The following is a 72089-nucleotide window of genomic DNA, read 5'->3' as shown; positions in this document are numbered from 1 at the left end:
CCACCTAGAAGCTCTTATTGTAGGTAGGGGATAGCAGTTAATCATCCTACTGAATGGGGCAATTCAATGATAATATATTACAAATCAATTTGAACCCATGACATGACTTCAAATTATATAAAACAAATGCCTGCATATGAACAAAAATTACAATTTGCAAGTTATATTTGGGGATTGAGGATGCAGTTACAAAAGGATCAAAAAATAAAATTTTAAAATAGTAATACAACAAAATAAGATAAAATATCAGAATAAATCAATGAAAATGTATCAAATGTATATGAGAAACTAACTAAAATTTCTGAAATATATGAAAGTAGACATCAACAAATATAAAATCACATCAGTGAAAATTCCATATTATCAAACATCAATACCTAAACTAATTACACAAATTTAATTTGGTCTATCAGTTACTCATTGGAGCTAGGCAGCTTATTGCAAAAAAATCCTACAGATGAAAATACAAATAAGGATAGGCAAGAAAACTCTGAAAAAGAAAAAAAATGAGGATAAAATTTTAGTTAAGCAAGATGAATAAGCTCCAGAGATCTGTATAATATTGCACATATAGTAATCAATGTATTGTACACTTAAAAATCCATTAAGAGGATAGATTTCATGTTAAGTGTTCTGAAGAATAAAGAAAAAAGAGGAAAAAATAAGGCTAGCTAGCTCTCTGAAACATGTTTCTTGAACGAGACAGGTCAGTAGAGATAAAAATTCAAAAACAGACCAAAGTATTTGAGAAAGTTAATAAGCAAGAAAATATTGGGGATGGCATCATTCCTACTTGGGGTTTGGGAACTTGATATTACCATCACAAAGGTAAGAAATTGATTTACTCTTCACGTTCTATAACAACGAAAAATACAACCGCATGGCCAAAAAAACCCCCCAAAAAACAAACAAAAAAACCTCTTTTCAATACAGACTCTGCCTATTAAATTGAAATAGAAAATACACACTGACTCCCTCCTGCTGCCAGGACAGTGGGCTCTGTGAAGGTCATGGCAGCCAGGACACGTGGGAGAGAGGCAGCCAGATCCTAAGATAGGGGTATGTGGTTCTGTGATCTCCCCTCCCCTCAGAACTGCAGTGAGAGGTCAGGCTTGGGGAACTGAGAATATCATTGGAAAACTTCCCCCCCCCCCCCAATTGCTACTTGCCAAAAAAGAATTACAAATTCCCAGTTAGCATCTCTCAAATGTTTGGGAGAGGCTTTCTCTTTTCCACAAGCCCTGAAGGTAGACAAGTGTTCAGGGGGAGGGCAGGAAATGCTGAGGTCTGATAGTTGAGGGACTGTTAGTGAAACACCTGAATTTCCCTGGATTCCCTGCTCTGCTGAGAAATTCTCCCCAAAATAGAGTTCTTTCTAATACTCAGACCACTGAGATGCCGTATCATTTAAGTTATAAGCATAGACATGAAATCAGATAAAGTGCCCGAAAAGGATTTGCAGAGTTATAATCACAAAGAGAAGAATATGCAGATGAGGGGCGCCTGGGTGGCTCAGTTGGTTAAGCGACTGCCTTCGGCTCCTGGAGTCCCAGGATCGAGTCCTGCATCGGGCTCCCTGCTCAGCAGGGAGTCCACTTCTCCCTCTGACCCTCCCCCCTCCTCTCATGTGCTCTCTTTCTCTCTCTCAGATAAATGAATAAATAAAATCTTTAAAAAAAAAGAATATGCAGATGATAATTTACATTGGGACTCATTGGACGTATTTGCCAATATATTTGAAAGTGTAGATGATACTGAAATTTGTTAGGAAAATATGCTTTGCCAATATTGATCTCCCTAGTGGTAACAGAAAGTCTGAACAGAGTAATAACTACCCAAAGGGAGAAGTTTATGAGACCCTCACAAATGAAAGCACCAGGATCAGATGGTTATTTTTTTTTAAGATTTTATGTATTTATTTATGAGAGAGAGAGGCAGAGGGAGAAGCAGGCTCCCCACAGAGCAGGGAGCCGACACGTGACTAGATAGATCCCAGGACACCCTGGGATCATGACCTGAGCCGAAGGCAGACTCTTAACCGACTAAAGCCACTCAGGCGCCCCAGGATCAGATGGTTAAATGGGCAGATTCTATCATTCCTTTAACTCTCATATGAGCCAATACTCATTTAAATAGCATTGGGTGGTTACCACATCCTTCCACAGCTATATTTTTGCCGAGTTTTCAGTAATCAGCTCTGATTGCTTTTATAATTAATTAAAAAACCTGAGTTCAAAGTAATCATTTGTTTTCCCTACACACAAACACACAATTTGGTCCATGCCCACTATCAAATACTCCGATACCCAAGTCGGAGATCAGAGCCATAGTGGTGGACAACCCTTAGTTCCCAGACACACAAATACACAAACATTACATGCAGGTGCAAACACCCACGCATATGTACAACACACTCAAATGCACAGCCGTATACCCTCACACAGGTATACACACTCACAAACACTCCACAGCAAACCCACACTCATGCACACATTCATCAAATACAAGCATACACTCACATTTACACACCCTCACCCCTGCGCTCACGTCCCCAGTCCCACGTATGGGATCGCATTCGTAGTCAGCGTGCACATGTGTATCTCAATGTGCTCAGATGTGGGAGAATACAGGAATCTCCTGACCGTGGATGCCTGAAGATGGGGGAGAGGAGCACTTTCCACCTTTTTCACTCCTTCCATCCCTGCAACAACCCACAAAGATGATACTTACCACGTGCAATATTTTAGAGTGCTGTGAGCATTGCCCGGGCAGAGCTGGCACGTGCAGGCATGTTGTAGACCAGGGTACAAATGAGGACAGAGGGAGGGGCTTAGAGGTGGTGTGCAGAGAGCATGGGAGTGTGGAGGATGCAAAACTTCATAGGCATGTCGTGCCATAACACTCGATAAATGCAGATAGGTACAGAAAAGCAAGGGGGAAGGCTAAATGAACCCTGAAGTCCTGGATCAGAGTCAGGGACATATGAACACACACTTAGCTGTGGGGACACGAGTAGACAGGTGGATAAAGAGAACTACAGATGTATGTGTAAAGAGATCTCGTAGGTCTACTCAGAGGGCCTAACAGCAATGAAATGCCAGGAGAAAGGAGCACACCCAGCACCCACATCTTTTATCTAACACTGTTCTCTAATCAAAGCCTCCTTGGAGATATGGCTGAATCTATGGCAGGAGCAGGGAAAATACAAGATGAGCCTGGAGCATCTTGCAGTGACAAAATGTAAGAGTAAGGAAGTGCTCAAAAAACAAAAAACTGGGGGCTGCCTGGGTGGTCAGTTGGTTAAGCCATTAAGGGTCTGCCTTCTGCTCAGGTCATGATCTCAGGTTCCTGGGATGGAGCCCCGCATTGGGCTCCCTGCTAGCGGGGAGCCTGCTTCTCCCTCTGCCCCTCCACTGCTTGTGCGCTCATGGGCACACTCTTACTCTCTTTCAAATAAATAAAATCTTGAAAAAAAAAAACCTGGGGACATAGCAAAGAGACACAGTAGCGAAACCTGAAAGGACTCCCGCACTGCACCCTGTCAACAATTCTCTGATACCAGCTGGGTGTCCTGCAATTCCATGTAATTCTGACTTTCTTTGCTTAGTACAGACCGCACAAGTTAAGGGCAAGGTCCTTCCCGAGACTGCCCCCAGGCACAAATCACCACCTACAAGGCAGGCATTCCCAAACCCAGGCATCTGCCAGCCAGCTACAAATTTAAGGCTTCCCACAATCCCCTCTGGCTGGATATTTGCTGGGAAGACTCACAGAACTCAGGAAAGTACTGTATGTATGATGATCCTCGATAAAGTTAATTTGTCTATCGGGACCCCTAAAACAGAGGCCACCCCAGTAGCCCGACCCGCATCACAAATCTAAACCTAAGTTAGACTGCTCTTACTTACGTGAAACACCCTGCAAGGAAACCTAACATACACCAATGACAATCCTCCAACTCAGCTTCAGCTAGCTGACCTTACCATGGAAAACAGTGCCTGCTGGCTTTATAAGGACATCCCTGACTTTCTAGTCAGTCATGCCAGGTTTCTGCATCGCCTCTTCTAAAACTCGCTCTCGCCCCAAATCCCTCAGGAAGAGCGCTCCACCCTTGTGAGGCTCTGTCCTTCCCCAGATCAAGGGTTGTCTTCCCTTGAATAAAAGACAGCAAACTCGTTACTAAATTGTTTTAGTTTTGTCGTTTGACATCATCTTATTATAAAGGACAGCAATAAAAAGCCAAATGAAGGCATCCATAGAGCAAGATCTGGGAGGGCTGTCCACATAGTAGCTTCTGTTCCCCACCAAGAAGCTCCCTGGAGCTTCTCCAGATTTTTAAATTAAGGTCTCATTACCTAAGCATGGTTGGTTAAATCACTGGCCGTATGACTGAACTCAGTCTCCAGTCAGCCTCCTTCCCCTCCCCAGAGGTTGGGCAGCTGAGTGTTCCAATCCAATCATGCAGTTGGTCTTTCAAAGGTGTTCAGTCCCCTGTTCTGAAGCTATGTGGGGAACTCCTGCCCACAGTTGCCTCCTTAATATAATACAGACACTCCTACCACTCAGAAAATCTCAAAGGTTTTTGGAGCTCTGAGCCAGGAACCTGAGACAAAGACCAGATGTACGTGTGTATACATATTTTATTATACCATGGCTCCCAGTGACCAAAGCTGGAAAAATTTAAGCAACAAAATAAATTACATAGCACTGAATTATAGCACAAAGTATAAAATACGTATAAATGAGTTGAAGAAACAAATAAACAAGGGAGAAGTGACACAGCTTCCACACAGAAGAATGGCAAATAATATATGGGGCTACTTTGCCCTACAGGAGGAGGTGCTTAACTCAACACCCCACCCCCACCCTCAAGCACCCTCCCTCCCTCCCCCGACTCCACACTTGGCTGTGGGCTGTGCTTAGAGTCTCCCAAAGAACAGAATATGGAAAGGCATGCAGAGTAATTTCACAGTGGAGAAGCCTGGTAAACACTACCTTTGCTAACTGATCAAGATTAACATCATCCAAGATAACTCATGTTAATTGCATGAACCTCTCAGGCCAGATGCTGTGATGAGATGTGATATTCTTCTCAAAAACCCATAAACCCAGTCTATCCATGAGAAACACTTCAGACAAATTCAACTTTAGAGGCATTCTAAAATGTATGGGACCAGTACTCCTGAAACCTGTCATGATAAAGAAGGGAAGTCTGAGAAAATGTCACAGAGCAGAAGAGACTGATGACATATAATGTGATGTCCTGGATTGGATCCTGACAGAGAAAAATGACAGTGTTAAAACAACTGGAATGTAAATAAAGTCTGGAGTTTAGGCAATAGTAACATACCAATGTTGGTTCCTTAGTTTTGACAAATGAACCATGGTAAAGTTAAGATGGTAACATTTGGGGTACTGGGTGCGAGATATTTTGGAACTCAGTGTTATCTTTACAAACTTTCTGCAAATCTAAAGTTATTCCAAAATAAAATGTTTACTTTAAAAAACTGCAAATGTTTATGATTTAATAACAGAATTATATTAAGGTATTTCTTTTTAAAAAGATTTTATTTTTAAGTAATCTCTACACCCAATGTGGGGCTTGAACTCACGATCCCAGGATTAAGAGTCACATGCTCTACCCCCTGAGCCAGCCAGGCGCCCCTAAAGTATTTCTTTCTTTTTTAAAAAAAATTTTTTTATTTATTTGACAGAGAGAGACAGTGAGAGAGGGAACACAAGCAGGGGGAGTGGGAGAGGGAGAAGCAGGCTCCCCGCGGAGCAGGGAGCCCGATGCGGGGCTCGATCCCAGGACCCTGGGACCATGACCTGAGCCGAAGGCAAGAGAGGGAACACAAGCAGGGGGAGTGGGAGAGGAAGAAGTAGGTTTCCCGCTGAGCAGGGAGCCCGACTCGGGGGCTCGATCCCAGAACCCTGGGATCACGACCCAAGCCGAAGGCAGAGATTTAACGACTGAGCCACCCAGGCACCCCGCCCTAAAGTATTTCTATGTTTGAGTTCATACCCTTTTATTTTTCCTTTCAAAGGTGTCCGTTTTGCTCCGGTGGGGATTTCAAAAGGGATAATACTCCTCGTTAAACAAAATATATTCACATCTTCCAGCTTCAGATTGCTACTTATCTACTGCCCCAAGCTTGGTGAAATGCTCCTCTGTAACCTCTTGTAACCTCAAGTTGGAAAAGCAGAAGTCCATCTTGAAATGTCTTTTTCGCCAACATAGCCAACTGCCACCAAGATTTAACACAGAACAATCTACCTTCTAAACATCCCCAAAGTCCATTCAATCTTTTCCTATACACCCAATCTGTTTACTGGCTGCCTACCACCTGCACCCCTTGTTTTTTTTTTTTGTTTGTTTGTTTGTTTTTTTAAAGATTTTATTTATTTATTCATGAGAGAGAGAGAGAGAGAGAGGCAGAGGGAGAAGCAGGCTCCCCACGGGGCAGGGAGCCCGATGCGGGACTCGATCCCAGGACCCTGGGATCATGACCTGAGCTGAAGGCAGACGCTTAACCGACTGAGCCACCCAGGCGTCCCTTCCACCTGCACCCTTTGTAAAATTCAACTGACACATCTTCCTATGTTCCTCTTTGTCCCCTGCAGTTTACTCTTCAAATGTTGACCTGAAAATATTTTAATATGCTCATCTTTCTCCATTAGCGTTATCGTATTTCAAATGTCCCCAGTTTCTCTTAGGATATAAAGCACAATATTTGCAACACAGCCTCCAAAGCCAGCAATAAGTAAAACCTGATTTTTCCCTCCAGCTTCACCCCAGGCCATTTGCATCACAAATCAGGACCACCGCTCCCATCCCTAGTTTCTGGGAAGACTACCCACATGCTATTCCCTCTTATCTGACTGTCTTTACAGTTCCAAGCTCAGGTACATCTTGGGAAATTTTAATATATCTCAATTTGAAAGTTACACATTCAAAGATATTTCCAGTATCCTCACATTATTTCAGGACTGTTCTATGGAATCTTAACTTCTGCACTGTAACTGTTAATAAAAAAACAACTAAGTATACACATGTTAATTACAGAAGAGTTCATGTACCGTGCTGTTGTTATTTACTATTTCATATTAGGCCATTGTCAGTCTGTCTTGCTCACCCCTCTCTCTGCAGTGAAACTGGTTCATAATTGTTCTTAACATGCTTTGAGGTCTGAGTGCATCCACGACTGAACAGGAGGAGGACAATTCATATTTCTCTGATGAGATGAGGGAATTATGTATTTCTTCCACAGCAGACACAGTAGAGCCCGGATATGCTGGGGTCATGGCTCAGGAGAACAAAGGGACTAACGGTTGGAAAACATGCAGTGATGAGTACAGCGGCGTTCGTTCACCAGCCACCAACTGGAATCATCAAAGAGAGCCAAGTAAACATAAATGATGGAGGAGAGGGCAAAAAATGATACAAAGGTAGCCACCAAAACAAGGATGTTTTGAGTGGCTCTGGACTCAGGGGAGGGTCTGGGGGAGAGACTGTTCCTATGGATGTGTTGGACCCTCTGCTTGTGCCTGGAAAGGAGGAAAACCATGGAGCTGCTGGCCAAGGTCATGAGTCCCAAACCCAAACTGTCATGGAAAGATGTCACTGCTGCATATGCTGAGTCTGCGATCTTGGCACGATGCTGTGAAGAACAATATCCCAAATCTCTTTTCTTTGTAATATTTTTGTTGTTCCATTTACCAGTCACATAAATAGGAAAAAACATATTTACCCCCATGTGCAGCACCCAGCACGGATACTGGAGGAGCCAATGTACTTTGGAGCTTTCACTTTAAGCTCTACCCACCTGGAGTTGCCAGGGTGGATCATGATAACCTGGAAGACACTCAAGAGGCAGGTGGAACAAATGGACATACCTCTGGCTACTCTGTGAGCATATAAAAGAATGTAGCATTTCATAATTGGTGAAATGTTTCAACCCTAAAGCTGCCATGGTCTCTGGGACTCCTCTAGAGAGAATGACCAAGGAGTTGGCTACAGTCAGGTGCCTGAGAATCAAATTTGTGGATCTTGGCTTGCATCCCCTGAAGTAAAGGGTCGTGTGATGATATAAGAGTGAGAAATTCCCCAGGATTCCAACGACTATCTGGAATAGCAAGATCATTCCTATATTCAAATCCACCGAGGCCATTCTGTCATTCTCCAGAACTCAATATTCAAATTCACAGGCAGAGGGTTCTACATGAAAACATGAGTTTTGGGCTGCATTTTCACAGGAAATAAAATCATATCCAAAGGACCATTGGAGTGTTTGAGAGAGATTCTTCCTTTTCCATTATTCCTTCCCCCTGAAAATTAGTATCTAAAATATATTCTCTTTTATTAAGAGATTTCCCATTTTGTGTGTTTCTTTTTATAGCCCTTACAACGTGTGGGGAACTGTTATTAATGCTCTACCTATTCTAACTTATTTAATATTAACAACCCTATGAGTAAGGAACTAATATAACTCTCATTTTATAGGCGAGGAGAATTTAACCATGGGCAGTAAAGTGACTCATCTAAATAAAAGTAGAGGGGCATCTGGGTGGCTCAGTTGGTTAGGCCGCTGCCTTTAGCTCGGGTCGTGATCCCAGGGTCCTGGGATCGAGCCCCGCGTCGGGCTCCCTGCTCAGCGGGGAGTCTGCTTCTCCCTCTCCCTCTGCCTGCCGCTCTCCTTGCTTGTGCTCTCTCTGCGTCAAATACATAAATAAAATCTTTAATAAATAAATAAATAAATAAATAAATAAATAAAATAAAATAAAAGTAGAATCAGGATTTGAACCTGGGTAGCCTAGTTGCAATGACATTAGTGTTTACTACTATACTATACTATGCCAAGTACCTAGTTATGGGTGCACACACACACACACACACACACCTTCTCATATTTTAAATTTACTTTACTATATAAACTTGGTTTGACAGTTTCCCATTTTTGTCTAAGCATTTCTTTTATAACCAATATACTTAAGGAGTGAGGATTCAGAGGCCTTAATAAATTATAGATGCACTGAGTAATTTTATATGAGCCAATTTGATTTATTTAATGTAGACAAATGGTAAGATGGCAGCAGAAAAACTCATTTCATTTTTTGCCTGAACCAAAAAGACAATGGCACCCATAACAGAAATTACTGCACAAAACTACTACTAAAATATGGGGCATGAAACATAAACAGTGATAAAGTATATCAGGGCAGGAAATAAATTAATCCCATAAAGATCACATCACTGTATGTTTATTATTTTAGAATAAACAAACTGAAACTCAAACTGATATTTGATTCGGAAAAGCTATTAAAATACAATACAAACATGCAAAATGGAATTTGAAGACTTGGAACCTTGAGCATTTAATAACTGAAAAGCAAGAGAGGTGAATAGTGAGCTGGTAATAATATTGAAATGATTTTTTAAAAGATTTATTTACTTATTTCAGAGAGAGGGAGAGAGAGTACGAGCACGGGGAGGAGCAGAGGGAGAGGGAGACAAGCAGACTCCCCTCTGAGTAGGGGGCCCGTCGCGGGGCTGGATCCCAGGACCCTGAGACCACAACCTGAGCCGAAGTCAGGAGTCGGACACTCAACCAAATGAGCCACCCAGGTGCCCCTGAAATGATTTTGAACCAGAGAAAATACAGCAAGAAACATTTGAACCTTAAAATTGTTTTTTTTTTCTGATGAGATTGTATTTTTAAATTAATTCCTTATTTTAAAATTAAATTAAAATATAAAAATAAAGTCCTTAAGTTTTTGCTCTTTGCAACCCTCTATTATGATGCTAACTTTTCTTAAGGGACCTTTCCTAATTTCAGGGAAGAAAATTGTCTCACAGAACAATAGACCACAGATATTTTCCGTAGACACACATTTACTGTCTCCATTAAGCTCGTCACACTCAAGTTACAGAAGAATAAATTTCAGCAATTCCCATTCAGTCACACCTTTTCTGCTGTGAATCAGGTAATTTAATTCGTTCCATCGTATTCGTTATCACACGTACATGCCTTTATAGAAATCTCAATATTGCTCCTGAAAATGTCCCTGTGACTCTCGCACACTATACTGAATAGCAGACTAATTCTGAAGTTACAATCTTGAAGCATCTTAAAATTCAGACTCTGAAAGCACTTGGGTCAAACACCAAGAACCCCTTTAAAGGAGGATATCGTTAAATTACATTAGCAGCAGTCATGCATTGACTTAGTGGCCTCTCCCCACAAGTTCAGCCTGTGCCTCAGGACTGCTTTCCCAGACCTGCTCACCTACCCAGATTCCTGCTGCATCTCCCCCTAACCTTCGAGACTCTAGTCTCAGACTAAACTAGGAGATACTCACAGACTCCTTCCTGCTGCCAGCACTGTGAGCCGGTGTAAAGTAGCAGCCAAAGCATGTGTGGACGGGAGGAAGCCAGACCCTGAGACATGGGTTAGTGATTCTGTGACCTCACCTCCCCCAAGAAATGCAATCATCAATGTCACCTGTAGCGACAGTCACAGTTCACACTTGGGCAACAGTTCTGAAAAACTTCTTAATTACCAGGATCTATTAGAAGTTTCTAATGAGCATATCCAAAGGACCACTGGAGTGTTTGAGAGAGACTCTTCCTTTCCCATTATTCCTGGAAGCAGACAGGGTCTCACATGGAAGGAGGAAATGCTGTTTGTACCAAACCTAAAGTCTGTACCAGAAAGAATACCACAGAAAGATCTCACATCAGCCTACAGATGGTACCATCTAAAATAAATATTGCCAAAACCCCTGAAAAATAATATACAAATAACATATGATGACCAAGTAAAATTTACGTCTGGAATTCAAGAATGATTCACTATTAGAAAATTCATTAATATCGTTCATCATATTTATTAAGAGAAATCAAGAGATCTTACTTGTAGTTATAAAAACATTATTTGGGAGAATTCAACATGTATGGATATTAAATTAAAACACTCAAAATTGGGAATTGATGGATCTTTCCCAACTTGATAAAACAAAGTGTTCATCTTGCTCGCAGGGAAACACACTAGAGATATTCATTCCACTGAGACCAGAAACCACACTAAAAAAGCACATGATCACCTGTTCTATTCATTTATCATTGAGTCGGAGGTTTAGCCGGGCAATTTAAAATGGCAAAGGAGGGCGCCTGGGTGGCTCAGGTGGTTGAGCGTCTGCCTTCGGCTCAGGTCATGATTTCAGGGTCCTGGGATCGAGTCCCGCATTGGGCTCTCTGCTCCTTGGGAGCCTGCTTCTCCCTCTGCCTCTCTGTCTCTCATGAATAAATAAATAAAATCTTTAAAAATAAAATAAAATAAAATGGCAAAGGAATTAGAAACAAGGATGTAAAACTATGCTTGTAGATGATACAAGTATATATCTGGAAACACAAAGAACTGATAGAAAATCTATTAAGAAAAATAATTCAGTAAGCTAATAGGATATATTGTTATACAAAACCAACAGCCTTTTTGTACATAGGCTATTTTATTTTTAAGTAACCTCTGTACCCAACATGGGGCTCGAGCTCACGACCCCAAGATCAAGAGTCACACCATCTACGGCCTGAGCCACCCAGGCACCCCTGTACATAGGCTTTAACAATCATTTACAAGTTACAATGGGAGGGCCTGCAATTACAAAAGCGTAACATAAAATGAAATACACTAACCAGGAATAAATACAACAAAAATGTGTAAAGCCTATATGAGGAAAACTATAAAACATTCCTGAAATATATGAAAGTAGAAATAAATGAATGTAAATTTACATCATGTTCTGGGGTAGAAAAACTCAATATTGTAAAAAGGTCAATTTTCCTTAAGCTAATTTATAAATTTAAGTTTGATCCTGATATAGATACCATCAGTTTTTCAAACTAGCGATGTTACTACAAAAACCTTATAGAATAACAAACAAATAAGAATAGCCACAAAAACTCTAGAAAAGAAACAAAATGAGTATGGCTATCCTTATGAGATATGTTTATTTATGAACAGACTATTAGATTAGTGAAGCTAAAAATTCAGAAGTATGCCAAAGTGCATAAGAAAAGTTAATAATCAGCAAAAACTACAGTGGGGATAACATCATTAATGCCTGGCATTTGGGAAATGGGAATTCCTATCACAATGACAATAAAAGAGGGGTGCCTGGCTGGCTCAGCCAGAAAAGCACGCAACTCTTGATCTCTGGGTCATTAGTTTGAGACCCACACTGGGTGTACAGATTACCTAAAAAAATAAAATCTTTTTTAAAAATGACAATAAATGGTCTTATTCTTCACATCCTATAGCAAGGTAAAGGTAAACAAAAGAGAATATGGTAAAAAATCAGTAAAACATGGTTGAATTCCTTCCTACGACCTGCTTCTCGACCACCTGACTGTAGCCAGTGTCTGGCTCATTGTCCTTAAAGGAATCACTCGCTGACAGCTTTGGGGTTGAAAAATGTCCTTGTTGAGTTTTGATACAAGTTGGTTTTGCATGTTCAGAATGGCCAGTGGTGTATCCATTGGCACCACTGCTTCTTGAGTGTCTTCCAGAGCATCACGATTGGCCCCAGAAACTCCAAGATAATAGAGCTTAAAATAAAAGCTCCCCGGTACCTCTCTAACAAACAGCTGCTTGATCCTGGACATGCTGGTAAAATGCCACTTTCCCTCCTCCCATGACTGACAAATGAACAGCAAAAACGTCACAAAGAAGTATGGCCAGGGATTCTGAATAAGATCACACAATCACCACTTGCTGCACTTTCAATCTTCCCTCATGTCTTCGGTTGGGATTTGTGATCTGGGCCAGCATCTCCATAGTTTTCAACTTCTTAAGATATAAGCGGCGGGTCGAGCATATTCATAGGAACAACATCTCCTCCAGAATTTCCCGACATGAGGGCTACCCAAAGCATCCTTGTCTTGGTAAACACCTTTGTATCTTTTTATGCTCTCTCTTCCACCTTTTCATTTTATTTGGCTCCTTCTGAAAATCCCAGTTGGTGGCTGCTGAACCCCTCTAACCCTGATCACTCCCTGTTTCCCAACAATCAGCCCTTTTGTTCTCTGGAGCCATGACCTTATTGTGTCTAGGGTCTTCTCTGCATGCTGCAAAAGGAATACACAACTCCCTAAAACGATACAATAGCCAAAAACTATTATAAATTGTTTAAACGATGTGTAGTCATTTGTTCATCCACTCCTTGCAGAGATTTAAGCAGGGAGTGAGCAGTCACCTAACAGAGAGGGTGTGAAAAGCAGATCCAGCCACACCAGCCTTAGAATTCCACAGGAAACAGAAGAGGAGCTAGTAACTTGCATATTTCATATGCAATTATTAAGTGTATATGATGGTACTGAAAATGTGAAAAAAAACCCAGTTTTATTATTTGCTTGTGTTGTTCACATAAAGAACAGACATCCTTATCACATGTCTCTGGAAATACTTCCAAACTAATATTTCGTCAGTACTAGGAAAAGTTAAATATCTCTGAAAGTGTACACCTTTTACAAGGCTCCTTATCTGCACTTGATAGAAAGCATTTAGAGGGGCGCCTGGGTGGCTCAGTCGTTAGGCGTCTGCCTTCAGCTCAGGTCATGATCCCAGGGTCCTGGGATCGAGCCCCACATCGGGCTCCCTGCTCAGCGGGAAGCCTGCTTCTCCCTCTCCCACTTCCCCTGCTTGTGTTCCCTCTCTTGCACTCTCTCTGTCAAATAAGTAAAATTTTTTAAAAAGCATTTAGAAACTGAAAAAAAAAGGTCGGTTAAAATACCTAATCTTCAAGTTAAAAATACTCTTCCATGGTATATATATACAATGGAATATTATGCAGCCAACAAAAGGAATGAGATCTTGCCATTTGCAACGACGTGGATGGAACTGGAGGGTATTATGTTGAGTGAAATAAGTCAAACAGAGAAAGACATGTATCATATGATCTCACTGATATGAGGAATTCTTAATCTCAGGAAACAAACTGAGGGTTGCTGGAGTGGGGGGTGGGGTGGGAGGGATGGGGTGACTGGGTGATAGACACTGGGGAGGGTATGTGCTCTGGTAAGTGCTGTGAATTGTGCAAGACTGTTGAATCTCAGATCTGTACCTCTGAAACAAATAATGCAATATATGTTAAGAAAAAAAAAAAAGAAGAAGAAGAAGAAGGTAGCGGGAGGGGAAGAATGAAGCGGGGGAAATCGGAGGGGTAGACGAACCATGAGAGACGATAGACTCTGAAAAACAAACTGAGGGTTCTAGAGGGGAGGGGGGTGGGAGGATGGGTTAGCCTGGTGGTGGGTATTGAGGAGGGCACATTCTGCATGGAGCACAGGGTGTTATGCACAAACAATGAATCATGGAACACTACATCTAAAACTAATGATGTAATGTATGGGGATTAACATAAGAATAAAAATAAATAAATAAATAAACTCTTCCAAATAACTGAGAATAAAGATTTTAGAAACTTGAAATTGCAACGGTACTTAGTAATTAATGCCGTAAGTAAAATACAGGATGCCACCCGGTAGGTCTCAAAGGCGATCTGTAATTCATCTTGAGAGGTGTGGATTCCGGCATCAAGTTTAAAGAGAGAGAAGTTAATTTACATCCACCCAGGCGCCCCGTTTTGGTTCTTTTAAAGGAACGTGCCAGCCCTCCGTCCCCGCAGCCCAAGGTCTGTCTGGCCGGAAGTCCCAGGAGCGCAGCCCAGCGAACGGGGGAGCGGAAGTGACAATGCCGCGAGAAAGAAGAGCTCTGGTGGGCGTTAGTACAAAACCCACGTTCCCCAGAGCAGTTCCGCATTGCCCATCCGTCCTAGCTTCCCTCACCCCCACTCGCCCCTCCGGCTTTTGCTCAGTTAAGCGAGGAGCTGCCACTGTCAGCTCGGCCGCTCCACAAGGACCCCCGTCCCGCCCCAGGTCCCCGCGCTGCTCGGCCTCCCTCGCAGGAGGCGCGTCTCCACCACTCGCCAAAGTTTGAACGGGCACCGTGCTCGCTTGTCCAATACCGCCGCTTCAAATAAAAGCGGCCCACACTTCCCTAATGTCGGACCCAGCCTCGCTCCCAAAGACAGCAGCGGAGCGCGAAGGAACCCAAGAGCTGAAACTGAAACCGCCGGGCGGGAGAGACGAACGGCCGCGAAGACGGCGCCACCCCGCGCGTTCCAGGCCCCGCCCCCAGCCCCGCCCCGCGGCGCACGCGCGCTCGCCTGCAGACCCGGAAGCGGATCGCGCGGAGCGACGGGCGCGCTCGGGAGAGGGAGTCTCCGTTTTTCTGGTTCGTGCCGCCGGCGCGCTCTTCAGGCCCCTCCTCCGCACCCAGTTTCGGGGGTCGCCTGGTAAGGTAAAGTCCTTGAGCCCCCTCGTCCCTCTCGCTGGGAGGTCGTCCCTATCGCCTCTCGCGGCGTCGCCGTGTGACGTCCCGAGTCCTGGCGCGCGGTGCGGGAGCCGGGAGTTTGCGATTCCGGTTAAGATCGCTCTGAGGCGGGCGCGGGCGCCAGCAGTGCTGCCTTCGGCCCTTGTAGACACCGATCGCGCTGCCGGTCGCTTTCCGGCTCAGAACCTTTCTCGGACTCCCGACTCTGCCCCCACCCCACCCGCGTCGGTACAGGGGTGCCTCGGTCCAGTGGATGCAGGCCCCTCGCTCCGCTCCAGGGAGGGCAGGGGGCAACAGAGATGGCGGGGAGGACGCAGGACCCTGCGCAGTTAGGGGGCCAGCAGAAAGTCTGGGGAGAAAGGACGGCAGGGATTGAAACAGGTTGCCGCAGAGCGGGGTGGAAGTGTTGGAGGAGGAATAGCGAGGGGGGGGGGGACAGAAGGATGCGGAAACAGAGAGGGAAACACAGATGGACAAAAGGAGAGAAGAGAAACGAGGACAGAGAGACACACACAGAGACCAAAACACACAGTGTTTGGACCCAAACCCAGGTGAGTATTGAGTTGCCTGGATGTGGAATACTGAGTTGTGAAGTACTGATTTGTGGCTCTGTAATTAAAATTGGTTGAATTGTTTCAGTTATGCGGAAGAGAATGAGAGTTGTGAAACCAGGTGTTTGAGGCATCTGCACGTTCTAATTATTGCATCAGAAGAAGATTCCATTTGCAGCCCCTATTCATTTAGAGGGCAGAGGCCTAGCTTAGTCGGTTCCAGGTCATCCTCTTCCCTTCCAAGAAATGGGGGAAGACTTACTGTCACCACATGGTGCTTTCCAAAAAGGCCATTATTAACAGTACCGTTTCTCTTTCCCCCTTTTTTCTGTGGCTCGTGTCATTCTTTTCTAAATTTGATGTATCCTCACACTTGTTTAACTTTAATCTCAGAATCCACTGGATATCTTTTAATTTCCAAATTATTTTCCTTCTTAATTTTTTGTTCAGATTATGAATTCTATGTGCTTTCTACTTTACCGTGTAGTGGAATTATTGTTTGATGTCTGGTAAATAATTTTATAGTATTTCATTATGCATCCGTTAAGGATGTGGGTAACTTTTTTTTTTGACACTCAAAATCTAGTTTAGCCAGTTAATTTCATATTCAGCAGTTCCCTTCCCTTAAGTGATCTGATGAAATTACTGAACTCTGAGCAGAAGCTTCCAACTAAGTAAATGTTCCCCTCAAGTCCCCTTTGTCTTTTCTGTGCAGATGTTGGGAGGATGGGCTGAATTGATGTGGAACTTTATTCCAACAGAGCCCATCTGTTTATGATGCAGAGATTGCTCAGATCTCATCTCCACAGGTGACCCTTCTTCATGTTTTTCAGGACTAGTAACTATTTTCAATTTCATACTTTTTTTATTATATTTTTTCTGGAAAAGAGGAATTAAATTAACTTGGGTTTGATTAAACCCATTAAAGAGAATCTTCTCTTGTTCAGGAACATGGAAGGTAAGCTGGAATTAGGACAAGTCCTTTCTACTTAAACTTGTCTGGGCTACTATTTCAGAATTTACTTACACCCAGGTCTGCTCACTTAATTCAGACCTCTTAAAGGTAACTTGGTAAAAATATTCCCCCTCTGAGACTCAGTGCACCCGCCTGTGAAATGGAGACGATAGACCAGGAATTCTGAATCTGAGCTAATAAGATCCCTGAAATGATTTTGGGAGGAGCTCTGGAGCTGGGGTGGCCCTTAAGATTAAGAGTTGGTCCAAACTGATGGAAGACAGGCTTCTGTATCCTGCATCAACCATTCATTGGATGCTGGCTGCCTAGGGAGGAGCCAAGAGCTTAAATGGGGCAGTTCCTTTGGCCAAGTGCCAAGGGGACAAAAGACAGTGCAGTTTCAGTAGAATGTGTGGGTTTCAGCAGGAGGGGAGGGCTTTCTGAAGACATGGGTGAAAAATGTACTTGTTGCCCACCATATAGGAGTTACTGTCCCTGTCTCCCTCCTGTTGCAGTTAGCAGCAAAGGACTTGTCTTTCCACCATATTAAGGTGCTCCCATTATGTATATTGTGGCAGAGGAAGGGGTTATGTTGATTCTGAGCATTAAACAACATACTTTTTGTCACACAGAATAACCTTATCTGAGAAAGAAGCCCAGAAGAAGAGGGAAAAAAGGAGGAATGGCTCTTTCCCAGGTAAAAGTCGTATTTTTAGTTGATTGTTCTCCTGCCTAAAGTATTCACTCACACTTTCTCCCAATCTCCTCTCATCTCCATGCAGATTCCATCTCACTGTGACCCAGTGACATGGAACTTGGGAAGAGGCTCCTTTTAGGTGGTCATCCTGTGAAGGATTTTCTGTGCAGGCATTGACTGGAGATAGGGAGTAGGCTCTGTGGTGTCAGTGAGGTTGGACATTAAGGATTCTTCAGAGACCCCTTCTGGATGCCCTTTCAGCTCATATAAATAAAGATTAAAGAGATTACATATGTAAGTGATGTATTAATGTGTACAAATCTTGAGAAACTCTGGAAAAGAAGACTGACGGGGGATGTTTGCTTTTTCTAATTTTATAAATGTCTTCTGACGTTAAGGAAACCAGTATATTTCTGACTTCAAAATACTAATACTTTGGAAGAGAATGGGAAATTCAAAGTAGGAATAAGGAATAGAGAGGGTGTTTTGTTTTATTAACATAATTAGTTTTAAAACTTAGAATCAACCAACTTGTCTAACAGTAAGTGTTCTTTAAATTATTCATTGCACACCCATCTCGTAAAGACCATGAGGTCTTTATGGAACTCTTGAGGTCTTAGGAACTCTTACACAGCAGATCTTTTAGATAAAAATGTTTATAATTTAGCCAACACGTAAGAGCAGAACTTTCTGTCATTAGAGAGGCTGGGGCTAAATTTTGATTTTACTAATTATTGTTAAATGTTTTTTGTTTGTTTTTTGTTTTTTTGTATTAAACCTCTCTGGTATATATTTCTGTGGTTCAATTCCACACATTGATGGAGTTTAGAAACTAAGAAGTAAAATATCCCCTTCCCATCTTATCTTCTACCATCACTGATTGTCTTCACCAGGAACCAATATTCTCTTTAGTAACTATTATAAAAATCTTATAAAAATGCATTTATATATTGTAATGTGATTTGAGAAAATATTTTTTTTTTTTTTTTTTAAGATTTTATTTATTTGCGAGAATGAGAGAGAGGGAGCATGAGAGGGAGGAGGGTCAGAGGGAGAAGCAGACTCCCCGCTGAGCAGGGAGCCTGATGCGGGACTTGATCCCGGGACTCCAGGATCATGACCTGAGCCGAAGGCAGTCGCTTAACCAACTGAGCCACCCAGGCGCCCCGAGAAAATATTCTTCAGTAAATGTTTAAACATCATATTTTCTAAATTTAAATATTTACATACCATGTGTCTTGGAGTTGTTTTCATGTTAGTAAACATAGAGATAGCTGCTTTTTTAGATCCTCATTGGACTAGTCTCTAAATGAAGATACATGGGTCCTCTACAATTTCTTACTGTTACAAAGAATGCCTGCTTCTGAGCAGGCTGACTTCACTACAGATATCTAAGGATATCTCCAGATTGTATATCTTAAGCATGATTACCCGGTTAACCTGATAATGATAGTGTTCCTGAGGAGGCCAGACATTCCACTTACTAAGTAAAGATTTTAAATCAACTGTATTAAACATACTCGGCTAAAGGAAGCCGTGGAAGAGAACTAAGAAGTAGGAGATCAATGTTTCAACAAATAGAAAATACTAATAAAGAGAGAGAAATTATGGTAAAGGGATAGAATAGAAATTCTGGAGCTAAAAAGTAAAATAGCCAAAATTGAAGCAGATTGACAAGAAGAATAAAGAATCAGCGAACTTAAACATAGGTTAATTGAAATTATCCAGTGTGAGCAGAAGAAAAGGGGAAAAGAAGAAAGGGGAAAAAATAAAAATGAACAGAGACTAAGAAACCTTTGGGACACCATAGACACTATCAAGAATACTGATATAAGGGCACCTTGGTGGCTCAGTCAGTTGAGCAGCTGACTCTTGATTGCGGCTCAGGTCATGATCTTGGGGTCCTGGGATTGAGTCCTGCGTCGGGCTCCACACTCAATGGGGAGTCTGCTTGACAATTCTGTCTCTCCCCCTCCCTCCCACCCCCTCCCCGCACACATACCCTCTCTCTAAAATAAATAAATAAAACTTAAAAAACGGGGCATCTGGGTGGCTCAGATGGTTAAGCATCTTCCTTCGGCTCAGGTCATGATCCCAGGGTCCTGGGATCGAGCCCCACGTCTGGCTCCTGGCTCAGCCGGGAGCCTGCTTCTCCCTCTCCCTCCGCCTCTCCCCCTGCTCATGCTCACTCTCTGTATCTCTGTGTCTCGAATGAATAAATAAAATCTTAAAAAACAAAAAGAATACTGATATACATATAATAGGAGTCCTAGAAGGAAAGGACAAAGAAGAAAGAGCAGAAAGAATATTTGAAGAAATAAGATCTGAAAACCACCCAAATTTATCGAAAACATTAACCTTACACATCCAAGAAACTCAATGAACTTCAACTATGATAAATGCATGGAGATCCCTGGCAAGCATATAATCAACTTCTCTAAGACAAAAAGAATGTGGAAAGTAGCAAGACAGAAACAACTTCTGATGGATTCTCAAGAAGTTTAAGAGCTTATTTCTCATCAGAAACTGAAGGAAGCAATCTCATGAGATATTTAAAGTTTGAAAGATTAAAAATAAAATCTACCAGGAATTCATTATCAGGCAAACTATGCTTCAAAATTGATAGTGAAATTAAGAGACTCCTAGATAAACAAAAGCTGAGGAAGTTCACACTAATACCCTTAGCCTACATGAAATACCAGATGGAGTTCTTCAGACTGAAATGAATGGAAACTAGCAGTACCTCTAAGCCATAGGAACAAATAAAGAACACTAGTAAAGGTAACTATATAGGTAAATATAAAAGCCAGTGTTACTATATTTTTGTTTTCTAACTCATTTTTTTTCTATGTGACCTAAAAGACAAATGTAGAAAACAATAATAAAAATCTGCTTTTGAGTGTATTAAACATCTGTCCATCTGTTTATAAAGAAGTAGTTTTTGAAAATAACATAAAGGAAGACTATATAGGAGCAGTTATATGCTCTTAAAGCTAAGTTAATATCAACTGAAATTCAGATATTATTAGTTCAATATGTAAAGTGTAATCCCCAGAGTAACCACTCACAAAATAACTTAAAAATATACAGAAAAATGACAAAGGCAATCAAAATGGTATGCACGCAAAGACACACAAAGAAGGAATTATGAAACAAAATATTAGACATACAGAAAGCAAATAGCTAAATAGGCAGAAGTCATACTTAGCAGTAGTAACTTGAAATGTAAATTGATTAAACTCTTCAATAAAAGACAAAGGAGTTAATTTTTAAAAATGATTTCACTCTAGATCTACAAAAGCCTCACTTTAGATACATGAATAGGTTGAAAGTGAAAGGATGGGGGCGCCTGGGTGGCTCAGTCGTTAAGTGTCTGTCTTTGGCTCAGGTCATGATCCCAGGTTCCTGAGATCAAGCCCTGCATCAGGCTCCCTGCTCTGCGGGAAGCCTGCTTCTCCCTCTCCTACTCCCCCTGCTTGTGTTCCCTCTCTCGCTGTGTCTCTCTCTGTCAAATAAATAAATAAAATCTTAAAAAAAAAAAAGTGGGGCGCCTGGGTGGCTCAGTCGGTTAAGCGACTGCCTTCGGCTCAGGTCATGATCCTGGAGTCCCGGGATCGAGTCCCGCATCGGGCTCCCTGCTCGGCGGGGAGTCTGCTTCTCCCTCTGACCCTCCCCCCTCTCATGTGCTTGCTCTCTCTCATTCTCTCTCTCTCAAATAAATAAATAAATAAATAAAATCTTTAAAAAAAAAAAAAAGTGGAAGGATGGAAAAAGATACTCCATGCAAATAGTAATGAAACCTAGGTGGGTAGCTATACAGATGATAGATCAAATAGACTAAGTTGTTTAATTGTTACCAGAGATGTTGAAAGACATTACATTTTGAAAAAAGGGTCAATCCATCAGGAAGATAAAACAACTATGAACAATATGTACATAACAACAAAGCCCCCAGTTTTTTGAAGCAAAAATTGAGGAGCTCTACTATAATAGTTGGAGACCTCAATACTCCCCTTTTAATAATGGAAAGAACAACCAGACATAATATCAGTAAGGAAATAAAGGACTGAGCAACATTAAATCAACTAGACTTAGCAGACATAAACAGAACACTCCCAACAAAAACAATGCACTAAAAAATTAGGAATAGAAGGGAACTTCATCAGTCTGAAAAAAAGGGTATTACTAAAATTCCACAGCTAACATTATACTCGATGGTAAAAGACTGAAAACTTACACCCTAATACTAAGAACAAAATAAGAGTGCCCCATTTTGTCACCACACTTTAACACTGTACTGAAGTTCTAACCAGAGAAAATAGGAAAGATAAATAAAATGTGTCAAAACTGGAAAAGAAATCAAACTATGTCTATTCACAGAATACATGATCTTATATTTAGAAATAATCCTCAAAAGAACTATTAGAGATACTACAGTGGATTAGTACAATATCAGCACTCAAAATTCAGTTGTATTTCTGTACACTAGCAATCAACAAATTGAAAGTAAGGAAACAATTCCATTTACAGAGCATCAAAATGGATGGGAATAAGTTTAACCAAGGAAATGGAAGATTTATACACACTGAAAACTACAAAGTTGCAGAGAAAAATTGAAACCTAAGTAAATGTCAAGATAGCCTGTGTTTGTGGATCAGAAGACATTAAGATGGCAGTACTCCCCAGAGTGAGATAAAGAGTAATGCAATCCCCAGCAAAATCTCAACAGCCTTTTTTGCACAAATGGGAAACCTGATTCTAAAACTCATCAATTTGGTTAAGGACCCCAAATAACCAAAATTAACATGAGAAAGAACAAGGTTGGAGGACCTAGAATTCCCAACACCAAACCTTTTTTTTTTTTTTTAAAGATTTTATTTATTTGACAGAGACATAGCGAGAGAGGGAACTTAAGCAGGGGGAGTGGGAGAGGGAGAAGCAGGCTCCCTGAGCCAAAGGCAGATGCTTAACCGACTGAGCCACCCAGGCGCCCCCCAACATCAAACCTTACTACAAATCTTGAGTAATCAAAACTATAACTCCAGCAGAGGCTAGAAATATAGATCAAAGCGATAGAACTGAGCATCCATAAATAAACCCATACACCTATAGTCAATTCCTTTTTTATAAGGGTGCCAAAAACAGTCAGTGGAAAAAGAACACTCTATTAAATGGTGTTGGCACACTGGATATCCATGTGAAAGAGAATAAAATTGAAACTAACTTGTACCATATAAATAATTCAGAATTAATCAAAGACCAAATGTAAGAGCTAAAACAAACTCTTGGATGAAAACATAGAGGTAAATCTTCATGACCTTGGAGTTGGCAGTGGGTTTAATATATGACACCAAAAGCAAAAGAGAAAGAAAATAGATAAAGTGGTCATCATCAAAATTAATAATGTTTGTGCACTGAAGGACATTATCACAGAAGTGAAACATAATCTACCAAATGGGAGGAAATAGTTTGCAAATCACATACCTAGTAAGGATCTATCTAGAACCTAGAATATATGAAGAACTTCTACAGTTCAACAACCAAAATAAAAAGAACCCAATTTTAAAAAATGGTTAAAGGATTTTAATAGACATTTCTCCATAGAAGATAAACAACTGAAACAGGCCACTGAAGAGAGGTTCAATGAAATTAGTCATTAGTGAACTACAAAGTCAAAACCACAATGAGATACCATTTCACACCCACTAGGATGAGTACAGTAAAACAAAAAGTGTTGGTAAAGATGTGGAGAAATTAGAATCATGACACATTCTGTTAAAATGTTGTAGCTGCTGTGGAAAACAGTGGCAGATTCTTGAAAAATTAAACAATGTGACCCAGTAATTCCACTCCTAGGTATATAACCAAAAGAATTGAAAACAGGTATCCAAACATCTACTTGTACTTGAATGTTCATAGCAACATTCATTAGCAACATTAGCCAAAGGTGATAACCAAATGCCCATCAATAGATAGTGAATACAGTCTAGTCCTACAATGGAATACTATTCAGCCATAAAAAAGCAATGTACTGATACATACTACATCATGGATGAACCCCAAACATTATTCCAAGTCCAAGTGGCCAGATGCAAAAAAGTCACATTTTATACCATTCCATTTACATGAAAAATCCAAAATAGGTAAATCCATAGAGAAAAGCATTAGTGGTTGCCAGGGACTGGGGAAGAAAGGGGGAATAGGAAGCACTTGCTTAATGGGTAAAGGATTTCCATTGGGAATGATAAAAATGTTTTTGATCTAGACTGAGGTGATGTTTGTTCAACACTGTGAATGTACTAAATGCCACCGAATGGTACTTAAAAATGGCTAATTTTGTTATGTTGAGTTTCACTTAAGAAAATTGGAGAATTATAACTTGCTCAGAATTATCTTACACAGATCATTCGGAACACTCACTCCAGTCAAGTCAGCCTTTACACATCTCTGCTTCTTTTATTTTGTGTCAAAATCAGAACACTCTGCCTGTCCGCTTGGTGAAATGTGTTTTCATTTCAGGGACAGGTGACCTTCAGGGATGTGGCCATAGAATTCTCTGAGGAGGAGTGGGAGTGTCTGGACCCTGCTCAGAGGGCCTTGTACAGGGACGTGATGGTGGAGAACTACAGGAACCTGGTCTCCCTGGGTGAGGATAGTTTCCCTCCAGAAGTCGGTAATTACTTTTGTATATTTTTGCGTTTTCTCTTGAGAGCCCCTGACTTGATTGTATGAGTTTCAAATCCCTGTTCTTAAGGGAGTGATTGAAGCTGTTTTGATTGAGAATGGAAAGGCTTCAAAATGTCAAGTGGACTCTAACTTTCCTTTTCTTCAGAAGTTCTGCATTTTCATGCTTCATTAGGTGGTTGCAGAACATTAATGTCAGAAAACCGGGCGCCTGGATGGCTCAGTCGTTGAGCGTCTGCCTTCGGCTCAGGTCATGATCCCAGAGTCCTGGGATCGGGCCCCGCATCATGTCTCCTTTGTCATAAATTAATTGACCATGTGTGTGGGTTTATTTCTGGGTTCTCTTCTGTTGATTTCTGTGTCTGTTTTTATGCTAATACCATATTGTTTTAATTACCACAGCTTTGTAATGAAGGAGTTTGAAATCAGGGAATGTGATGCCTCTAACTTTGTTCTTCTTTCTCAAGATGCTTTGGCCATTCAGGGTCCTTTGTGGTTCCATACAGATTGTAGGATTTCTCTATTTTGTGTCCAGGTTTTTACATGGACATAAATTTTCAACTTATTTGTATAAATACCAAAGAGTTTGATTACTAAATCGTATTTAAGAGTATATTTAATTCTGTAAGAAAGTGGTATAGCATTTTGCATTCCCACCAGCAGTGAATGAGAGTTCTTATTAGTCCACATCCTCAGTAGTATTTGGTATTTCAGTGTTCTCGATTTTGGCTATTCATAAATGTGTAGTGGTATCTCATTGTTTTAACACACATTTTCCTCAGTTGAATATATGACATTCTTTAAGCTGATAATTTGTGATATCTTGAGGACATACTTTTTAAGTTACTGCCTTAGTCACAGAAATACCATTCAATTGACTTGCCTTAGCTTTTTGTAAAGATACATTATTTTTTCCCTTTATATGTAGTTTTCTAAAAATAACTTTTGAATTTAATTTTCATTTTTTTCTTGCTACAAATAATTTATTCTAATATTCTTGTTTAGATTCATCATGTACATCTTGGTATACTAATCTAATATTTAAATATCTCATTTTATTTAAGGAAACAAAGGAAGTTTTTTTTATACTCCATGGTTTCCTTATTACTACTGCTCCTAATACTTGGGTTTCCCAGAAAATTTCTTAAGCTCTTGAAATTACATATTTCAGTTAACCCATGAAGCCTGCTTTGTTCCTGTCCTCATTTTCAACTGAACTCCATAAAAAACGTCACCTGGTCCTTGTTGACACACATCCCATTGCTGTCCTGTTTTTCTATGATTGGCTGCTTATGTTGCTAACCCCATCTATGCACATAGATGTCTGCTGTGGACCACAGTGACACAGCCAAAGATTGTTTCTATGTTTAAATACTGCTATTAACACTGTCCTTCCATATAAACATTCTGTGTTCTAGATCATTTAGTAATGCTCCTTAGGGGCACTAATTTCTGATGATGTTTTTGAAGTCAGATTATGTAACTATGTACACACACAACACACACGTCTAGTTAAAAGCACTTCTCACCTGATGTCTCTTGAATGTTTGGGATTGGAATGTTAAAAGAAGATACGATTTCAGATAATTTACAAATTCCAGGAAAAGACATTGTTATTTTTCTATAACAAGCAAGGACATTTGGATTAAAAATCTTACCTAAATTGATGTTTCTCTTGTGCTCGCTTTGGCAGCACATATACTAAATTGATGTTTCTCTTTTTAAAAATACATAATTTAGTTAATATGTTACTTTTTTACCAAATATAATAACATCCCCAAAGAATTTAAACCTTGGCAAATGCTTCCTGCTAACTTATTTTCCACCATATAACCTTTGTGCCCCTAGCCAGAAGATTGTCAGTCATCCAGTACCCATGATCATCTTCCATTGCTGTACCTTTGAGAGTGTTTTATTGTATCTGCATGTGTTTATACAGTGAGTTTATCCATTCTCCTCTTGATAGCCATATCCAGGTTTTTGTTAAGAACATTCTTAAATGTGTCTGGAATATATCTATATGTATCTCATATAGTGTGTGTGTATACATATATAAGTGTATATATATAATATGTATAACTCTCTTGACTGTATACCTAGAAATGGAATTTGTGGGATAGTCAGTTTGATTTTTTTAGAGAGGTGTGAGCTGGGGTGGAGAGATAGGGGGAGGAGCAGAGGAAGAGGGAGAGAATCCCAGGCGGACTCTATGCTGAGCATGGAGCCCAACATGGGGCTCCATCCCATGACCCTGAGATCATGACCTGAGCCGAAATCAAGGGTCAGGTGCTTAACTGACTGAGCCACTCAGGTGCTCCAGAGTTTGATAGTTTTTGGAGCCAATACTGAAATAAATGCAAGCCTACAATCTTCCTGTAACACCATACTGTCTCCCTGTGGAATGTCTTCCACTTTCACCTCATACCCATGGTGTCAGTTCTGACAGAATGAGTCCGTATTCTTCCTGTTGCTCAATCGGCTCCTCTCTTTTTTCAAGGTCAGGCTTTTAACTGTCATAACACAATCATATCACCATAGATGTGCAAAGCACAAGCACTGCTCCCACTTTTCCTGTTGCTCCTTGTGCTTCACTCTTGCTTTTCTGAACCCAAATCCTGGCCTTTGCTCAGCTTTTTCATTGATCTAAACAAACTATTGGTATCTCCTGGTATATTAATTTTGAGCACCAACGCACCTCAGTGTCCACAGGACTTGCCCCTCCCCACACTGCCTTACCTACATAAGGAAAGACCCCTGTTCATACGCAGTACAGCTTGCTCAATACAGCAGTGTGATCTGGTGTTTAATAATAATGTATGCGGATATGATGAAAGAAAAAAGATACTTTAAGAAATCTGTGTGTTACAATTAAACAGTTGATAAATCTAGCAGGTTAAGTAACCAGTTACACAAAATAACAGTCTCTGGAATTCTAAAGAATTCTTCCCTGAGAACTAAAGAAAGAATTTACATTCCATAAGGAACACACAGTAGGAGAAATGAAAGACATGTTGAGAATCACTGAATTATGAAATATCAGGTTCAGGTAAACACATTTTTATTTTTATTTTTTTATTTTATTTTATTTTTTTTTAAGATTTTATTTATTTATTTGAGAGAGAGAGAATGAGAGAGAGCACATGAGAGGGGGGAGGGCCAGAGGGAGAAGCAGACTCCCCGCCGAGCAGGGAGCCCGATGCGGGACTCGATCCAGGGACTTCCAGGATCATGACCTGAGCCGAAGGCAGTCGCTTAACCAACTGAGCCACCCAGGCGCCCCCAGGTAAACACATTTTTATAAAGATTAAGAATTAGGGAAGACAGGGGCGCCTGGGTGGCTCAGTTGTTAAGCGTCTGCCTTCGGCTCAGGTCATGATCCCGGGGTCCTGGGAACGAGCCCCGCATGAGGCTCCCTGCTCGGTGGGAGGCCTGCTTCTCCCTCTCCCACTCCCCCTGCTTGTGTTCCTGCTCTCGCTCTCTCTCTGTCAAATAAATAAATATAAAAAATAAAAAAATTAGGGAAGACAGAAACCTCAATTATGATCTCATGTACAGTTATGTAATAGCCAGTATATAGATCAGCTCCCTAATCATGAAGTATCAATTATCCAGGTGTCTGGCCAAAAAATATGTATAGTATATAAGGTATGTTTTGAAAACTTACCTTAAGATCAGAGAAAATAATATGGAAAAATTTATAAAAAGAAAACTTAAAAACATTATATATTACAGTAGTGTTTGTATATTACAATAGTGTTTGAAGACTGTGCTTGAGAAATTTCTTAGGTTCATTATAAGCATTTTTTTTGTAGGAGTATGTAATTCAGTATAAAATATTTACCTTCTGTTTGATAGGAAGCCTTTCTGCTGGATTTGCAATCAAGGACTTATCACCAATAGAGGACATTAATAAAGGAGAATTATACCACTTAGTGATACTGGAGAGAAATGAAAGCCATAGCCTCAAGGATTTTGATCTCAAGGAAGTCTGGGAAAATATGCATGAGTTTGAGAGTCACTGGAGATACGATGCAAGAAATTACAAAGAAGTGCCTTTGACACATAACAAAAATCTCATTCATAGAAAAGATCAACAGCTTAATAAATCCTCAGTTACTTTTCCTCAAAAGCAGAGTATTACTGTAAAAAATAATACATACCAATATTTCATGCATGACGAGCCATTTGTAAGGCATTTGTTAAAACTGGAAAATAACATAAGTGGTGCTGGAAACTGGTACATAAACTGTTTGGAAAATAGAATTGGATTAAGTTTGCAGGGACACCTGGCTGAACTGCAGAGATTTCATACTGAGGAAAAAATGTATGAATGTAATCAAGTTGAGAAATCTGTCAACAATGGTTCCTCTGTTTCACCACTTCAGAGAATTCCATCTAGTATCAAAAACATTTGGAATAAATACAGGAAGATTTTAAAATATCCTTTGTTACCTGCACAATACAGAAGAGCATACACTAGAGGAAAATCTTACAACTGTAATGACTGTGGGAAGGCTTTTAGCAAAAGCTCAAATCTCATGAGTCATGAGAGAATTCATTCAGGACAGAGACCTTACAAATGTAATGAGTGTGGCAAAGCCTTTACAGAGCGTTCACATCTTACTCAACATAAGAAAATCCATACTGGAGAGAAACCTTACAAATGTAATGAGTGTGGCAAAGCCTTTAACCAGTGTTCGAACCTCACTAGACATCAGAGAGTCCATACAGGAGAGAAACCATATAAATGTAACGTATGTGGCAAGGTCTGTAGTCAAAATTCAAACCTTGCAAATCATCAGAGAATGCATACTGGAGAGAAACCTTACAAATGTAATGAATGTGGTAAGGCCTTTATCCAACGTTCACACCTTTGGAGTCATGAGAGAATTCATACTGGAGAGAAACCTTACAAATGTAATGAATGCAGCAAAGCCTTTGCTGAACGTTCAGGCCTTACTCAGCATAAGAAGATCCATACCGGAGAGAAACCTTACAAATGTAATGAGTGTGGCAAAGCTTTTAAGCAGTGCTCACACCTCATTAGACATCAGAATACCCATCCTGGAGAGAAACCACACAAATGTAAGGTATGTGGCAAGGCCTTTATCCAAAGCTCTAGCCTTATAGAACATCAGAGAATTCATACAGGAGAAAAACCTTATAAATGTAATAAATGTGATAAGGCTTTTATCAGACGGTCACACCTATGGGGTCATGAGAGAACTCATACTGGAGAGAAACCTTATGAATGTATTGAGTGTGGCAAAGCCTTTGCTGAGCGTTCAAATCTTACTCAACATAGAAAAATCCATACTGGAGAGAAACCTTACAAATGTAATGAGTGTGGCAAAGCTTTTACCCAATTTGCAAACCTTACTAGGCATCAGAAAATACACACTGGAGAGAAACCACACAAATGTGATGTTTGTGACAAGGCTTTTATCCAAAGTTCAAGCCTTATGGAACATCAAAGAATTCACACAGGAGAAAAACCTTATAAATGTAATAAATGTGATAAGGCTTTTATTAAACGTTCTCACCTTTGGGGTCATGAGAGAACTCATACTGGAGAGAAACCTTATAAATGTAATGAGTGTGGCAAAGCCTTTACGGAGCGTTCACATCTTACTCAGCATAAGAAAATCCACACCGGAGAGAAACCTTATACATGTAATGAGTGTGGCAAAGCTTTTACCCAGTTTGCAAAACTTAACAGGCATCAGAAAATACATGGTGAAAAGAAACATTATAAATCTAGTATGTGTGGCAGTGGTTTTATTCAAAGCTCAAGCTTTGGGGATCATCAAAGAACTCACAGTAGCAAGAAACCTTACAAATAAAATGATTAAGCAAGTGTTCAAGCCTTATTCAACATCAGAATTCCATTATGGAGAGGAACCATATGAAACTAATGTGGCAAAGCCTGTAACCAGGGGTTTACACCTCACTTGATATCAGAATATAAATCTCTAAAAGAAAGCACACAAATGTAATGTATGGCAAGGCTTATCCAAAGTTTATACGTTGTGGAACATAACAGTTCTTACTAGATAGAAACCTTACAAATGTAGTGAGTGTGATCAGCTTTATAAAAAATGTACAACTTGGGGGGTGGGGATAGGGGAATGTGATTAAGAGGTACAAATTTCCAGTGATTAAAAAAAAAAAGTACAACTTTGTGGTCATGAAAGAATTCATATGAGATGGAAACCATATAAATGTGTCAAGGTCCTTACCTCAGGAAACACCAAAGAATTCATACTGGACAGAAACATTACAAATATAATGAAGGTGATAATTTATTTAGCCAATTCTCTCAATGGACTACAATAAGAAAATTCATACTAGGGGAAGTAAGTCTATTTTGAGAATTAACCAATCTTAGATGTTAAATTCCACAGAAAATTTAAATTATTTAAAACTGATGAGATGATGTGTATCAGTAGAACAAGGATATCTGTGGAAAGACCTACTAATTATCTTCAGCTTACCATTTTTAAAAATATTTTAAGTAATATCAACACCCAATGTGGAATTCAAACTCACAACCCCAAGATCAAGAGTTGCATGCTTTTCTGACTGAGCCAGCCAGAAGTCACTGTAAATTTTTTTTACTCAATTACTTGAGGTTTCCTGAGGCTGCATTATTATTGATGACTTACAACCTGAAGTTTGGGACCCACTGATGTTATACTTTAATTACATGCATTTCATGTGTCACCATAATGGTCTCAGAAGGGATCAGTAAGGTGAAAGGACCTAGTTCATTAGCTGGGGCTTATTCATACCTATGTAACCTGGAAAAACTAGGACACTAATTTTAAGATACAGTAGGGTGTAAGTTTGAGAGCATAGGGAGTGGCAGGGAATAGTGTAAAACTGTTATCTAAATTGCCATGTTTTCTGTGATCACAGCCTCTTCTCTAGATTTGTTGGTATGACTGAGGGCCTTTGTTGATGATGATTACAGGAAAGGATGATGATGAAACAGTAGGCCAGGACATTGAGAGAATGAGACTTTCATGTGAGTAGAAGGACAGGTTACTAGGGATGGCATATGTGGTAGAAAAAATGGAGGGGGAATGATGATCTCTCCCTCTTTTGAAAGGTAATAGTTGTGTATCATAGATTAGTAGAAATTAGTCTTATTTTTGGAAACTGAAGAGAAAGTTCTAGAGGACATTTTAATCAAAAGAACCAGAGTAGTATGCTTGTGAAGGATTCAAATTTGGCCACTGAAATTGTGTTTTGATACCATTTTATTTAGGATATTATAAATTCTCATATCTAAATAAGTAAAATAGAAACCTTTTTTTGTAACACTGAATGAACCACGTGCCTTTTATTAGCCCAAGTGTATCCCACACCTCATTGGGGCATTTCATAATGAACACTAATAATACATCCTTGGGCTCCATAGGTTGAATGTCATCCCTAACAACTTTTTTCCATGTTAGATTCACACAACTTACAGTCTTGGAAATTCATATTCATAATTTCAACTTGAAAGTTACACAATTTCAAACTCTCACCCTCTAAAACCTGCCTCCCTGTTCATGAACACACACTGTATGATGATTACATTTCTACATGCCTTTCTTTTGTGCTGAAATGAGACCCATGGGTTGCACCTTTACATTAAATGAAAATAGAAAAATAGTAAGCATATGAAAAGTATTAGGAAATAAAATGTCGGAAATAAGGATAAAGATAATCTCTTTTGTGCTGGAGTGCTCAGGGAAATAAGTTGAAAAGATCAGTGTTCGTTGAGTTTACTCTCAAGAACAAATATTGACACAATGGGAATCTTTTGATAACTAGCAATCTCCAATATTTACCCTCTAAAACATTTTTTGCTAGTTTGCACTTGTGCTTACTTCGCTGGAAGAGGATGTTTGGATGTCATGAATGAGGACTTCATACAATAAAGTGTTATGAGAACGTTTATTACATAATGATGCTTTCTGGGGAGAGCAGGATAGACCTCCTCAGGTTGTTCTAAAAATGGCTAGAGAACGCAGGGAATGATGACTGGTTTGTTATGATGGTTACTATGTGGGGCTGGGGTGATGGCACTCACTTACGGTGTGCACTTTCAACTAATGCCAAGGGAAGGGGCACTTGGGCTTTATTAGCTTGCCTTGCCCAGATGGGCAGCATAGTAAGAGGTTATAATGAGGCTTAACAGGTATTGTTCGTCAGACATCAGAAATGGAGTCAGACTAATTGAATGTTTACTCCTGACTTGGTAGGGAAAAGACCACAATCTTCCTTATGCTAACACACTACCTTCATTTCCCTGGTACACATACAGACCCCGCTGCACAATATGATTGTTGAAAATGGTGAAATACTGTTTAGATAAATTATCTAAGGTATTTTTAATAAACTTAATGATGTCACAATTATATTGCTATTAAGTTACAGTCTAATATTAAAATATATGTGGAAAAATACATGTGGAAGTGATAGAATATGTCCCAACTACAAGCCTGTTGTAGATCTCTCACTTTAAGGTAGAATGGAATGAATGGAATCTCAAAATCAGTCCTTTCATTTCTCTACCAAGATACTAGAATCAGAATATCTGTATTGAAACTTGGCAAATTATTTTAGTTTTAGGTTCAGATAAATAAATTAACTTAAATTTCAAAGGAAATAAATCTTTAAGTTAGAAAATGCTGAACTAGTAATTGTTGAATCTCATTTGGAACACCTATCAAGTCATGGGTTGCACAGAACATACTCAGGATAAAGAACAAAGTTCGCTGATAAAATCTGTCTCTCCCCACAGTTACCCTTGACTACCTTGTCATTTAATATTAATAAGGGGTATTTTTAATTTGGTCTGCAAAATGTTTTCTCTAACACCTTTTTCTTTTACCTTCTGTTGTTTAGGCGTGAATATGAAATTTGAAAAATCCCTAATACCCTTATTAAAATTGCATTATTAAAATTTCTAGCTGATTGGAAAAACTTACTGGGATTATCATTTCCATGTAAGCAAGACAAAACCTAATGATGAAAAGGGCTTTGCCCCTCACCATTCACCCTTGGTCATACAGTGGCCGTCCTGCTGTAAGGAGAGAGGGCTGCTAACGGAGGTAGAGCAGGCAGAGAACTGCCCAGGGGACCTGTCACATCCAGCACTACAACGAACACTACAACTCTGGGCTTCCTGTTACTTGGGAAATGATAAACCACCTACTTGTCTCAGCCACTGTTTTCCAGGAGGTCTGTCACTCAAAAACTGTCCTACCTGACAAATAAGATTCATATTTTGTATTGAGAGTAGAATGGAACATTTGAGAGGGGTTCCTGAATTTAAAATTTTGTAGCTTAGAAAAGCTTTATTAAAACATCCCTTCAGGGGCGCCTAGGTGGCTCAGTCAGTTAAGCGTCTGGCTTTTGATTTTGGCTCAGGTTATGATCTCAGGGTCACGAGACAGAGTCCCACATCGGGCTCTGCACTCATCGGGGAGTGTGCCCAAGATTCGCCCCCTCTCTCTGCCCTTCCCCCCCTCAAATAAACAAATCTTAAAAAAAAAAAACAACCTTCACTGATGAGTTAGAGCTGTTTGGAACGTGTTGCCTAAAATTCACAATGTGAACAAAATATAGCATGAGAATTTATGACAAAATGTTCAGAACACTAAGAAAGTTACAGGAATAGGGAATTTGGCCCCACAAACAAAATTACATGTTTACTTATATTCCATAAGGGATAAGTCTATAAGCATAAAATATGATAATGCAAAATTCATAAGTATGTTCATGTACAGTGATAGACTTGTAGGGTTTCCTAATTTAAACAGTTTTCTGGCAATGCCCATATGATAAGGTGATATTTGAGCAGAATCACTGAAAGTGTATCATGCAAATACAAATAAGGGCAAGTGGGTAGAGGAAACAGAAGGAGAAGATTGTCAGAATGGGAACATATTTACCGCAATTAGTATGTGGCTTGGTGAAATATTAAGTTTCTACTGGAGACATTTAAAATCTGGGACTCCTTAGAGTTACAATTTAAAAAATTTTAACAAAATTCCCCAGAGTACATAAGATGATATGTAATAGATCCAAAATAATGATGACCTGTTTGGAGAATGCACATATTTCTTTATGGCAGCCTTACCATTACCAAGAGAACGCAGGGGTGGGGTGGGGTAATGAATTAAAGGAAAGATAGTAAATACCATTTGTCAAAACTATCTGACAGGACGGGTCGCCTGGGTGGCTCAGTCATTAAGCGTCTGCCTTCAGCTCAGGTCATGATCCCAGGGTCCTGGGATCGAGCCCCGCATCGAGTCCCGCATTGGGCTCCCTGCTCGGCGGCAAGCCTGCTTCTCCCTCTCCCACTCCCCCTGCTTGCGTTCTCTCTCTTGCTGTCAAATAAATAAAATCTTAAAAAAAAAAAACACAGAGGTTTGATCCCAGGACTTCTTAAGATACACACTTTTCCTTTTGTCTACACCCCTGTAGCCAGCCAGGGGTATATTGCTACTTCCACTTATGAATGTGTATCAAGTAAAACTGGTGGGTCTTTTACACCTCAGTTATATCTTAATGCCCATATCATAAATTTTTTTTACCATATAATAAAATATGATACTTTGAAACAATAGTAACAAAACACATATTTCATATGTTTTCCTCATGAGTACAAGACCTACTGACTCCCATTTATTCCTAGTTTTACTCTTCAAATTGAGACCAGTCTTGTGTTACCAGTGCCTAATATTTGACTACGAAATTGACTTTTCAGTTATGTTTCAGATACCAAATTTTATACTAATTCAGATGTGATGAGAATGTGACTGTGTGTGCAAGGTTGGCAAACTTTTTATGTAAGGAACAGATAGTAAATATTTTATTCTTTGTAGGCCATACTGTTTCTGTTACAGCTATTCCAATATGTCCTTGTTGGATCAAAAGTACCTAAATATAGGTGTGGCTGCATTCCTATTATACTTCATCTAAAAACAGATGGTAGGCTGTATTTGGCTCATGTTCTGTAGGTTGGAGACTCCTGATCTACACAAAGGAATTAAGAGCACCAGAATAAGTACATGTGTAAATTAAAAATGACTTCCTATTTGCAAATCTCTTTAAAATACAGTGGGCTGTTTAAGAAACTAACAGTCTAGTACATATGTTTATAGCATATGTAATAGTAAACCTATAATAATGATAGCAAAGGGCAGGAGTGGAGAAATGGAAGCACACATGGAAAGGAAGGGTCTGATGCTCTATATGAGTTAAGTGTCAAGTCACATGAAGGTAGACTGGTAAGTTGTGTAGTACAACCCCTGAAGCAAGCACTTAAAAAACAGCTATAGCTAACACCAGTAAACCAAAAAAGGTTTCAAATAAAACCATTTCTAAAAATTCAGTTATTTCAAAGAAGAGAGAAAAAGGGGAAAGAACAAAGGAGACATGATGAAACCAACAGCAAGATAATTTAAATCTATATAATATCTGTAAAAGGAAATGGTCTAAAGACCCCAATGAAAAGCTAAAATTGTCAACTGTAATTTTCAAAGACCGACAACAATATGTTTCCTACAAGAAATTCAGTTCAAAAATTAAAGGACACGGGGCGGAGCAAGATGGCAGAGGAATAGGAGACCTGGATTTCGTCTGGTCTCAGGAAGTCAGCTGGATAGGGATCAAACCAATCTGAACACTTACGAACTCAACAGGAGATCGAAGAAAAGAAGAACAACAACTCTCTGAACAGAAAAGCAACCACTTTCTGGAAGGTAGGACGTGCGGAGAAGTGAATCCGAGGCGATATTCGGGAGGATAGACGGCGGGGGAGGGGCCTCCGTCAGCCGCTTCTGGCAAGTGACAGAGCCGGGGAGCACAGAATCGGAACTTTTCGAAGTCGGCTCCGCTGAGGGACGTCACTCCGGTGGCTAAGCGGGGGGTGGAACCCTCGTGGGACAGTGTGGTCTTAGGACCCTTGGGGTCACAGAAAGACTGGGAGTACCTGAGTGCAGCAGAGCTCCCAGGTATCGGAGCAGGGAAGCGGCTGCAGAGGCAGAGCCCAGGCGCGGGCTCTCAGCTTGGGGTTGTCATAAACCGTGATCCGCGGCACAGTCGGGCCCCTGCTCCTCCAGCAGGGACCCAACAAGCGGCAGATCCGGGGAGACTCCCCTTCCTCTCCCGGGAGGAGCGGTGCGGGAGCGCACCGCAGGGATCTGCTGGGTTTGGAGACTCCACCCAGGGTCGGGTGCCAGAGATAGAAACACGCGGTCACAGGCCGGGTGAGCACGGAGTGTGGCCGGAGACCGGGGAGACGGGAGGGACTGGCGGCTTTTCTCTGGGTGCTCACTGAGGAGTGGGCCCCGAGTTCTCGGCTCCTCCAAGGCAGAGATTGGGAGGCCGCCATTTTCACTCTCGGCCTCCAAAGTGGTACGGAAAGTTCGCAGGGAACAAAAGCTCTGGAGAGCAACCCGAGCAGATTACTTAGCCCGGACCGGGCAAGGGCGGGGCAATTCCGCCTCCGGCAAAGACAACCACGGCAACAGGCCCCTCCCCCAGAAGATCAGTGAGAAGAGCCGGCCAAGACCAAGTTAACCAATCAATGAGAATGGCAGAACTCCAGCACTAGGGGAATACTGCACATAGAATTCATGGCTTTTTCCCCATGATTCTTTAGTCTTTCAAAGTTAATTTTTTTTAAACTTTTTTTTAATTTTTCTTTTTCCCTTTTTCAACCAACATCTTATCAATCCCTTTTTAAAAAAAAAAAATTATTTTTTTTATTTTTCATTTTTAGAGTCATATTCTATCCCTTCATAGTAGTTACCCGTATTTTTGGCATATGTATATAAGTTGTTCTCTCTTTAAAATTTTGAGATAGTTTCTTCTAACAGATCAAAATATACCCTAAATCTCTATTGTATGGTTTTTTTCTACTCCCCTGCCTGATCACATTCTCTCCCTTTTTTTCTCTTTTTTTAAATCCTCTTCTTTCTTTTTTCAAACAACTTCTTATCAATTCCTTTTATAAAATTTTTTATAATTTCCATCTTAACAGTCATATTCCATCCCTTCATCTTATCAACCCTTATTTCTGTACATATATAAGTTTTTCTTTCTTTAAAATTTTGGGAGGCACTTTCTTCTAACAGACCAAATACACCCAAGATCTAGTGTGTGGCACTGATCTATATACCAGCCTGATCATATTTGATCATATTCTGGTGTTTTTTTTGTTTTTTTTTTCTGTTTTTGTTTGTTTTTATCTTTTTCTTTTTCTTTTCCTTTTTTTTTTTTTTCTTTTTCTTTTTTCTCTCTTTCCCTTTCTTTTCCCACTGCTTCAGGTCTTTTCTGATTTGTTTAGAGTATATTTTCTGGGAACGTTGTTACCCTGTTAGCATTTTGTTCTCTCATTAATCTATTCTCCTCTGGACAAAATGACAAGACGGAAAAAATCACCTCAACAAAAAGAACAAGAGGTAGTACCGACTGCCAGGGACCTACTCAATACGGACATTAGTACGATGTCAGATCTAGAGTTCAGAATCATCACTTTAAAGATACTAGCTGGGCTTGAAAAAAGCATGGAAGGTATTAGAGAAACCCTTTCTGGAGAAGTAAAAGAACTAAAATCTAACCAAGTAGAAATCAAAAAGGCTATTAATGAGGTGCAATCAAATATGGGGGCACTAACTGCTAGGATAAATGAGGCAGAAGAGAGAATCAGTAATATAGAAGACCAAATGATGGAAAATAAAGAAGCTGAGAAAAAGAGAGGTAAACAACTACTGGATCAGGAGGGCAGAATTCGAGAAATAAGCGATACCATAAGATGAAACAACATTAGAATAATTGGGATCCCAGAAGAAGAAGAAAGAGAAAGAGGGGCAGAAGGTATAATGGAGCAAATTATAGCAGAGAACTTCCCTAATTTGGGGAAGGAAACAGGCATCAAAATCCAGGAAGCACAAAGAACCCCTCTCAAAATCAATAAAAAAAGGTCAACACCCCGATATCTAATAGTAAAACTTACGAGTCTCAGAGACAAAGAGAAAATCCTGAAAGCAGCTCGGGAGAAGAGATATGTAACCTAAAATGATAGAAACATTAGATTGGCAACAGACCTATCCACAGAGACCTGGCAGGCCAGAAAGGACTGGCAGGATATATTGAGAGCACTAAATGGGAAAAATAGGCAGCCAAGAATACTATATCCAGCTAGGCCGTCACTGAAAAAAGAAGGAGAGATCAAAAGCTTCCAGGACAAACAAAAACTAAAGGAATTTGCAAACACGAAACCAGCCCTACAAGAAATCTTGAAAGGGGTCCTCTAAGCAAAGAGAGAGCCTGAAAGCAACATAGACCAGAAAGGAACACAGACAATATACAGTAACAGTCACCGTATAGGCAGTACAATGGCACTAAATTCCTATCTTTCAATAGTTACCCTGAATGTAAATGGGCTAAATGCCCCAATCAAAAGACACAGGCTATCAGATTGGATTAAAAAACAAGACCCATCGATATGCTGTCTGCAAGAGACTCATTTTAGACCCAAAGACACCCCAGATTGAAAGCGAGGGGGTGGAAAACCATTTACCATGCTAATGGACACCAAAAGAAAGCTGGGGTGGCAATCCTTATATCAGACAAATTAGATCTTAAGCCAAAGACTGTAATAAGAGATGAGGAAGGACACTATATCCGACTTAAAGGGTCTATCCAACAAAAAGATCTAACAATTGTAAATATCTATGCCCCTAACATGGGAGCAGCCAATTATATAAGGCAATTAATAACAAAAGCAAAGAAACACATCGACAAAAATACAATAATAGTGGCGGACTTTAATACCCCCCTCACTGAAATGGACAGATCATCTAAGCAAAAGATCAACAAGGAAATAAAGACTTTAAATGACACACTGGACCAAATGGACTTCACAGACATATTCAGAACATTCCATCCCAAAGCAACAGAATACACATTCTTCTCTAGTGCCCATGGAACATTCTCCAGAATCGATCACATCCTAGGTCATAAATCTGGTCTCAACTGGTATCAAAAGATTGGGATCATTCTCTGTCTATTTTCAGACCACAATGCTTTGAAACTAGAACTCAATCACAAGAGGAAAGTTGGAAAGAACTCAAATACATGGAGGCTAAAGAGCATCCTACTAAAGAATGAATGGGTCAACCAGGAAATTAAAGAAGAATTAAAAAAATTCATGTAAACCAATGAAAATGAAAACACAACTATTCAAAATCTTTGGGATGCAGCAAAGGTAGTCCTAAGAGGAAAGTATATAGCAATACAAGCCTTTCTCAAGAAACAAGAATGGTCTCAAGTACACAACCTAACCCTACACCTAAAGGAGCTGGAGAAAGAACAGCAAATAAAGCCTAACCCAGCAGGAGAAGAGAAATAATAAAGATCAGAGCAGAAATCAATGAAATAGAAACCAAAAGAACAGTAGAACAGATCAACGAAACTAGGAGCTGGTTCTTTGAAAGAATAAATAAGATTGATAAACCCCTGGCCAGACTTATCAAAAAGAAAAGAGAAATGACCCAAATCAACAAAATCATGAATGAAAGAGGAGAGATCACAACCAACACCAAAGAAATACAACCAATTATAAGAACATATTATGAGCAACTCTATGCCAGCAAATTAGATAACCTGGAAGAAATGGATGCATTCCTAGAGATGTATCAACTACCAAAACTGAACCAGGAAGAAATAGAAAACCTGAACAGACCTATAACCACTAAGGAAATTGAAGCAGTCATCAAAAATCTCCCAACAAACAAAAGCCCAGGGCCAGATGGCTTCCCAGGGGAATTCTACCAAACATTTAAAGAAGAATTAATACCTATTCTTCTGAAACTGTTCCAAAAAATAGAAATGGAAGGAAAAGTTCCAAACCCATTTTATGAGGCCACCATTACCTTGATCCCCAAACCAGACAAAGACCCCATCAAAAAGGAGAACTACAGACCAATATCCCTGGTGAACATGGATGCAAAAATTCTCACCAAAATACTAGCCAATAGGATCCAACAGTACATTGAAAGGATTATTCACCACGATCAAGTGGGATTTATCCCTGGGCTGCAAGGTTGGTTCAACATCCGCAAATCAATCAACGTGATACAATACCTTAACAAAAGAAAGAACAAGAACCATATGATCCTCTCAATAGATGCAGAAAAAGCATTTGACAAAGTACAGCATCCTTTCTTGATCAAAACTCTTCAGAGTATAGGGATAGAGGGTACATACCTCAATACCATAAAAGCCATCTATGAAAAACCTACAGCGAATATCATTCTCAATGGGAAAAACTGAGAGCTTTCCCCCTAAGGTCAGGAACGCGGCAGGGATGTCCACTGTCACCACTGCTATTCAACATAGTGCTAGAAGTCCTAGCCACAGCAATCAGACAACAAAAAGAAATAAAAGGTATCCAAATTGGCAAAGAAGAAGTCAAACTCTCACTGTTTGCAGATGATATGATACTTTATGTGGAAAACCCAAAAGACTCCACCCCAAAACTACTAAAACTCATACAGGAATTCAGTAAAGTGGCAGGATGTAAAATCAATGCACAGAAGTCAGTGGCATTCCTATACACCAACAACAAGACAGAAGAAAGAGAAATTAAGGAGTTGATCCCATTTACAATTGCACCCAAAACCATAAGATACCTAGGCATAAATCTAACCAAAGAGGCAAAGGATCTGTACTCAGAAAACTAGAAAATACTCATGAAAGAAATTGAGGAAGACACAAAGAAATGGAAAAACGTTCCATGCTCATGGATTGGAAGAACAAATATTGTGAAGATGTCAATGCTACCTAGAGCAACCTACACATTCAATGCAATCCCCATCAAAATACCATCCACTTTTTTCAAAGAAATGGAACAAATAATCCTAAAATTTGTATGGAACCAGAAAAGACCCCGAATAGCCAGAGGAATGTTGAAAAAGAAAAGCAAAGCTGGCGGCATCACAATTCTGGACCTCCAGCTCTATTACAAAGCTGTCATCATCAAGACAGTATGGTACTGGCACAAAAACAGACACACAGATGAATGGAACAGAATAGAGAGCCCAGAAATGGACCCTCAACTCTACGGTCAACTAATCTTTGACAAAGCAGGAAAGAATGTCCAACTGAAAAAAGACAGTCTCTTCAAATGGTGTTGGGAAAACTGGACAGCCACATGCAGAAGAATGAAACTGGACCATTTCCTTACACCACACACAAAAATAGACTCCAAATGGTTGAAAGACCTCAATGTGAGACAGGAGTCCATCAAAATCCTAAAGGAGAACACAGGCAGCAACCTCTTCGACCTCAGCTGCAGCAACTTCTTTCTAGAAACATCGCCAAAGGCAAGGGAGGCAAGGGCAAAAATGAACTATTGGGACTTCATCAAGATAAAAAGCTTTTGCAAAGCAAAGGAAACAGTCAACAAAACCAAAAGACAACTGACAGAATGGGAGATGATATTTGCAAATGACATATCAGATAAAGGGCTAGTATCCAAAATCTATAAAGAACTTATCAAACTCAACACCCAAAGAACAACGAATCCAATCAAGAAATGGGCAGAAGACATGAACAGACATTTTTCCAAAGAAGACATCCAAATGGCCAACAGACACATGAAAAAGAGCTCAATATCGCTCGGCATCAGGGAAATCCAAATCAAAACGTCAATGAGATACCACCTCACACCAGTCAGAATGGCTAAAATTAAGAAGTCAGGAAATGACAGATGTTGGCACGGATGCAGAGAAAGGGGAACCCTCCTACACTGTTGGTGGGATTGCAAGCTGGTGCAGCCACTCTGGAAAACAGTATGGAGGTTCCTAAAAAAGTTGAAAGTAGAGCTACCATATGATCCAGCAATTACACTACTGGGTATTTACCCCAAAGATACAAAAGTAGGGATCCGAAAGGGTACGTGCACCCCGATGTTTATAGCAGCAATGTCCACAATAGCCAAACTGTGGAAAGAGCCAAGATGTCCATCGACAGATGAATGGATAAAGAAGTGGTATATATATACAATGGAATATTATGCAGTCATCAAAAGGAATGAGATCTTGCCATTTGCAATGAAGTGGATGGAACTGGAGGGTATTATGCTGAGCGAAATAAGTCAAACAGAGAAAGACATGTATCATATGACCTCACCGATATGAGGAATTCTTAATCTCAGGAAAGAGACTGAGGGTTGCTGGAGTGGGGGGTGGGGTGGGAGGGATGGGGTGACTGGGTGATAGACACTGGGGAGGGTATGTGTTCTGGTAAGCGCTGTGAATTGTGCAAGACTGTTGAATCTCAGATCTGTACCTCTGAAACAAATAATGCAAGATATGTTAAGGAAAAAAAGAAGAAGAAGAAGATAGCAGGAGGGGAAGAATGAAGGGGGGGAAATCGGAGGAGTAGATGAACTATGAGAGATGATGGCCTCTGAAAAACAAACTGAGGGTTCTAGAGGGGAGGGGGGTGGGAGGATGGGTTAGCCTGGTGATGGGTATTGAGGAGGGCATGTTCTGCATGGAGCACTGGGTGTTATGCACAAACAATGAATCATGGAACACTACATCTAAAACTAATGATGTAATGTATGGGGATTAACATAACAATAAAAAAAGATGCAAAAAAAAAGAAAATTAAAGGACACAATGAAAAATCATGGAGAAAAGATAAACACTATTAAAAATAGGGTAGCTATATTAAGATCAAAGTTAATTAAAGAGCAAATAATATGGGGCGCCTGGGTGGCTCAGTCATTAAGCATCTGCCTTCGGCTCAGGTCATGATCCGAGGGCCATGGGATCGAGCCCTGCATCGGGCTCCCTGCTCGGCAGGAAGCCTGCTTCTCCCTTTCCCACTCCCCCTGCTTGTGTTCCCTCTCTCGCTGTGTCTCTCTCTGTCAAATAAATAAATAAAATCTTTAAAAAAGGAGAGAGCAAATAATAAGACCAGGAGTAATTATGAAATATCTTTCATAGTTATAAAGGGATAAAGTCACCAGAATGGCACGAGAATCCTAAACCATGCACCCAGCAGCAGAACTTCAAAAACCTGAAAAAATGGACAGGACCACAATTACAGACCAATCCACAGTCACAGTCAAGAAATTTCCATGCCCCTTCTCTCCATAATAGAACAAGTAGACAGAAAATAAGGACCTAGACATTTGTAACATGAATGTCAAGGAAACTGACCTAATTGACATTTACAGAGCCGTGAGATAATAGAAAATACATATTGGCTCTGCCTTTGGTTCCTGCACAGAGCTCCTTAAACCCTTATATTTTCCCAAGTGATAAGAGCACTAGGAGCATCTTTTGTTATACTGAGGCGACTCTGGGTGGGCTCCTGGGTGGGGCTGATCACCAGAAAAACCAAGCCATGATTAGAAGGTTGGGATCTTCAGCCCCATCCCCTCAACTACAGAGAGAGGAGAGGGGCTGGAAATGGAGTTAATAATCAGTCATGCATATGTGAGGAAATCTCCTTAAAATCCCAATAGTTGGAGGTTTGGAGAGCTTCTAGGCTGGCAAACACAGCCACTCCAGGAGGGTGACACACCCCAACTCCATGGGGACAGAAGCTTCTGCACTGAGGACCTTCCCAGACCTCACCCCGTGTACCTCTTCATCTGACTGTTCATCTGTATCCCTTATCATATCCTTTAATAAACTGGTAAATGTGTTTCCCTGACTTCTGTAAGCTGTTCTAGCAAACTAAAGCCAATGGGGGGGGGGGGGCGGGGATTGTTGGAACCTCCAATCTATAGCCAGTTGTTAGAAGCACAGGCCAACCAGGACTTGCAACTGGTGTCTAAAGTGTCTTGAGGGGCAGGAGGTATCCAGGTAGATAGTGTCAGAGTTGAGGTACATTGTAGGACACCCAGCTGATGTCGGAGACTGGCCTGTTGGTGTGGGGAAAAACCTCCCCAAGTTTGTGACTAGAAGTGTCAGATGTGCAGTGTTCTGTGTGAAGAGTAAGGGAGACACAGAAGAAAGCAGCACACAGTAGAGAAGAACCAGATTTTTCCCTACACTGGAGGAGGAAAACTGACTTTTTCCTTTATAAGAACACTCCACTTAACAAGGGGATTATACACAACCTTTAAAAGTGCACGCAGTACTTTACCAAGAGAAACCATATTCTCGGCCATCAGAGTAGTCTTGCTAAATTTTAAAAGAATTCACATCACACAAAATATGTCTGTGACCACAGTGGAATTATGATAGAAATCATTAACAGAAAAATCTCTGGAAAATCCACAAATATTTGGAAAATAATGACCTCCTTGTGACTAACCCTGGGACAAAGAAGAAATTGGAAAAGAAATTAGAATATATCCTGAATTGAATGAAAATGAAAGCAGAACATTTCATAATTTGCCACCACAGCAGGAGAAATTGAAAAACACCCTTGGAAAAGGGATAGCAACAGAACATCTATAAGCCTAAGGTATCTTTCATTTTTTTTGTTTGCTTGGGATGTTGGACGGATCATTGTGAGCCTCCTGCTTGTAATGGGAAGTAAACTGGTAAGTGAGCTCATCTGGTTCTGAGGCTTGCTTAGTCAGGTGAACGCAGCACAGTGAAAGAAGGCAAGTTTCTTGAGATTATTTGTAAATATCTGATTATGATAAACCAGTCAAGAATGTTGTAACTGAGAACACAGTCCACTGGGGGTAGTTAGATGATGAAAGGCAATATGTTTATAGAGGAATTAAAAATATATGGATATTCTAATGGAAGTAGAAAATATAAAATGGAAGAGACAAGGGTGATAATACAGGAAGGGAATTACTGAAAACATGATTTCAAAGGTGGTACAATTACTGGAGATAATGACTTCGGGAGGTTAAGATGGGTAAGGAGAAAAGAAAAGGTCACTGAAAGTACCAGTCAGCTTTCTAGAAGATTTTCTATGGTAAAAAAAATATCCCTGCATTCTCATGCTCTTATAACAACATTTATTTCTCCCTCCTGTCACATCTATCACCTCTTGCTTGGTTCTGTCATTTAAGTCTGGGATTCAGGGTAAAACTTGAGTGTACGTGGGATAGACCATTCTTGCACCAGAGAGAAGAGAGGATTAGAAGGAGCAAACAAAGCTTTTAAAGCTTACATTTACAATTAAAATATGCCAAATCAGCCAAGCTGGCCAAATTGGCCAAGCTGGCTATAAACTGGGCTACCCTCAAAGAGAAGGGTTACCTAAGTCAAGAGGGGACATGCATACTCTCACAAGAGGGTGATAATTAATTGGAAATGATATTACAATATATGATAGTACAGCTTCTACTGGAAGTAATTTTCCCTTCTTTGTTTACACAAAATAGACTTACCTTTGTCCCAAAAGAAAAAAAAAAAAAAAAAAAAACTCTACCCAAACATGGCTTCAGTAACATACGAGGGTGTCATAATAGTCTCGTGAGATTGTTCTTGGTTGAGAGCCTCATGTGGAGTCCTCGCTCATAACACATTATGGTGGAGCAGAGAAAAACCTCAATAAACCCTCCCATTCGGAAAAGAAAAAGAAAGGAGGGACCCAGTAGTCTCTGGTTCACAGCAAACGGGTAGGAATGAGGAATGATCCTTTCCTCAGCTCCTGCTTTTTTCCTGAGAATAGCTGTCCAGTCATTTGTCCTTTGTGTTTCACTATTCTTGACTTCAACTAATTACACCTGCTAGAGTATTAGAAACTCTGCCTTCCTCATACAACATTTCCCCCGCTACTTCCTTCCCATCACATTGTACAGTCCCAAAGATTATTGGACATCGACAAGATCAGTTTCTTTATAGTGCAAACGCGGTGTTCCGTCAACAGCGCGATATTTTTAAATAGCACTTATGTGATACCAAACAGCTACATTTTCCATTAGCTACAACCATGTTTTGCCAGACATGCTGAACTCTTCAGATTTCTTTCAGGGTCTTTGAGCTTCTCAGGGTCCTCTAGCAGAGTCATACCTGTGCTTTCTATTCCCTAAGCCATCTTGTCCAAAAGGAGCAATTCCACAGGAGACACTTTAATCAACTGCAGGTTACTTCAAAGGATATTAGGCCGTGTCCTTCATTTAGACTTGGCCATGATTTAGCATTTTAACTGCCCTGGACCCTCAAAAGTATTTTTTTTTTTTTAAGATTTATTTGTTTGTGACAGAGAATGAGTGGGAGGGGCAGAGGGAGAGGGAGAGAGGCTCTCAAGCGACTTGGGGCTTAATCTCACAACGCTGAGATCATGACCTGAGCCGAAACCAAGAGTCAAACGCCTAACTGACTGTGCCACCCAGGCACCTGAACCCTCAGAGTATTTCTTAATTGTAAGTTTTACCCACTGGAGATGAGGCACAGTCACATCCTTAAATCCTGCCGGCAAGTCAGCTTGTTCATTTCTGATGTCAGGTCTTTACTGTAATACTGTGTTAAATGCAGTTGAGAACAAAGTGGCATGTTAGTATCTTTTGCTTTCCTGATCTCTATGTTGGTGGAGGTGATATACAGGCATGATAACATTTGCAAAGGAAACATTCGCCAAGATCCGGAGACATTTTTTTTATGTCATAATTGTGGTGGTTCTATTGGTATCTAGTGGGTATAGGACAGCGGTGCTGCTGAATATCCTCCAATGCACAGCTTCACACATCAGAGAATTATCTGACCCACAATGTCAACAGAATAGTACAACTTAGACCATGTAACATCAATCAAAAGAAAGGAGGAATGTCTATATTAATACCACATAGATTTCAGAGAAAATAAAATTACTGAGTAAAAAGGGGGAAAGTACATAGTGATAAAAGGGTCAATCAAAGCAGGTGACTTAGCAATCGTGAGTGTATATGCACCAAAGAACAGCTGCAAAAGATGTGAAGCAACAACTGATAGAAACTTACAGGAGAAATAGACAACCTTCACAGTTACAGCCCGAGACTTCAGTGCACATCTCTCAATAATTGATAGAACGATGACAGAAAACCAGCAGGACACTGATGAATTTTACACCACCAAGTCACAGGATCTAATCAGCATTTTTGTAACACAACCCAAACACAGGAGATTATACATTTTTTTTTTTTTTTTGAAGAACATGTGCCAGGACAGATCATATCCTGGGCCATAAAAACGCCCCTCAACAAATTTAAAAGAACGGAATCACAGACTCTGTTCACTGCCCACAATGGAATCCAACTACAAATCAAAAACAGAAAGCTAACGGGAAAATCTCCAAACACTTGGAAACTAAACAACTTACCTTCAAACAATCCACGGCTCAAAGAGGAAGACTCAAGGGAAATACATGGGCTGAAAGAAAATGAAGACACAACATGTCATAATCTGTGAGGTATAACTAAAGCAGCCCTGAGAGGGAAATTGATAGCACTCAATGTTTACGCTAGAAAAGGGGGAAAATAGCCAAGAATAATCTAAACTGCAGTTAAGAAATCAGAGCAGGGGCTCCCGGGTGGCTCAGATGGTTGAGCGTCTGCCTTCGGCTCAGGTCATGATCCCAGGGTCCTGGGATCGAGCCCCGCATCGGGCTCCTGGCTCAGCGAGGAGCCTGCTTCTCCCTCTCCCTCTGCCTCTCTCCCTGCTCATGCTTTCTCTCTCTCTCTCTGTATCTCTGTGTCTCAAATGAATAAATAAAATCTTTAAAAAAATTAAAAAAAAAAAAAAAGAAATCAGAGCAGAAAAAAATAAACACAAACCACACAAAAGGAAGGAAATAGTAAAGGCAAGAGCAAAAATAAGTAAAACTGAAAACAGGAAAACAGAGAAATAAAACAAAGAGCTGGTTCACTGAAAAGATCAATACAATTCACAATTCACTAGCAAAACTACCAGAGATAATAAGAGAAAACACAAATTACACATAACAAATTAAACAGGGACTTTTACTCCACAACTTGCAGACATCAAAAGGATAGTAAGGGACGAATACAAAACTCTGCACACGTATACTTGAAAACTTAGGTGAAATGGACCAATTCCTCTACACGGACGCCCTACCACAAATCACCCATGTGAAATAGATGATAGGAATACTTTGAATTGCGAAGTAAATTTGTAATCTTAAAATACCCTCCCAAAAAAGAAACCTGCAGGCAGTGAGTGGTGAGAGTTGAGCTAATATTGGTGCCTTATCATCCATTCTGTGTGGCCAGGTGGCCTGCAGCCACCTTGAACTGACATTACCTCCTCCCTTGAGCACATGCCCTAGATATGAGCCCACAGAGTCATAGGCAAATGTTGGTTCCTGATACAACTCTCCCAGCCGTCCCTATGATAAGCATTCTCCCCCACCTCCCAGGGCCTTCCCTTTGGCCCCTTTAGATAAGACCCCCCCACCCCCAAAAGCTTACCAAAACCTTGTTGCGTTTGGTTTGAGTTGACCAATGTGGCCTTAGCCCAGAACCACAAAGCGCTCCACTGAGGGACACTGATAAAGGCATGTGCCCCAGGTCCTGCCCTAAGCTCTCTGCCTGCACGCTGCCTTAACCTCCTCACATGACCCCTACAGGTGTGCAGAACAGCTCCCCCAGATCTGTGAGTAATAAACTTCTCCACTTCACTTTCCCTTACAGCCTTGTCATGGCTCACCATCCGACATCTAGGGCTCTACTTAACAAATGTTAATACAACAAAGTCACAATAGCAACACTAGACAATTCTATCAAACCTACAAATTGACAGAAATTCTACACAATTTCTTTCAGAAAATAGAAGGGGAAGCAATACTTTTCCCAGCTAAATTTATGAGGCCGATATTAGCATAATACCAAAACTACACAAAACATTAAGGGGGGGGGAAGAGATAACTACCAACTAAATCCCAAATGAAGATGCAAAACTTCTTAGCCAAATATTAGCAGTAGAAATCAACAGTACACAGAAAGAATTGTACACCATGACCAAATGGGTTTATTTGAGGACAGAAGGCAGTTTCAAGTTCTAGCCAGTGAAGCAAGGGAAGAGTAAATAAAAGAGATAGAGAGAAAAGGAAGATAAAAGAATGGATCCATTTGCAGAAGACATCATGGTTGTGGTAGGCTGAATAATGCCCCCACCCCAAAGGATGTTCATGTCCTCATGCTTGTAACATGGGAGTGTTACTGTAAATGTCATAAGGGAGTTTGCAGATGTGCTCTGGTGAAGATCGTGAGGTGGGAGATTATCCTGGATGATCTGGTAAACTCGATATGGTCCTGAGGGTCCTTATAAGAAGGATGCAGGAAGAGTCAGTCATGTAGAAGCTGGTGAAGTGATGGAAGCCAAAGGGCAGAGCTAAACAAGTTTTAAGATGCTATCTTGCTGGCTTAAGATAGAGGAAGGGGACCATGAGGGAGAGGATGTAAGCAGCCTCTGGATGTGGGGAGGTAAGGAAACAAATTCTAACCTGCAATATCCAGAAGGAGCACAGTGCTATGGATCCATGTTACACATCTGGCCTCCAGAACTGTAAGAGAATAAACTTGTTAGTTTAAGTCATTCAGGTTGTGCTAATTTGTCACAGCATCAATAGGAACATTTTTGAAGTTGCGTATGTAGAAAATCCAAAGGAATGCACAAAAATTTCCAGAAAAAGTAAAATTTGCAAGGTGTTAGAATACAAAAGCATGCAAAAATCTATTGCATTTCTATATACTAGCAATTTACACCTGGCAACTGAAATTAAAAATGCAGTAGTACCATGTATAATTGCTCAAAAAAGAGAAAGTACAAGAAATATGAGCCCAGGGCGCCTGGGTGGCTCAGTTGGTTAAGTGACTGCCTTTGACTCAGGTCACGATCCTGGCGTCCCTGGATCGAGTCCCGCATCGGGCTTCCTTCTCAGCAAGGAGCCTGCTTCTCCCTCTAACCCTCCCCCCTCTCATGTACTCTCTCTTTCTCGCTCTCTCAAATAAATAAATCTTAAAAAAAAAAAAAAAAAAGAAATATGAGCCCATGTTCCAGTGCAGGGTCCTCTGGATCTGAGACAGATATCAGTCACTGGGAAATGTCAGAGTGACCCTAGGCATTTGGTAATACAGATTATCTCCTTTTCAGAAACTACAGTTGGAATCTCGATGACTTTCTATCTTATTCATCATTATATTTTCAGGTACTTCACTGTGTGCTTGTTAACCTCCACACACTTGATTTTCAAGCACCTGACTAGAGCCAACTATCACAGTAAGAGATTTCAGTTAACCATCTGGCCATTCAAGTTACTTCACATAAGACCTGAAAGAACTCTTCATATTTTGTACCTACTACTTTCTACCTGTCACTGCCTTATGTTCATTTTCATGTCACAAAAGTCTCAAAACAACCCACTGATTTATGTATCCCTTGGTGTAAAACAGGGGGGGAAAATGCAAACTAAACATATAATCTGGGTCACAATGTGTGGAAGGAAAAATTGTATTAAAAATTGGGGGTGGGGGGCGCCTGGATGGCTCAGTTGGTTAAGCGTCTGCCTTTAGCTCAGGTCGTGATCCCAGGGTCCTGGGATCGAGCCCTGCGTTGGGCTCCTTGCTCAGAGGGGAACCTGCTTCTTCCTCTCCCTCTACCTGCTGCTCCCCCTGCTTGTGCTGTCAAATAAATAAAAAATCTGACTACAGTTGAAAATGGATCAGGTAACATATTGCTTAAGACCCTAATTTGAAATTGACCTTTTAAAATCATTGGTAGAATTGCTTCTAGTAATATTATCTAATAAACATTTCCAAACAACTTGCATTAAACTAGTGTAAGAATATCTTAAGGCAATTTATCTAAATAGTATTTTATAAGCATTTTCAACAACCACATCATACAATGGAACCTATGTGTAGAGGGGGAAAGGGAATGTAATAAATTATTAGCATGAAGAAAATTTTGTCTTTCCCAACGGAGAAATCAGGAGTTTCAAGAGTAAATATCCAGTGTTTTACTAAAGAGTATCCATTTCTTGATGGTTGACTACTGACATCTTTTAAGGCTCACTACTGCCTCTATTCTGCCCATCTGGGCAAGCTGATAAAAAAGTCCGTCCTTTAATACCAGCTGGAAGTTCAAACCACAGCAGGTACCCTCCCCCCAGCGCCACCCAGTAACCACCTTAACACACCAAACTGGTCACCATTCCCTGTTCCCTCAAGTCATTTTTGGACCAGCTTGGAAGTCTACTGTGCCCGCCCCAGAAATCTTCATTAGGTAACACATGTTCTCATAATGCTGTCAGCTCATGGCATCACCAATCTCGATATCCAAAGCCAACTTTGGTTAGGGTTCCACTGTTCCAGTGGATGGCCAAAGTGCAAATTAACAAATGTGTTGGAAGGTATATATATGAAATTTTTAGTTTATCTATTAAACAAAGGTTCCCATTATATTCTGTTCATCCTAAATTATTTCATGAGTGCTCCAAGTTCATATTTTTAATTTCTGAAATTATTTTATTTCTAAATTTTTCATGCTATGTTCCTACTTTCACTTTATTTAAATCAAGGTGCATACCATGGGTTTTATTTGGGCACAAAACACATGAAGAAATATAATCATATGGTGCAAATTCATGGATTGGGGGCAGATTTTAGGGGATCAGAGTCTTGAACTTGCACTGTCATGGCATTTTCATTATTGCCACATAAATACCCTGGGGTAGAGTGTATGTAGAGAATAACTCAAGTGCAAAGTGTAAGTATATAATCCCCAAATTGTTCTTTGATTCCATCATGGAGAGAAATTGTTATAGATTCCCTCAACTTTGAGAGCTTAATGGTGCATTGTTAGTGTGTGTTATGAAGTACTCTACAGAGGTGGTTAGATAAACCGTGTTGGAAAAAGAACATGACTCCTTCAGGGTTATGGGGAAAAAGCTTTATTAATTATAGCATGAGAGCTACAATACATTTTGAAGAAAACAGTAGCAAAATGTAATGGCAGGAGTTAACTATGAATCACGCACATACTGTTCTGGTTCTTTCCATTCCACTGCCTTCTCAGATAACTGCTCTCTTCAATTTCCAAGAAAAGGGAAATCTGCCAATAATATATCAATTTGTCACTGACAGTATAGAACAGCTATTACCATCTTCCCCTGTGTTGTTTCTATCACATAATCAGTCCCTAGTAAACAAACTATCACTGTCATCCCATGAAAGGCCAGTCCCTATAATTCATCTAGAGAAGGGGGCCCTGAAGGTAACAAGCATGATGACTTATGTGGAGGTTTGCATTATTCTCTGGCCCTCCCCAATGCTCACACGATAGTGAATCTGACAACTGTGTCCTTGTTCCAGGAAATGTGGATATGAGTCACACCCAATGAAGCAGACCCTTTCATCTTGATTCCTCCTCAGAGACCATCAGGAAAGGCCTATAAGGAAGGCTTAAGATCAATAGATTTCAAACTTCAGGTTGAAACTCGTAAGTAGTAATGTAGCCTTTTCAAGAAAACTCAAGTAAATACCTTGTACACAGAAAATAATGAGCTACTTCCACACATGGCCTTCTTCCCATGATATGAGAATTTTAACATTTTTTGACATAATTATTCTCCACTAACATCTCAGGTTAATCTCAAGAGAACTAAAGACTTAATTATTCCAGTTATATCCAGTTATTCCTGGATTCTCCAATGTGTGGTCTGTGAATTGGTCAAAAAATTTATCATATTTGTAAGAATTCTCCCCAGTATGACTTCATTGGTGAATCCCAAGAACACACTGTTCCTTAAAAGCATTTCCACATTTGGCGTATTTAAATAGGTATAGTTTCCCCTGCATAAATTCTCTCATTACTCCAAAGGTATGAACATTTGATGAAAGCCTTACGACATTCTTTACATTTGTAAGGTGGCTCTCCAATATAAATTCTCTGATGTTCCACGGTTTTGACGTTGGGGCAAAAGCCATAGCATACACGTTACTTTTGTGTGGTTTCTCTGAAAGATATATATCTTGATGTCACTGTGAGGCCCAGATAACAGCTCTGCCACATTTACATGGTTTCTTTTCAACATGGACTCTGTTGTTAAAAAATACTTGGAACTCAAGGTAAGGGCTTTGCCACACTTGTTGCATTTATAAGGTATTGCTCTAGTACGTTCCCCAATTTTGATCTTTGGGTAAAATCCTTGCCACACACATTACTTTGTGTGGTTTCTCTACTGGATATTTAATCATATCTAGTGAACAGTACTAATTTAAAACTCTGCCACATTTGTTACACTTGTAAATGTGAGCTATTTGGTGAACTCTGAGTTTAAGGCAATACCTAAAAGCCTTGCCATGTTCAGTACATTTGTAAGGTTCTCTCCAGTGTGGATTATCTGATGACTGGTGAGGTGTGACTCTCGAGTAAAGACTTTGCCACACTCGTGGCATTTGTAAGGTTTCTCTCCAGAATGAATTCTTTGGTGAATCCTGAGGTCAGACCACTGCCGAAAGGTCTTTCCACATTCAATACATGCATATGGCTTCTCTCCAGTATGATTTCTCCCATGATGCCTAAGGTGTGAACGCTTGGCAAAGGCCTTGCCGCATTCATTACATCGGTAAGGTTTCTCTCCAGTATGGATTACCTGATGGTAAATTAGGCTTGACCGCACACAAAGGCTCTACCACATTCACTACATTTGTACGGTTTCTCCCCAGTATGGATTCTCCGATGACTTGCTAGGTGTGAATTTTGATTGAAGACCTTCCCACATATATCACATTTATATGGTTTCTCTCCTGTACGGATTATCTGACGTTTGGTGAGGTGTGAGCCCTGAGTAAAGGCTTTGCCACACTCGTGGCATTTGAAAGGTTTCTCTCCAGCATGAATTCTTTGGTGAATCCTGATGTCAGACCATTGTCTGAAGGCCTTGCCACATTCAATACATTTGTAAGGTTTCTCTCCAGTATGGATTATCTGATGGCTTATTAGGCTTGGACGCACAATAAAAGCTTTGCCGCACACATTACATGTGTATGGTTTCTCTCCAGTATGACTTTTCTGATGGTCAACAGGCTTGAACTTTCGATAAAAGCTTTACCACACACGTTACATTTGTGTGGTTTCTCTCCACTATGTACTCTGTGATGTTTTACAAGCTTCGAACTTTGGCAAAAAGCCTTGCCACATTCATTACATTGGTAAGGTTTCTCTCCAGGATGTATTCTCCGGCGATTTGCAAGGTGTGAATTTTGACTAAAGGCTTTGCCACATTCGTTACATTTGTAAGGTTTTTCTCCGGTATGGATTCTCTGATGACTTGCAAGGTTTGAATTTTGACTAAAGACTTTCTCACATACATTACATTTATATGGTTTCTCACCTGTATGCATTATCTGATGTCTAGTGAGGTGTGAGCCCTGATTAAAGGTTTTGCCACAATCATGACATTTGTAAGGTTTTTCCCTATGTGCTTTCTGCTCTTGCATCAGTGTCAAAGGGTGAATAAAGTCACCCCCACATTTACTAGCAATGTTGGTTTGGACCGTAGGAGGAATTCTCTGAAGTGGTGAAACTGAGGAACCACTGTTGATGGACTTCTCAACTTGATTACATGCATAAGTTTTCCCTTCAGTTTGAAACATGTGTAGTTTATCCCCAAAACTTAATCCAAGCCTATTTCCTGCATCACTTTTACCATGCTGATCTCTTCTATCAGTGAGACTGTGTTTATGGGTTACAGACATTTCTTTGTAATTTATTTCATTATCTCTCCACTGCCACTCAAAGTCATGCATTTTTTTCCTGGATTTCCCTGAAGTAAAAATCTTTGATTTCAAGGCCTTCATGCCTTTCCAACATCACTGTTTGGAATACTTCTCCTGTATTACTGTTCTCCTTTGGTTATAATTTATCTATAAGATATAAAGAGCCATAGGTATCCTATTAATTACAGTTCACAAATAAACATTGTGTGTTGAAAACACAGTATTACAACAAAAGTAATACTTATACCGAACACAGTTACAAAACTTCCCATGATGTTAAAAATTTTAGGAACACTAAAGGAATAGGATTTTTTTTTTTTTTTACTAAAGAAAGAGTACTCATCTGTAAGACAAATTAATTTTAGGATAGCCTAGTTTCAAACACTCAATGACAAAAACACTCGTGCTGTACAAAATTATGTTAGCTCTCAAAGAAAGGGTATTTTTCTTTCTTTTTTAACCCCGGTACAGTTAACATACAGTGTTATATTAGTTTCAGGTGTACAACAGAGTGATTCAACAATTCCTACAACAAATGCACTCCTTAATCCTTATCACCTATTTAACCCATCCCCCACCCAACTCCTCTCTGGTAAAACATCAGTTTGTTCTCTATAGTTAAGAGTCTGTTTCTTTGGTTGTCTCTTTCCCTCTTTTTTCCCCCTTTGCTTGTTTGCCTTGTTTCTTGAATTCCATATATGAATGAAATCATATGGTATTTGTCTTTCTCTGACAGACTTATTTCACTTAGCATTATACTCTCCAGCTCCGTCCATGTTGTCGCAAATGGCAAGATTCGTTTTTTATGGCTGACTAGTATTCCGCTGTAAATATATGCCATATCTTCTTTATCCATTCGTCTACCGATGGACATGTGAGCCACTGCCATCATTTGGCTATTGTAAATAATGCTGCTATCAACATAGGGGCGTATGTATCCCTTTGAATTAGTGTGTTTGTAATTTGGGGGTAAATATCCAGTAGTGCAATGGCTAGATCTTAGTAGTTCTATTTTTAACTTTTTTTTTTTTTTAAAGATTTTATTTATTTATTCGACAGAGAGAGACATAGCGAGAGCAGGAACACAAGCAGGGGGAGTGGGAGAGGGAGAAGCAGGCTTCCCGCAGAGCAGGGAGCCCGATGTGGGGCTTGATCCCAGGACCCTGGGATCATGACCTGAGCCGAAGGCAGACGCTTAACGACTGAGCCACCCAGGCGCCCTATTTTTAACTTTTTAAGGAACCTCCATACCACAGTGGCTGCACCAGATTGCATTCCCAACAACAGTGCAAGAGTTCCTTTTTCTCCACATCCTCACCAACACTTGTTGTAAGATAGGGTATTTTCCCACCATGATCCCAAAGCACATACCAACTGGCAGTAAATATATGTCTCATAACTGAGAAAAAAATATTGTAATTTTCCGTATACTTGTCTATAAATAAATGCTGAAGAACAGATAATCTATTACAATGGTAAGTAATCCAAAACAAGTTTATCTGATGAATAATGTAAATAAATGGCAATCTAGAACTGCAAAACAAATATAGCATTGAGAAAATGAAGAATTTATTTTTTTTTTAAGATTTTATTTATTTCAGAGAAAAACAGAGGTAGAGTGAAAGGGAGGAGACTCCCCACTAAGCAGAGAGCCTGATGACTGGCTCAATCCCAGGACCCTGAGATCATGACCTGACCTGAAGACAGATACTTAACCGACTGAGCTACCCAGGCACCCCGGAAAATGAAAAATTTAATAAAACAATGTTTACAAAATGGAATTGTATAAATACGTGTTATAAAATTATCTGTACCCATGAAATATAGGCATTTTACAACATTAACAAGTGGTGCATGTCAGTTATATTGCATAAAATATCTGTAAATCACAATAAAAATTAATAAATAAAATATTCTAGTAACCCTTGATAAAACCAGCAATAAATAATAAGTAACCATGTTATAGAAAATTATACTCTGTGGAGCTCTAAACAAGAATAAAAGAAAGCAGGGCACCTGGGTGGCTCAGTTGGTTAAGCGTCCAACTCTTGGTTTTGGCTCAGGTCATGATCTCAGGTCGTGAAATCGAGTCCTGTGCCAGGCTCCACGCTCAGTGCGGAGTCTGCTTGTGACTCTCTCCCTCTCCTTCTGCCCCTCCCCCCACTCACATGTTCTCGCTCTCTAAAATAATAAAATAAAATAAAAATAAAAGAAAGATTTCTATTCTAGAAAGAGCACACAATATGAAAACTGGAAAATATGTTGGGGTCACTGACTTCTAAAATATTAGGTCAGAAAAATACATTATAAAAGAACTGGAGAAAGACGTCAGAAGTCACAATTACGATTTCCTGCCTACAGTTATGTAACAGCCAAGCAACAGAGCAACTCCCTATCTATGCAGTGCACTCTAGTTATCCAGTTCATTGGCTCCAAATACATGTAGCTCAGAGTGTATTCTTTGAAAATTTATTAACTAAGATCAGAGACAAAATTATTGAGAACTGCAAAATGAAAACACAGAATATAATGCAAAGGGAGATCTCATAATAAACATGACAAAGTTAGTATCTCTTATTAAACAAAAGTAACTTTTGAGTGTACTATAAAACATGCAATATTCCAAACCATCTAAAAGCACTAATCTGTATTTTTAGAAAGATTTGAGAGAGAGCATGTGTGAGAGAGTGAGCTGGGGGAGGGGCAACGGGAGAGGGAGAATCACAAGCAGACTCCCCGCTGAGCGTGGAGCTCCACATGGGGGTCAATCTCACAAGTGTGAGATCATGACCTGAGCTAAAAGCAAGAGTTGGATGCTTAACCAACTGTGCCACCCAAGTGACTCATCTGAAGCCTGAGTGATACATGAACGAGGAGAAAAATTTCCTCCGAGAGCTCACAAGAAAGACACCTTTGTTTTCCCACAGAACTCCACCACTGCAGAGTTTCTCAAACACTACTAAGGTGCGGCCCCCTCGCTGCCCTTCTGAGCTCTTCTCTGTGTTCCCACCTGTCACACATTCCCACCTGTTTGGTTTTACGCTATTTGCTCTTTGCCCTCCACAGTCTAGGACTCTTTCCCTTGCTCCAAAAGGACATAATATTCAGGTCAGAAACAGAAATTCCTGCTTATAAGAAGAAAAGAACATGAACATGATGTGCTATGGCTTTTCCAGAATCCTAGCTCTTTGTTGAGCTGAGGAGAGAGGATATCACAGATGGATCTAGAACAAACGTATCACAAATTCCTCCACTGCTTGCCTCCTAAGGGCACAGGAAACAGTATAACATGCAAATTTATAGCTATCTTCCAACACTACTGAATCCAAAGCACAGGGGAAGAAAACAGGAAACTGGATATTTTAAAAGTCTGCCATATGGTTTTATACATTCTTAAACTCTAGAACCCCTGAAGAAAGGAAAGTAGAAGTCAGGATGCCACATTGTGAGGCTTTTCATTTCTGAGTCAACAGGGCTTCGATCTCAGTCAAGCAGGGCAGGGGCTCCCAGAAGACAAACAAGGGAAAATGCAAAGATACGCAAGGGCAGATCCCCACTTCTGGAGGGACGTTTTCCTCACCCAGGGAGACCAGGTTCCTGTAGTTCTCCAACATCACACCCTTGTACAATTCCCGCTGAGCAGGGTCCAGGCACTCCCACTCCTCCTGAGAGAATTCTATGGCCACATCCCTGAAGGTCAACTGTCCCTGAAATGAAAACACATTGCACCAAAAGGCCATGGGGAAATTTCTTCACACAAAATAAGAGAGAAGTAAAAGTATCAATTTGGTAAAGTGAGTATTCAACAGATCCGTGTTATGGTATTTTGAGCAACTTATGTGTTTCTAATTTTAATTTCTTATGCATTCCCCTAAGAGATTATGATACCCTCCAAATTAAGTGTGGATTTCTCATTTTTGTGGACAATACATGAAATGAAGCATACACATAAAAAGTCAATACTGCATTATCTCTACAAAGTATTAGATATTATGTTCTATATGCTGAGTGATATCAATGAGCTATCTTCAGATGACAAAACTGACAGTGGCTTTAAAGAGAAGTCAGAATCCAAAAACCGTGATGAGGATAACAACGGCAATAACTTAGAAGTTTTGTTTTTTTTTTTTTTAAGATTTTATTTATTTATTTGACAGAGAGAGCAAGCGAGCACAAGCAGGGGGAGTGGCAGGCAGAGGGAGAGGGAGAAACAGACTCCCCACTGAGCAGGGAGCCTGATGCAGGGCTTGATTCCCTGGGATCGTGACCTGAGTTGAAGGCAGACGCTCAACCAACTGAGCCACCCAGGCGCCCCTAAACATGACTATTCTTACTACTATTCTACTATTTAAATCATTAGCCTGACAGTGTAGAAAGAACTGAAGGCCATGGAATATATTTAAGATATAATTTCCATTGCTAAAAAATATGAAATTTATTACGAAATGATGTCTTTTATAGAAACTACGGACTTTCACATCCATGCACTTGTACACACACATATAAATAATACAAAGTAGCCAAAATAAGAAGAGTTTTCTCAACATAATTTTGAATGACTTTCTTCATTATTTTCATTCACATGTATTTCAGTATGTTTGGGAAAATGAAAATGTATAAACTGTACTTAATTCAGTTTGTCAATATGACTGTATAGTAGGCTAGTAAAGAGATGGTACAAACATGAAAAAAATACAGACTACTTTAACTCCAGTCTCTATAAAATACCTGAATTCAAAAATATAAACACAATTTTATCCATTTAAATGTAGGTGTGTAAGCATTAACAAAAGCCAAACAGTTTGTTTATTCCACTAATAAAGCAACAGTTCAAGATTAGAAAAGTTATCAGTGTTATACACTAACTGAACAGATTAAGATTAAAAAAAATATCACTAATAGATACCGAAAAAAAATGACAAAAAGGAAATTGGGGAAAAAACTATTATTAAGCAAGAACATTTAACCAAATGTCATGACTCAGTCAAAACACTGTATGCATTTCCTCTGAAATTATGGTGGAGGAAAGAGGCTAGCCAGGGCCCCTGCCATTCCCCATCCTACAGCATGCGTGAGCAGGGATCAGAGGAAGAGGCTAAAGGAGGAAAAAACAGTGAGAGAGTCAAAGACCTGGAACTGTTGAAATTCACAGATCTAAGGACAGAAATAGGCTAAAAATGAAAGAGAGACAAAGATATTCCATGCAAGTGGGATCCTAAAGAGAGCAGGGGGCCTATATTGTGTCAGACAAAACAGACTATGAGACAAAAACGGTCACAAGAGACAAAGGACATTATAATAAGAGGGTCAATTCACCAGGAAGATGGAACAATTAGAAACACATAGGCAAGGACGCCTGGGTGGCTCAGTTGGTTAAGCGACTGCCTTCAGCTCAGGTCATGATCTCAGGGTCCTGGGATCGAGTCCCTCATCGGGCTCCCTGCTCTGCGGGGAGCCTGCTTCTCCCTCTCCCATTCCCCCTGCTTGTGTTCCCTCTCTCGCTGTGTCTCTCTCTGTCAAATAAATAAATAAAATCTTAAAAAAAAAAAAATGTTTAGAAACACATAGGCATGTATCATTAGAACCCTCAAATATATGAAGTAAATAACAGTAGACTTCAATACCCAGTTTCAGAAGCTCTAGAAGGAAACAGAGGACCTAAACAGCACTATTACCAAATGCACCTACCAGACAGAACACTCCACCCAACAACAGCAGAACACAGTCTTCTAAAGCACACATGAAACATTCTCCATGACAGACCACATGTCATGCCACAAAACAAATCTTTTTTTTTTTAAAGATTTTATTTGACGGAGAGAGAGAGACAGCGAGAGAGGGAACACAAGCAGGGGGAGTGGGCGAGGGAGAAGTAGGCTTCCCGTTGAGCAGGGAGCCCGATGCGGGGCTCGATCCCAGGACCCTGGGATCATGACCTGAGCTGAAGGCAGATGCTTAACGACTGAGCCACCCAGGCGCCCCGCCACAAAACAAATCTTAACAAATTTAGGAAGACTGAAACCATAAGAAGCATCTTCTCTAACCATAGTGAACTGACACTAGAAACAAAGAGCAAAAAGGAACCAAATGTGTAAATTAAAACAATTCATTCTTCAGCAATGGGTCAAGGAAGAAACCACAAGGAATTTTTAAAGCATCAGATGAAAATGAAACTACCACATACCCAGATGTAGGGATGTGGTGAAAGCAGCACTGAGGAGCGTCTCTATGGTGAATATTTACAAGAGGAAAGATCACAAATCAGAAATCTTATTTTACACCTCAAGGAAGCAGAAAAATAAGAACAATCTGAACCCAATTTAGCAGAAGGAAGAAAGATTACAGCAGAGGTAAATGAAAGAGGATAAAAAATATAAAAATCGACAAACCAAGAGTTGGTTTTTTGAAAAGATTAACAAACTGACAAGCCCTTAGCTAGACCAATTTAAAAAAAAAAAAAAAGAGGTGCCTGGGTGGCACAGTTATTTAAGTGTCTGACTCTTGGTTTTGGCTCAGGACCTGATCTCAGGGTGGTAAGACTGAGCCCCACATGGGGCTCCACACTCAGCGTGGAGTCTGCTTAAGAATCTCTCTCCCCCGGGACGCCTGGGTGGCTCAGTTGGTTAGGCGACTGCCTTCGGCTCAGGTCATGATCCCGGAGTCCCAGGATCAAGTCCCGCATCGGGCTCTCTGCTCAGCAGGGAGTCTGCTTCTCCCTCTGACCCTCCCCCCTCTCATGCTCTATCTCATTCTCTCTCAAATAAATAAATAAAAAGAAAAAAAAAAATCTTTAAAAAAAAAAAAAAGAATCTCTCTCCCCCTCCTTCTACGCTCCCCTCCCCACGCTCTCTCTCTCTCTCAAATAAAGGTTAAAAAAAAAAAAAAAGAAGAAATGAAAGAGGGGACATTACAACTAATGACACAGAAAGTTTTAGAAAGGACTCTAAGGGTGCCTGGGTGGCTCAGTCGGTTAAGTGTCTGCCTTCGGCTCAGGTCATGATCCTAGGGTCCTGGGATCGAGCCCCACATCGGGCTCTCTGCTCAGTGGAGAGCCTGCTTCTTTCTCTCCCTCTGCTGCTCCCCCTGCTTGTATTCTCTCTCTCTGTCAAATAAATAAATAAAAAATCTTAAAAAAAAAAAAAAGGACTCTAAGAGGGTACTAGAAACAACTCCATGCCAACAATACATAATCTAGAAGACAAAGGTAAATTCATGGAAACATACAACCTATGAGACCTAATCACCTAATCATGAAGAAATAACAAATATGAACAGAATTATACCTACAGAGGACATGCTGGCAGGAATCAAAGATCTCCAACAAAGAAGAGTCCAGGACCAGATGGCTTCACTGAAGAATTCTACCAAACATTTACAGAAAAATTAACACATATCCTGCTAAAAGTCATCCAAAGAATTGAAGATGGAACATTGCAAACTCATTCTATAAAGTCTGCATGATTCTGATACGAACCCCAGATAAAGATACAAGAACAAAACTACAGAATATCCCTGATGAATACTGAATCAAAAATCTTTAACAAAATACTAGCAAACCAAGTTCAATAGTACATTAAAACGGGTATCCATCATAACCAAGTGGAATTTATTCCTCCAAGATAAGGATGATTCAACAATATACAAAAATCAATCAAGGCAATACACTAATAGAATGTACTAACAGAAAGAAGGAAAAAAAAAACAAAAAACCCTGAACATCTCAATTAATGCAGGAAAAGCCTTTGACAAAATTCAACAACCTTTCAGGATAAAAACACTCAACAAACCAGGAAGAGGTAAACTACCCCAACATAATCAAAGCCGTATATGAAAAGCACACTGCTAACATACTCAATGGTGAGAGACAGAAAGCTTTTCCTCTAAGATAAAGAAGGCAAGGATTCACGCTCTCAGCATTACTATTCCACAGAGTACCAGAAATCCTAGCCACAGAAATTACCAAGGAAAAGAAATAAAAGCCCTCCAAATTCAAAAAGGTTGATTTCATATTTTTAAATTGATGATAAATAAAATACTTTCCATTCCATTCCCAATCCTTAAAATTTTGAGTTTTGGTTTTTTGTTTTTTAAGTAATCTCTACACCCAACGTGGGGCTCAAACTCATGACCCTGAGATCAAGAGCACATGCTCTTCCGACTGAGTCAGCCAGGCACCTCTAATCATTAAATTTTGAAGGCACTGACTCATTTGTTCAGCTTCAAATGTAGTATAATAACAGGCAGAACAGATTTCTCCATATTGGTCTCTTTTTCTATTTTTTTTTTTTAAGATTTTATTTATTTATTTAACAAAGAGAGGCATAGCGAGAGCAGGAACATAAGCAGGGGGAGTGGGAGAGGGAGAAGCAGGCTTCCCGCAGAGCGGGAAGCCCGATGTGGGACTCGATCCCAGGACCTGAGCCGAAGGCAGACGCTTAACGACTGAGCCACCCAGATGCCCAGTCTCTTTTTCTAGAAGTTACCAGGTTTTTGTGGACATTAATATATGATTTTCATGTGCAGTTTCTTCTACCCTAGCTTACAAAGATCTAGCAGTGCATCCAGATGCGGCCCCTGAACAATCCCTGCTGCCCAACCGCACTGACACCATGGAGTCCACACCCATCTCCAATCCACACCTGGTGTGAAGCCCATCAGGATGCGCCCAATGGAGTCTCCTCACAGGTTCCACGTCACTGGGTCACGATGAGATGAAATCTAAGTGGAGATGGGACTGAGGGAAAGCCTGAGTATGAATGAACATGTGTCAAGGGTCCTTTGGAGAGTAGCAAACCCAATAGGAAGGAGAAACAGAACATCAACCAAGAATACGAGCTTACCTGAGAAAAAGCCATTCTGGACTCTTTCTTTTCTCTTCCTCCTTTTCTGAGTCTCTTCCTCTGAACATGAGTCTTTCTTAAAAGTCAACCTTGAAAGTTGAAAATATGCCGTTTAATGCTTAGAATGCTCATATCCCATCCTATGCCACCACCACAGACACAGGGGAAGTCCTCACCATGTGGGAGAGACGGCCCTCTGAGGCCCACTGCCACAGGAGGGGCTCACGGACAGTACACTCCTACTCAAACACCAACAAGTAAGTTTTGCCCCCCCTCCCTTCAGCTCACATTCCCTTGCTGGTGAAGCCCTCACAAAAACTGCAGCAGTGGGAACCTCAGCTGCACTGACCCTCCCCTTCAAATCACAGACCTGCCCCGATCAAACCCCATGCCGAGCAGAAACCCATTCACCCTCAGCCAGGTCTCAGCCCTCAGACAGGAAGGACCCAGAGCCTTGGGGCTTAATGCTGAATATAGGTCAGAAACACCCGGGCCACTTTAAATATTATCGAGGCTGCTCCCCACCCCAACTATCTGAAGGGGAATCTGTAAGGGGGGGCACAAAAGATGTAATTACAAAATGTCTGAGCAATCTCACATAAAGCTGGATTGAGCACCACCCAGAAGAGGCAAGATCAACACACCTCCCACCGTTTTTTCTTTTCCAGCTTTACTGAAGTATAATTGACAAATAAAAATTGTGTATATCTAGGTATACAGTGTGATCATTCAAAATATGTATACACTGTGATCATTCAAAATATGTATACACTGTGAAATAATTATCACACTCAACTTATATCCATCACCTCACAATTACCATTCTGTGTACGTGTGGTGAGAACACTTAAGATGTGCTCTCTAGGCAAATTTCAAGTATATAATATGGTATGATTAACTACAGTCACTATTCTTTACATTATATACCCACATTGTTCATTTTACAAATGGTAGGCTGTACCTTTGACCAACATCTCCCCAATTTTCCCCACTTCCCAGCCCCTCGTAACCACCAAACTACTCTATGGTTCCAGGAGTTTGAAGTTTTTAGGTTCTACATATCCGCAAGATCACATAATATTTGTCTTTCTCTGGCTTATTTCACTTAGCATAATGTTCTCCAGGTTCATCCAGGTTGTCGTAAATAGTAGGATTTCCTTCATTTTTATGGTCAAATAATATTTCATTGTATACAAATATATCAGATTTTCTTTACCCATTCTTCTGTCGACATTTAGGTTGTTTCCATACCTTGGCTGTTATGAATAATGAACCAATAATGCACATGGGAGTGCAGATATTGCTTTAAGATACTGATTTCATTTCCTGTGGATATAGATCCAGAAGTGTGGTTGCTGAATCAATGGTAGTTCTATTTTTAATTTTTTGAGGAACCTCCATGCTGTTTTCCAAAATGGCTACACCCATTTACATTCCTGCCAACAGTGTACAAGGGTACCCTGCTCTCCACTTCCTCACCAACACTTCTCTCTTGTCTTTTCCTGATAGCCATCCTAACAGATATGCCACCTCCCACCTGCTCTCCCCTTGGAGCCTGCTGTCACCAGGACCCAGATCTGGAAGGGGAAGGAGCAGAAGGGAACATGAAGGGCAGGCGGCAGAGGTCAGGGGGAGGCGGCCAAGAGGCTCCCTTGAGAAGGCAGTATCAGATCGAGGACCTGGGCGAAGGAGGGTATTTGCCCCCTGCATCTGAGGGGCCAGACAGTTCCAGGCAGAGGGACAGGCCCTGGGAGGGCCCTGAGGCAGGAGCAAGCCTGGGCCCAGGAAAGGGGAAGAGGCCAGCATGGCTGCATTAGGGTGAGGGGGGACCAGCAGGAGAGGAGGGCAGATCAGGAAGGGTGTGGTCTTCTAAAGAATTTTAGAAACTGATTTCTTCCTGTCATTTTAAGTAAACATTTAACTTTTTCTTATCTTATTAACACTTGCAAATAATGTAATTTCTTACATATTTTATGTTCATGCCAAGATGTGTATCTAAGCCCCAGGAAGTACAAGATGGCCCTTAATCAAGAGGTACAGGACCTTCAGAAAAGGTCAAGACCATTTTTGGACAAATTAAGGGGGAGACACCTGTTAGACATCCTAGCAGAGATGCAGAGCCCAGGGCACAAGCTGGGTACAGAAGGGAAAGAGAATCAGTCTTTCAAGGAAGACGGAGCAATCAACTGAGCCACATGCTGGTGACAGGAGCGGGGAGAAGAGGAAGCCAATCACTGGACTGACCAATGGGAGGTCCCTGGACAGTCTCAGCAGCACAGTGGCTGTGAAAGCTTGACCAGATGGGGTCTGAGTGGTGACCAAAAGCAAGGTTTGAAGACAGAGAGTGTTTCGTGTACTGTGCTCTGAAAAGGAACATAAAAATGGATGGTTAACGGGCGCCTGGGTGGCTCAGTTGGTTAAGCGACTGCCTTCGGCTCAGGTCATGATCCCAGGGTCCTGCAATAGAGCCCCGCATCAGGCTCCCTGCTCTGCGGGGGGTCTGCTTCTCCCTCTGACCCTCCCCCCTCTCATGTGCTTTCTCTCTCTCTCTCATTCTGTCTCAAATAAATAAATAAAATCTTTAAAAAAAAAAAAAGGATGCTTAACAAAGGGGAAACAGTTAATTGAGAATGTTTTGTTCTACAGATGGAAGAAGAGCGAATAAAAAGGGTCTGGGACACATGTGTCTCTGCGTCTGTTTCAGACACTACCACCTGTGCTTGCTGACCAAGTAGCTTCCGAAGAGCAGAAACGTACAATGAGGTGCAGGAAGGACGCCCAAAAGACCCCACAGAGGTCCCCGTGTGGAGCGGACGCTGGGGGGCAGCTCCCGATCCACCCCCTCAGGACCAAGGCACCATCCCGCTGCAGCCAGCTCTCCCTGGGCACACAGCTCAGGCCTCGGTTCTACCAACAGCACTGGGTAACGTGTCTCTGCCGAAGCCCAGTCCCTTCGTGCCTCCTCGGCTGTCATCCCGAGTCTCCCGATAAACCCCAGCGGGCAAATCTGTCTCAGCGTCTGTGTCCCTGGGAACCCGCGCTAGGACAATGGCACCCCACACGGACCCGTGCAGCCCCACAGCTACCCATAAACCCACTTCCAGGTGCTCCTGCTAGAACCGAGACACCCCTGTCCCACGGCTGCACCCATCCCTCAACCCCACAACCATGCTTGGGACACGTGCCCATGCCGTTCACTGGGCCATCTAGAGGCCCACACTTGCTTCCACGTCGCTCCTGCAGACCCCTCCAGGCTCACTTCCATTCCCCCCATGTTCCTACCTCTCCTGCAGGCACACACGAGCAAACTGGGCTAAGGCACAGGGACCACAGCAGTAACGGAACAAGGGCAAACTCAAGGGCGCCGGGCCTTCAGTACGGACACCAAGAGGTTGGCCCTGCTGGGAACACTTGTGAGCAACCGGGGACAACATGGAGTCCAGTTTAAAAACAGTCAAAGATTGGCTGGATGCAGTTCAGTGAGGACATCAGAGACAGAGCAGCCCCCAGATCTCTCCTCCTCGCCCCACTCACAGCCGATTACAAGAGCCTCTAGTTCTTCAGCGTGTCTGTTTTATGCCCCCTTAGGCTCCTGACCTTGTCCCCAGCCTTCCTGAAGGGAAATTAGGATCCTTGACCCTGAGCAGATCAGTGCTGGAAGGCAAAGCCCCTGCCTGAGATGCAGTGGCTCCCTGGTGACGTGCACGGTGCGGATGACGCGGGGGCCGGCAGAGGGCAGTGACACCGCGGGTGACACATGTGGGGACCCTGGTCTGCAGGGTTTTCTGGGCGTCAGTACATCCCGTAAAATAAGCAGCCATGCGAGGGTTAGATCAATTGGTGCTGAAATTTCCAGAGTAATGGGCACCATCCTCATCACCTGCCCCAGCTCCTCGGTCTCCCTGAGGACTACTCAGCGCAACCCACAGCCCTAGCATCTAAACACGGCCCCAGAGGAAGGTGCGGCAGCCAGTCTGGGCGCCCTCCACCGTAGGGAAAACGGGAAAGACTCTAAATAGTCAACGGAGAAGAGCTTTTCTCATCTGGGTGACAGACATGGAGAGAAAAGTCAACCTGCCTAACATGGCAGACTGACTCAGGGAGAGCACTTCAGATGACAGGTGGGCAGGAGAGACTGGAGACACATCTCTGAGCCTCTACCTAAAGCAGGAGAAAGGGCCAGAGCCGAGATGATTTAGAGACAAAAGGTAAGAGAGGGACCAGGTCCTGTGACAGAAAAGGTTGGCATCTGGGAACAGAGACAAGGTGAACGTGACTGGGGCAGAGTGAGCTGTGTGAACTGTGTAAGTTCCCAGGATGAGGCTGGAGACCCTGACAGGGGCCCTGATGACACAGGGCTGTGTAGCCACGGCGAGGGGTCTGCATTTTGTCCTGATGACAATGGGAGGCCAGCAGAGGGTCCAATGCCAGGGAGTGACATCATCTGCCTACAGATTTACCCCACTGCAGAGAAAGACATCTGATGATGGTCTAGGACTCGGGAGCCTGCGTCTCTGCCTCCATCCTAGTGTTTTTGTGTTTCAGTTTTGGAGGACTGGGGCCCATTTAAAATTTTAATGACAACTGGGAATTCCACCCACAAAGAACTGCCACATACAGACCCAATCTGACCAATCATTTCAGGAGTCAGTATTGCTCAGATTCAGTTTCTGGTCTAGTGTCCCATCTCCATGTTACAAGCAGGCTCACTGAGGCCCAGAGTGGGAGATCTTTCTGACCAGGTCTGAGTTGAGTGAACAGAACCAGGGGTACTGAATTCTGAAACGGAGTCTCATGGGCCAGAAGCAGTTTGTCCTTGTCCTCCTCCCCCTTAAGGCACCAAGACCTTCTTTCAGATGCCCCAGCAAAAGGTAAGTTTCTTTGAAAGTCTGATCACACTGATACCAAGCATTTAATTCCTCTTTTCCAGAAAATCACAGTAGAACATTTAAAAATCAGAATTGCAAAAACATAACCAAGGGTGCAGAACACACTGAAAGAGGGTCAGCTATAGAAATAAACTTTGACCAGCGCCTGGGCGGCTCAGTTGGTTAAGCGACTGCCTTCGGCTCAGGTCATGATCCTGGAGTCCCGGGATCGAGTCCCGCATCGGGCTCCCTGCTCGGCGGGGGGTCTGCTTCTCCCTCTGCCCTCTTCCCTCTCATGCTCTCTGTCTCTCATTCTCTCTTCAGGAAATGAATAAAATCTTAAAAAAAAAAAAAAAATTAAAAAAAAAAAGAAATAAACTTTGACCACATTTTTTTAAATTTCAGTTTTGTTAGAGATTCCTTTGTTTACTTTGTGAGCAAATTTATTAATCATAAATAGATGAGCTCTTTTGGAAAAAAGTTCCAAGTCAATCCAGCCATCCTTCTATTTGCAGAGAAGCAGACAAAAGGGACTTGAGGACATCGACTTAGTGCTCACAGCTCACTGTTTTAAGGCATCACATAAGGGAAGAAGACAGAGCATTAGGCAGCTGGTTAAACTAGGTTTCAAATGCCAAAACCACTGACAACCTTACCAAGTACTCACTGAAACAACCTAAGAATATGTAGTAATTACCAAAAAATTTTTCTAACATATAAGATAGAGAAGAGGAATGTCTGGGTGGCTCAGCTGACTCTTGATTTTGGCTCAGGTTATGATCTCAGGGTTGTGGGATAGAGCCCCGAGTCAGGCTCTGTGCTCAGTGCTCACACGCGCTCTCCCCCTCTCCCTCTCACTGAAAAATAAATATTTTTTAAAAAGAGAGGAGAAAGCACACAGGCTCAATCTAAACCAGAAACAAATTTTTTTTTTTAAGATTTATTTATTTATTTGAGAGAGCGAGAATGAGAGAGAGAGAGAGTACATGAGAGGGGGGAGGGTTAGAGGGAGAAGCAGGCTCCTCGCCGAGCAGGGAGCCCGATGCGGGACTCGATCCAGGGACTCCAGGATCATGACCTGAGCCGAAGGCAGTCGCCTAACCAACTGAGCCACCCAGGCGCCCTAAACCAGAAACAAATTTAAAAGGCAAACAATTTTTAATTTTTAAAAATCTAAATAATTCTGGTGTCAAAGTAAAAAAAAATTAAGCATACCTCATATTGACTGGGTGATTAAAATAAAAACTTAAAAAAATATATATCATACTGAGAAAAGAGTAACATGACTTGAGTATAGGAGGCCACCAAAGCTTATTTCATAAGTTAATAATTGGGGCGCCTGGGTGGCTCAGTCATTAAGCGTCTGCCTTCGGCTCGGGTCTTGATCGCAGGATCCTGGGATCGAGCCCCGCATCGGGCTCCCTGCTCAGCGGGAAGCCTGCTTCTCCCTCTCCCACTCCCCCTGCTTGTGTTCCCTCTCTCGCTGTGCCTTTTTCTGTCAAATAAATAAATAAAATCTTAAAAAAAAAAAGAAGTTAATTATTTATAGAAAGGTGACAATGAAAAATAAAATGATGAAATCAGAGAGGGAGACAAACCATAAGACTCTTAATCATAGGAAACAAACTGAGGGTTGCTGGAGGGGCGGGAGGTGGGGGGATGGGATAACTGGGTGATGGCCATTAAGGAGGGCATATGATGAAATGGGCACTGTATCTAAATCGCTGAACTCTACCTCTGAAACCATTTGTTAATTAATTGAATTTAAATTAAAATAAATAAATAAATAAATCGACGGGAAAAAAGAAAAGTGGCAACTGAGATTTATCTCAAGCTACAACAAGAATACCGAATCAAATAAAAGAGAAGTAGGGGGGGAAAAGTAAATCCATTACCAAAAAAAACCCCACAAAAAAAACCACAGTTAAGTGTAACTTTTCTTTTTTTTTCTTTTAAGATTTTATGGGCGCCTGGGTGGCTCAGTTGGTTAAGAAACTGCCTTCGGCTCAGGTCATGATCCTGGAGTCCCGGGATCGGGTCCCACATCAGGCTCCCTGCTCAGCAGGGGGTCTGCTTCTCCCTCTGCCCTCTTTCCTCTCGTGCTCTCTGTCTCTCATTCTCTCTCAAATAAATAAATAAAATCTTAAAAAAAAAAAAAAAGATTTTATTTGACAGAGAGAGACACAGTGAGAGAGGGAACACAAGCAGGGGGAGTGGGAGAGGGAGAAGCAGGCTTCCCGCGGAGCAGGGAGCCCAATGCAGGGCTAGATCCCAGGACCCTGGGATCATGACCTGAGCCAAAGGCAGACGCTTAACGACTGAGCCACCCAGGTGCCCCAAGTGTAACGTTTCTTTACAAAGGCAGTGTGTAGTGAGTCACCGCTTGCCCCACTTCTCCCCTCCCCCACCCAGTCCCAGCCCAGGCAAAGGGAAGAGGGTGACCCACAACTGTCTGAGTCAAGTCACTGCCCCCTGACTGAAGAGGGTTTGCAAATGGAAATTATCTTCTGATGCAAATAAATATAAAACCCATAAGCCTTACAGACAGAGGAGTTTTGAAATTGTCATCCTCATCCATATAATTTAAACAAACTTTAAAGCCACAAATCAGTATTCCACAACTTAAATCTATATCCAGTCAAATCAGAATCATCTGGATTGAGGTCCACCCTCTTTTTTGGCTACAGTGTGTTTTCCTCTCTCATTCTATCTACCTCTGCGTTGATCGTTTTTTTCTTTTCTGTATTCCCCATGGGTTTCTGCTCATTGTTCCCCCCTCCTGTCCTGCTGTCTGTCCTGCTCTGGATCCCTTCTCTCACACCTGTCCTGCCCCACTCTGCAACTTGTTTCTCTTCTAGTTCCTATTTCTCGCCAATCTTTCTGATTATCCCCAGTCTCCATGATTTCTCCCCTTTCTTCTCCCATCTGGGCTCCTTTCCTGCTCTTCCTTACATTCCTCTCTTCTTTCCCTGATATTCCCTTGGTCCCCACTCTCTGGCACCCCCAGGTAGCTATACTCCCATTCTGGTCTGTTTCTTCCTCTGCTTTTCTTGTCACCTGTTTCCTCTGTCTCAGCTGCCCGTTGCTCAGACGGCCAAGGCTTTAACTCTTTTGTCCTCTCCCCCAGCCCTCCATCTGAATTCCCTCACCAGTGTCGCCTCCGGCCCTGCCCCTGAACAAGGGCCCTTCTACGTTGCTCTCCTTCACGTCCCTGGAGATCCCGCTTTCCTCTAACTGCTCTCTTTTTTCCACCTGCTTTCTCAGCTTATTCTCCTACTGTCGCTTTGCAGGTCCCTCACCCATCCTCTACGTTTTCTTTCAGTCGCAGTCTTTCTACCAATCTCCCTCGACCACACATGAAGTAGGCGTGGGATGGAACAAGACGCC

At 41.2% G+C, this 72089-nt stretch overlaps 4 protein-coding genes across 6 annotated transcripts in view; 1 reads left to right on the top strand and 3 right to left on the bottom strand.

Annotated features, from left to right (window-relative positions):
- Positions 1–7160: 7160 nt before the first annotated feature.
- On the bottom strand, positions 7161–8277 carry LOC117997868 (vomeronasal type-1 receptor 2-like). Its single transcript, XM_034986384.1, is given in 4 exon segments — positions 7161–7369; positions 7371–7774; positions 7777–7937; positions 7939–8277. Coding segments are annotated over 4 exon segments (915 nt in total). The 5' UTR covers positions 8172–8277; the 3' UTR covers positions 7161–7252.
- A 6966-nt stretch (positions 8278–15243) lies between these two features.
- LOC117997784 (zinc finger protein 677-like) lies at positions 15244–53108 on the top strand. 3 transcript variants are annotated; one of them, XM_034986154.1, is made up of 3 exons: positions 15244–17592; positions 24112–24265; positions 52586–53108. In XM_034986154.1, the coding sequence occupies exons 1-3, from the start codon at positions 17578–17580 to the stop codon at positions 52612–52614; spliced, it is 198 nt and encodes a 65-aa protein (XP_034842045.1). In that variant the 5' UTR covers positions 15244–17577; the 3' UTR covers positions 52615–53108. The 3 variants fall into 3 exon arrangements, with proteins under 3 accessions (XP_034842045.1, XP_034842046.1, XP_034842044.1); XM_034986155.1 differs by lacking the exon at positions 52586–53108 and adding an exon at positions 43829–44019; XM_034986153.1 differs by lacking the exon at positions 52586–53108 and adding an exon at positions 28132–30214.
- A 528-nt stretch (positions 53109–53636) lies between these two features.
- Positions 53637–55266, bottom strand: LOC117997985 (zinc finger protein 836-like). Its single transcript, XM_034986510.1, is given in 4 exon segments — positions 53637–54298; positions 54301–55033; positions 55035–55141; positions 55242–55266. Coding segments are annotated over 4 exon segments (1284 nt in total). The 3' UTR covers positions 53637–53879.
- Positions 55267–58449: 3183 nt separating this feature from the next.
- LOC117997984 (zinc finger protein 677-like) overlaps positions 58450–72089 on the bottom strand; it is a 14278-nt gene continuing 638 nt past the window's right edge. The window contains exons 2-3 of the mRNA XM_034986509.1: positions 63835–63923; positions 58450–58701 (exon numbers count right to left, since the gene is read on the bottom strand). Of these exons, the coding sequence (XP_034842400.1) occupies positions 58450–58701; positions 63835–63849 (267 nt within the window). The 5' untranslated portion in view covers positions 63850–63923. The remainder of the gene's footprint in view (positions 58702–63834; positions 63924–72089) is intronic.

Source organism: Mirounga leonina, unplaced genomic scaffold (assembly GCF_011800145.1).
Source record: "Mirounga leonina isolate KUSES-001 unplaced genomic scaffold, KU_Mleo_1.0 Mir_376, whole genome shotgun sequence".
NCBI lineage: Eukaryota > Metazoa > Chordata > Mammalia > Carnivora > Phocidae > Mirounga > Mirounga leonina.
The sequence above is the reverse complement of the archived record's forward strand: the minus strand, read 5'-3'. Positions and strand labels throughout refer to the sequence as shown.

Bases quoted from the DNA above. Each gene is read 5' to 3' on its own strand.
- LOC117997784 (XM_034986153.1), top strand. The intron at 24,266-28,131 runs GTAATTACTTTT...TCTGTTTGATAG, and splicing joins TAGTTTCCCTCCAGAAGTCG to GAAGCCTTTCTGCTGGATTT.